Genomic DNA, 68,541 nt, shown 5'->3' with positions numbered 1-68,541 from the left:
AGCCGGTCAGAGAAGGACAAGTGTCACATGATCTCACTCATATGCGAAATCTAAGTAACAAAATAAACTGATGAACGGAGGGATCAGAGCCATGGAAGCCTGGAGCAGAGTGCGGGATCGCAGAGGGAAGGGGGAGGGAGGTAATCAACCAAAGACCTTGTGTGCACATATGCACCACCCATGGCACAGATATAGGGTGTGAAGGCCTGGGGCAGGGGGCAGGGCAGGTTAGAAATGGGGACATAAAATAAAACTAAAGAAAAAAGAAATGGGGACATATATAATACTTTCAACAATGAAGAATAAAAAGAAGGAAGCAACCAATGAATGCATAAGTAAGAGGAACAACAAATCAATGTCTCTCTTTTTCCCACTTTCTCTAAAATCAATTGTAACCAAACAGCCAGAGGGTCCGGCTGCCTGGCACCACCTGAGCCCACTCAGCAGAGACAGGGCTGAGCCCTATCTGAGCGCTTATCCCAGTCCTGCTGGCCGGCAGCTGGGAGGCAGCAGGTCATCCACTGACATTGGCTCTGCCCCCACAAGCCGGCTGCTTGCATGGGGAAGAGGGGCAAAGGTCCCGTGGAAACAGGAATCACAGGCGGGGGAGGTGGGCGCGGGATAGTCATCGCAGATCGCAGGAAACGGGGTTGGAGTGGGGTCGGGGGCGCCAGGTCACAGGTAGTAGGAGCCGGGGGTGCACAGGGCAGTTCTTCCCGGACCAGGTGCCCGAGGCTGCTGGTCTGTCTGCACGACGGACAGCTGTCCGGGCGGGAGGGTGGCTGCCTTCCCATGGAGCTCCAGGCTCCCAGCGGGTGGGAACGGGCTTTCTAACCGGAACAGAGCTGTCACCCGTAACAGCATGGCTCTGTCTTATCATCGAGGCTGGTCCCCAGGATTCTCTTTCTGTTCCCAACAGGATTCATGAAATAGTTATAATCTCATTTTTCTACTGAGTCTTTGAAATCTGATGTGCATATAACCTGTCAGCAGATCTCAATTTGGACACTAAATTGCCACTGTTTATGGACAAAGTATTTTATACTGCTCCAGTTTTTTAATTCAAATCTGGGTTAGTGAAGATTCAACAAAACAAGAAATTCTGTTGCTTTTCATGCTGACACATTTCTCGTGACCACGGCCACGTGTGTGCCATGCTGACAGTTCGGATCCAGCTGGTGATCCTGAGTTCACCTCCATCCCGCCACTCAGCAACCCATTTCCTTCTTTCAAGACAGATCCTGGCAAAGCCGTTCCAGCCCCTCTCAGACTCTAAGACAAAACTCATTTCCAAAGTCTCATCCCTACCCCCGTCTTCCCTCAGCTCCTCTTGAGGTCTGATGGTCTTCCTGCGATTGGCATGGAAGGTGTGCAGGGTCCTCCTGCACCTGCACCCCCCCCCCAGCAGGGCGCGCCCTCGTCACTGCTTCCCATGACCCGCGGCACTGCGCTGTGCTCCCCCTTTCTCCTCGGCCTCGGCCGGCTTCCAGCTTCTGCAGGTGTGAGGGCCATCCCACATGCACTTTGCCTGCGATGCTCAACATAAATGCACTCAACATCCCCCTTCCGCCCACCACCCGCCCCCGTTGATACTCAGGCTGCAGACAGGAAAGGCTAGGCTGAGCAGCTTAGCGAGCAGATTGGGCACTGAACAGAGAACGTTTTCTTCAGTGCAGACGCTCTTCCTGCACAGACTGCACCCCTTGGCCAGCCGGACAGCTGTGGGCCTGTGCTGTTCCCGCCTTCTCTTCGGCTTCGTCTCCCCCGTTCGTGTCCACGTGGTACCTGCCCACCTGCCGGGCGCGTGTCCGAAGTCCTGCTCCTGATTGAGTGCCAGCTCCCTCTCCTGGGCACAGCTCCTCCCTCCCTGAACCCAGCCCTGGCCTCGCCATCCCGCTCAGCTGTGCTGGGGGGCAGTGGGGGGTTTGCTTTCTCAGTCCAAGCACTGTCCCTCTGGACCCGGAGGGATAGCTCCCTGAGGCTAGGTCGTGAGCCTGAAGAGACCCGGAGGAGACCTGGGGGGCTGTGTCCTCCTCCACCCATTCCAGGGGGCGCTCCTGCCATCACTGGGAGCGGCTGTCACTCATCCAAAACCCCGGGCCTTTCGATGCCAGGCCGTCTGAGCATGCTCCAGGCGGCCAGATCTTCCGTTCAGGCATTTCGCACCGTGTCTTCATCGTCTGTTGTCTGTCTGTCTGTCTGTCTGTCTGACTCTTGCAGGAGGCCCCTTGCCCTGCACAACACTGTCAGGACGCGGGGCTCGGAGCCCCTTCCTAGGGCTGTGTGGCCTCCAGCAGGAGGCTGTCACTTCTGTGACGCCTGCTGGCGCTCTGCTCCTGATCACCAGAGAAATAGATCCAAAGTCAGTTCTGGGGAGTCCGCCTTCCAGTTCCACAGGGAGCAGAAATGAGCCAGGTCAGAGGTGGGTGGGTATTTTTTTATTGGTCTGCGTGCGGGGAGGGGGAAGACACACATCCACTTGTTCCACTTATTTATGCTTCATTTTCATTGGTTGATTAACCTGCAACCTTGGCCTCAACTTTAACCAACTGAGCTGCTGGCCAGGGTCTCGGGGTGGGAGCTTTAGCTGGGCCCTCAGCACCCAGAACTCCCAGACCTTGTGCCTATGTTTTTGCTTGTGTTGGGACTTGAGCGTGAGCTGCAGGAGGGCAGATCCTGTGAGTTCTGTTAGCAGCAGGAAAGGCACCAGGGGCTGACTCATGGGGTCAGACCAGACTCGGTTCAGCATCCTCAGTACTTGAGTTCTGGCTAAAAAGAATTCAGAGGCAAGACTCGAACTACAAAAGAAAGTTATTTAGAAAGTCACAAAGGAGAAAGAACTGAGCAGTAGAAGAACCAGGTTCAGAAAATACATTACGAGGCAAAAGAAAAGCCGAGGAGCGTGGGGAGAGGAGAGCAAAGGCAATTCACCAGGAGGGGAGGGAGGGGAGAGGCTCGGGAAGAGAGCACAGCCATGACTTGGGCTTTAGATGTTTGGTCCCCTGTGTTTGCAACTAAGAAGGTTTTGTTTTTGTAAGGACTTCCTTCGCTGGGAAGGCTCTGCTTGTCAATGGCAGAAGTAAGGACGGCTAGATGGAGTTTTCTTCCTAAAAATATCACACGCACGCACGCACGCACACACACACACATGCGCACCGCCATGCATCTACGCAAAAGGACCAGGGCAGTGTCCCCTCAATCCCCCTCGCTCAGCCAGGACTTCCCACTCATCAGACAGGGAACAGTGTTTGTTTAGTGTGAACTTTCGTTCCCCCACTAACCGCGCTGCTCTGACCAGCTCACTCCACTGAGTGTAATCTCACTCCGTCCAGCAACTTTGTAGTCACTTCAGCTTTAAAATAGCTTAGCTCCAATTTAGGATTTCAATGAAGGGATCCCCTGCCCTTCACTTGAACACAGCTTGGGAGAGGGGGAGGGGGCTAGAGGGCACAGGGTGAGCTGTAGATGGGCACAGTCTGTTTGTTCTGTGTCCCCTTTACACACACAGCCTCCAGCTCCCACCAGGGACTGGAAGTGGTGCCGGGAGTGTGTGCATACAGCTGGCTCAGTCATGTGGCTCCCTGGTCCCGTGTTGGGGACCAGTGATTGGGTGTCTGTGGTAGGCAGGTGGATGGTTGCTAGGGCAGGAAGAGGGGAGTTCTCACCCACTGAACAAAGAAGTCAGCAGCCTTGGATACTTGCCAAGATAAAATCATCAGATGTTTTCATAAATTCTAGGAAAATCCACAACAGTGTAAAATACGGATATTGAAATCTAGTGTATCTGTCAGGGGGACCTTGAAACCTATAGGAAGGCGGGGGTAGGGGTGGGGGGGAGTGTAAAACTCTTGAACCTCCACCAGGTGGGGCACTCAGATTAGCTGAGTTGCCTGCTTGTGCTTCATGCCAAGTGTATTCTTAATAAATTCTCTTGTTTTGCTTCCTTAATAATTCGCTTGCTTTGTTTCAACACTGCTTTCTGTCACTTGTCTGGATTTTTGTTGTTGTTGTTGTTGTTAATTCTCACCCAAGGATATTCCTTCCCATTGATTTTTAGACAGAGCAAATGGAAGGGGGAGAGAGAAAGAGAAACATCAATGTGAGAGAGACACATTGGTTGGCTCCTGTATGTAACCTGACCAAGACCGAGGATCAAACCTGCAACCCAGGTATGTGTCCTTGACCTGTAATTGTGGGCCAACACTCTAACCATTGAGCTACATTAGCCAGAGCTCATCTGAATTCTTTATCCTGAACATGACAAAAACTGAGGAGGAGAGAGCCCCTCTGATTCTGGAGGCTCTCTGGCGCCAGCTGTGGCTCACAGAATGGCGGGCACTGGAAGGGCGCGGGCCTTACTGGACAGCTCTGCGCCAGCACAGCACCCTGCGGGACATCCGGGCCACCGCCCCAGGCAGCCGGAGGCCGCAGTGGGGAGCCACTGGCTGTGGTTGGTGAGGGTGGCGGGGCTGGTTTCTAGTTTGCAGCTCTGGCCATCAAAGCCAAACTGGTTTTCTTTCCCCAATTCCTAGGGTGCTTGTCACAGAAAAATAATCCCAGAATCGCCCTAGCCAGTTTGGCTCAGCAGATAGAGCACCAGCCTGCGGACTGGAGGGTCCCATGTTTGATTCCAGTCAGGGGCATGGACCTTGGTTGCAGGCACATCCCCAGTGGGGGGTGTGCAAGAGGCAGCTGATCCATGATTCTCTCTCATCGATGTTTCTAACTCTCTATCCTCCCTTCTTCTCTGTAAAAATCAATAAAATATACTTTAAAAATAAATGCAGATTTTATAAAATAATAATAATAATAATAATAATAATAATAATTCCAAAATGAACAAAACCTCGGGCCCCAGCCGCCCTGTCCCCGAAGCTCAGAGAAAGCCGGCCAGGGAGGGAGCCGGCCTGCGGGGGTCCCTGGGGCACCGGCCCTGCGAGGCCTGTGTGGCCCAGGATGGTGGTGGGGGGGGGCAAGAAGCAGCTTGGAGGGACTGTAAGGGGGTGACCTAGGAGGGAGGGAGGGAGGACTGGGGTCCTGGAGGGACTGTAAGGGGTGATCTGGGAGGGAGGAAGGGAGGGAGGGAGGGAGGGAGGACTGGGGTCCTGGAGGGACTGTAAGGGGTGATCTGGGAGGGAGGGAGGGAGGGAGGGAGGACTGGGGTCCTGGAGGGACTATAAGGGGTGACCTGGGAGGGAGGGAGGGAGGGAGGGAGGGAGGGAGGACTGGGGTCCTGGAGGGACTGTAAGGGGTGACCTGGGAGGGAGGGAGGGAGGGAGGGAGGAAGAGTGGATTGGGGTCGGGCTGGCTCAGCAGGTACAGGGGGGGGAGGGGCGTCCAGAGCTCAGGCCCTGAGCTTCCGGTGGGACAGCGGGTCCAGCTGGCACTGTGGGATTCCCCTCCGGGCCGGAATGCCCAACGGCCCAGCCCCACCTTCTGGACAGCCTCACCAGGCAGCTCCCGGGAGGAGCCTACGGGCGGCCCGGGGTGTGTGTGTGTGTGTGTGTGTGTGTGTGTGTGTGTGTATGGGGGCCGGCTGGTCTGAGGGGAGTGGGGGGGGGGGGGGAGACTTGGAGAAGGAATGCGGGTGTTTTGTTTGTTTGTTTTGTGTTGTTTTTTTAAATTTATTTATTAAATTATCTGTTGTTGGGAGCCAGCAGAGTTGAGGCAAGCAACTCAGTCTTAAGAAAATAGAATTAAGTTCCTTCTAGCAGAAGTTATGCAGTGCCCTGAGGGCTTGGCCAGAAGATAAGATTAACCTGGGGCTTAGCATCTCCTGTCTTTCTGCCTCTTCCCCTTCCTGACCCTCCCCCCCTAGATAGCCCAGCCTTGGAATGTTGCACCTTGGAATGTTAACATCTTTGCAACTTCCCCTTCCTGATCCTCCCCCATGGACACTGCCAGGGACCCCTCTGCATGGGCGGCCCTGCCCCCCTTTGTCTCTGCTGTATAAATACAGCCATTTCAGAGAATAAAACTGAGGCTTGATCAGAACCTTGTCTTGCCTCCATTCTTTCGCGTTCCTTGTTTGTTTCATTCTCTTAGGTGGTTCCTGTGTGCCCCCGTTGTTGTCCCGCGGATCGGGACAATCTGTGTACATATCTTATCATTGCCCCCCCCTCCCATACATGCCCTCCCTCCCAGAGTTTTGTGTCCATTGGTTGCACTTATATGCATGTACACAAGTCCTTCTGTTGATCTCTTATCTCCCCCAGCTCTCCCTACCCTCCTCGCTGTAATTTGACAGTCTGCTTGTTGCTTTATGTGTGTTTTTGTTAACCCTCGCCTGAGGATATTTTTTTCATTGAAATTTTTTAGAGTGGAAAGGGAGGTGAGGAGGGGTAAGGAAGAGAGAGCCCCAGGACTGGTCTGACCACTGGGCCACCCCGCTGGGCTGTGGGGTGTTCTGGGACGCCCAGAGCCCCGCCCTTTTGTCTTCTCGCTTTGGCTGCGATGCCCGCCCTCAGAGGAAGTCCCTCTAGCTGACTCTTCTGTTCCCGGGCCGCTAAGCTGGTATCTGCGAGGGCGGGTGCAGCCTGGACAGCAGCCCGGCCAGGAGGCTGCAGGAGCCCCTCCCCCCGGGCCTGGGCCTCCTTTCCTCTTCTGCACACCTCCCTCTCCTACTGCCCGCCCGCCTGCCCGCCCGTCCGGCCGTCCAGAAACTGGGAGACACCGCAGAGCGCGGTGTGGGCTGGGATAAGGGGGACAGAGGAGTCCACTGCCAAGCCCACTGCGGAGCCAGCCCTTCCAGCCCAGAGAACTGTGCCACCAGCTGCCCCCTCCCTGCAGCTCCCCACTCATCCCTGTCTTTGAGGGGTTCCACTTCAGATAATTCTCAAGTTTGGGAAGTCTGCCTCCACATCTTACATTAGACCCAAATCTTTATCTGTCTGTCCTCTCTGTTGTTATGCCCAGACTTCGTGATCCCCAAGGACCACCAGGGAGCCAAGTCCGATGCAATAAGCAAGAGAGCCTTCACCATGCTAGCATGTGCTCCCCCATTCATGCCGGCAGCATGGCGGAAGAGAGCGAATTTCTTCTGGTCCAGGGGTTTTGAGGGCTAGGGATAACTCCGCCCTACGGGGCGGAGTTGGGAGCTCATCCTCGCCCTGCCCTGCCCTTTCATTCCCCCCTTGTCTAATGTGCCTAGTCAAATCATTGACTCAGCAGCCTACTTCCTTTCAGCATAACAACAAATACAGTTATCAAGACCCTTAGTACCACAGTTCCCATCAGTATTGTCCTCACTGAAGTCCAGTTCCCCTCCTGCAGGCACCAGTTCTCCTCCTGGCCTGTAGTCGCCAGGATCCAGGCCACGCAGGAGCTGGGAGTCATGTAGTCAGGTCTGGGTGCCATCTACTTCAACAGCAGTGGGCGTGCTCAGGACAACAGTGCAGCATCCCTTTGAGTCCTTGGGCAGCAAATTTCTTTACCCACATTGAGTTCCAGGGCTACAGGGTCTGCGGTGGGCACTGGCAGTGCATCTGGAACAAGCAAACTGCAGAGCCTGTAAGGACTTGAGCAAGGAAATGGTTACCATACATGATCCCCTCCCAAAAAGGGGAAACTTGTCCCAGTAAGGGGTACACCTGGCCCTCAAGAGGGCAAAGGACAGGGGGTTGGTCCAATTTTCACCGATTCTAAGACACATTTAGTTAAACCCCCTTCCTCCCGAGTCGCACCTACCTGTCCTAAGGCTAGAGCTATACTCTGAGATACCTTAGCTACCAAGGTGGGGCTGTTATCTGATAGTGGGGTATACCTCAACCTAATCTGAAGTGTCTATAAAAACTAGACCTTAATGCTGGTGGTTTAATCTCTGAAATCCACCTACCAATGCTCTCCTGGGGAGGTTCCCTGGGACCTGAATTCCCAGGGGGGATCCCCTTACGTTGCTTAGCATTTACCTGTGCACAGACAGTACTTCTAGCAACTCTGCCTCACAGAAGTTCAGAAGTCTTGGTGACACTTAACCTGGTGTCACCGGGCAACTCTGACCTAGAGCCTCTGGGACCAACAGTCTTGTCATCTGGAGGGTCCATCAACCATCTGGTCCTTCAGTGGCTTGCTTCTGGTCAGCCAATTCCTTCTGGCTGCAGTTAGTAACCCTCTTTCCTCTGTGGATGGCACAGTGTCTCCATCAAAGGGCCTGGATTAAGGCCAAAAGTTCTGGAACTGTGCCCAAATGGTGTGGTCCAAGGTGACTACCACTGCCCCTGCATATCAGGTCCCATCCTGAACATAACTGCTCCCATCCGTGAACAGTACCTTGTCGTCTGTTACCTCTGTGCAGTCATGAATGGGTTCCATCATCATCATCTGGAAGCAGGCTGGCAGGGTTGATGGCCAGAGTTTTCTGAATCTGGACACAGGGCTGGTCCAGGAGAAAAGCCTGGCCCATCCAGGTTAGCTCCTGGTCCAGAGTCCACTTATCTGCCTCCTTCACCAACAATGCTGTGGCTGCCACAGGGTCCAGTCTCTTAGACAGATAGGCAACAGGTCTCTTCCAGGGACCTAGAGTCTGAGTGAGAACCCCTTTGGCATGTCTCTTACCTCACTCACGTAGAGGTGGAAGGGCTCCGCGTCGTCCGGCAAGGCTAGGGCAGCTGCTGAGATGAGAGCCTTCTTTAGCTCCTCAAAGATCCGTTGTTCCACTTTGGACCAGTTCAACAGCTGCATTCCCCCAGTACGTGTTCCTTCCGAGGACCACAGTCCTTCTTGATGTCCAAGGAAAACAGGCAGTTTGTCCGGTGGCTTCCTGGGCTGATGTACGGGTCCTATTGGCTCTCTCAAGACTAAATAGGGTGCCCCCATGCCCATCAGGAAACTAAAAGGCTTGCCTCTCCTAGCTAACCTGTCAGGACATACTCTTTATAATTTCTATAAAAATGTTATCTTCCAAAAATACATAACCATGCCTCAAATTTTAAAGAAAAGGCAAGGGAGGAGGAAGCAGGTCCAGTACCTGTTTCCAGGCCTCCAGCAGTTTAAAATTTAAAATGCCACATTTTTCCTACAGATACAGATCTATCTGCATTTCTAAGCCCCTCTACTCCCCCCTGCAGAACATCGGTGAAAATTGTCCAAGCAGTCGCAGGGGGTTAAATCATACAAACAATTGTTTTCACATTGTTTTAACACAATTCTAAATAAATTATAAACCTTTGTGATGAAGTCTACTTAAATCTATAAAGTAGATACACATGACTGAAAACAAAAATGATTCCCAAAGTTTAAACAAAATACAAGATGCAGGTACAAGCCCAAATCCAACAACAATGGCATATGAGAAAAGCAAAACAAAACAAATCAAATATAAAAGTTTCATATGTTACATTAAACATTACTTTAGAAAAACTGACTTAAAAAAATACTGCATCACTGACTTAAAATAATTTTTAAGTGTAAGCATTACATACTTTTTCATCTGACAAATGAGAATAAATCAATCCTTGAGATCTTTGATCATTACTGCTTATTCTTAACATATATAATACAGTTTAGCCTGCCATATTCTAGGCATCTAGTTACTGCAATTAACTTTTCCTAATTCAACTTATACTTTGAACTTTTAAAGCTGGCAAGTCAAATAAATTTGGCATTTCTTAGATTAATAACATTACATTTTTAATATATCCTACTTAGGGTAAAGTTTCAGCAACAGATCTAATCATACAGTTTTTTTCAGATCTCAAAAATTTTTTTCTGAAGTTCAAACAAAGCACTGAATAATCTCTTTGTAGGAGAGCTAATAGTCTTGCGCTTTCCGGCCTCCCCTAGACCTCTCCACACCAGAGGCAGTTTACTAGGATTTAAGACAATGTCAGAAAATCATAGGTCAATCACAATTCATACTTAAGTAGCTATTTGACTCTGCTTAGCTGATACCAATGACAAGGAAGACTAACCATTGTGGGCTGCTTCACCACCAATTACCTGCCACTCCCTGAAGCTGGAGCAGCATTCAAATGCAAATGAACACATTCTTTACCTAAAGACTCCTGGCCATTCACGGCCATTCACCACCATTCACGTAAACTTGTTACCATTACCATCTAGTTTCCGCCTCATGGCGGGGAATTTCAAGAGCTGCTTACAATGACTTGGGAAACCAGTTTTAATTTATCTCCACCACTTTTAAAACTTATTCTGTACCCAGAAAAGTGTTTTTAAGCACAGCCCAAAACTATGCGCACTCGTTTTGAACTGGCTTTTTCTCTTTACTGAGCACAGAGATTTGCCCTTGAGCTCTTCTCCGGTACCTGATGTCTCCAGGGACCAATGTCTCTATGCTGGCCCAGGCCCCTATGGCCCAGGCCCCTGGGGCGAGGCTGCTTTGGCCACCCCAGCCACACTACTCAGGCAGCCCCCGAGGAGAAAGCGCGGGTCGCCCCAGCGGCTTCCCGGCTCCACTTCCCAGGCAGCCAGCAAATTAACCCAGGTGCCTGCTCCCCGAGCGAGGCCACCACTGCCCAGCCCCGCTCCGACGCACAGACTGAGCCCCGCGGGAGCCCCCCCTCCGACCCAACGCCGCCAGGGGCCCCGCACCGCCACGCCGGCCACACTTCGCCAGCTCCATCCTGGGGCACCATGTCGCCCACAGATACCAAACTCAGACCTGGGAAAGGTTCACTTTCCGCAGGTGAGGCAACGGCTCACGCCATTCCTCTCCCCATATGAGGGTCCCTCTCGGGCCCTCCCGGGAGGTCAGAACGTCTTCTGATCCTCCTGCCTGTAGCCTTCACGGTGCGTCCACCAGGCGTCTTCGGGCACCAATTCCATGAGGGGTTTTATGTCCCTCCAGAGCGCGCACACACCTACCGCGGCCAGTCAGACTCTCCGGATCGAGTTTTCCCTAATGGTCCCAGGGATCCCGGACGAATTCCCCCATCTGTTATGCCCAGACTTCGTGATCCCCAAGGACCACCAGGGAGCCAAGTCCGATGCAATAAGCAAGAGAGACTTCACCATGCTAGCATGTGCTCCCCCACTCATGCCGGCAGCATGGCGGAAGAGAGCGAATTTCTTCCAGTCCAGGGGTTTTGAGGGCTAGGGATAACTCCGCCCTACGGGGCGGAGTTGGGAGCTCATCCTCGCCCTGCCCTGCCCTTTCATCTGTATCTATGTATGTATCTATCTATCCTAATATATAAAAATCCTGGGTCTGTCGCAACAGGAGGCTCCACCACCGGAAGTCATGGCGACCCAGCACTGACTGCTGAGGGGCTGCGAATCAGGCCCGGAGAGAGGCCTGGAGAGTGGCAGGGTCTGACCCATAGCCTGTGTGGCAGCTGTCGATCAGCTCTTGCCTCTCTTTCTCTCCAGGCCAGCACTTCACCTCCATTTCTCTCCAGGCCTCCACCATGGCTGCTGATCAGCCCCGCCTTTCTAATCAGGCCCTACTGATAGCCCCAGAGATGCCGACTGGCATAGAAACTGACCAATCCAAACCAAATCTGGGTGAAGTGTGAGGAGCCAATGGCTGCCTAGGAGGCAGAGCTTTTGATGCTGACTGGCATAGAAACTGACCAATCAGAACCAAATTGGCTGGCAAAGGAGGGCAATTGGGGACAAGATCAGGCCTGCAGAGAAGGGCAGTTAGGTGACTGGCATGGCCATTTCCCGGAAAAGGCCTCCCCCCAAATGGGGGAGACTTATCAGTGCTGACTTCTTATCTGTATCCCTGTGCTGGGAGTGAGGGATGGAATAGGACCTTGGCCCACCCAGGCCTTGATATGTTAAATCCAGTCCTAATACCAGGAGTGAGGGATTGAATAGGACCTGGGCACACCCAAACTCCTTGACCCTAAGCTTTTCAGGGAGCCCCCCTTTATTCTTCTGGAAATAAATAAATGTGCTGCCTGGCTCAGGTCATCTGTCTCTCCAGCAAAAAGGGCAGCCACCCACCCGGGACCCAGCTTTGAATCTATTTCTGTGTCAGCTCTCTTTATTTCATTTATTTCTCAATCCCTGGCCTCCTCTTCAAGGAACCTGTTTCATCTCTCTTCCAGTGCTGGATGCGGAGAAGGGAGATCCCCGCCAACTCAGGCCCCGCAGTGCGTAACCCAGGAACTGCCCTCTCTGACTCCTTGGGGGATGTCAGAGAACTGGTTTCAACCCCATCCCCACAGGCCAGGCTGAGGGACCCCACCTGCCAGAGGGACCCCACTCACTCTGCAGACGCCATGGCACCCACCGCCCAGGTGCAGCTGAGCAGCCGGGGAGGGACCGTGGGAGGTTGGCTCTGGGGCATGTGCGGCCATCTTGCCCAGTCCTGAGCCCTGCCACCACCTTTTAATTGGTTTCCTTTCCGTGTGCTTGAATCCATGCACCAGGGCACTAGTTAATAATTAAAAGAAGAAGAAGAAGAAGAAGAAGAAGGAGAAGAAGAAGAAGAAGAAGAAGAAGAAGAAGAAGAAGAAATATCAATGATGAGAGAGAATCACACCCTCTACTGGGGATCGAGTCTGTAACCCAGGCCTGGTCCTGACTGGGAATCAATTGTGACCTCCTGGTTCATAGGTGGATGCTCAACCACAAAACCATGCTGAGTAGGCAGCCTGAATCTTTTTAAAATGAGGGAATAGCCCTAACCAGTTTGGCTCAGTGGCTAAAGCATTGGCCTGTGGACTCAAAGGTCCCAGGTTCGATTCCGGTCAAGGACATGTACCTTGGTTGCAGGCACATCCCCAGTGGGCAGCTGATCAATGTTCGCTCTCATCGATGTTTCTAACTCTTTATCCCTCTCCCTTCCTCTCTGTAAAAAATCAATAAAATGTTTAAAAAAAAAAAAACAAAAAAACCAAACAAACAAAAAAAACACACAAGAAAGCTAAAAAACAAAAACCAAAAAACTGAGGAAATAGGGACCTCGGAGAAAGGGAGTGCAGCTCTGGGTGCGGAAATGACACCCGGCCCCCGAAAGGAGCTCCTCTTGTGTCCACAGCGCAGTCCAGGGAGACCGTGTCCACGGGCCTCCCCGAGCATCCGGGGGCTCCCTCTTCCTCTTCCTCCCCCTCTCTCCCCTTACCCCCCTCCCTACCCTTCTCCTTACCCCCCCACCCCCGCCTGACAGCTCCGGAATCAGAATCGGAATGCAGCCTCGCCCACCGGCCCTGCCATTTCTCAGGGTGGACAGTGCCGCCGGACTGGCTCTGCCCCGCTAGGCTCATCCGCCTCTGCGTCTGAGGGGCCCTGGTGCGGAGGCGCAGGGGGAAATAGCCGGTGGCTCCGGGCACCTTGGCTCGCTAAGTATGAGGCAGCGACCAGGGTCACAAACATGACTCAGGAGACAGCGAATTGTCAAAGATGGGATAATTTTAGCGTCAATAAAGATTTTTACAGCAACTGATGGAAACACATCAAATATTAAACATTTCATCAGTTCGCTCTAATTTCTAAAACATAAACTCATTGGTCATTTTTGGAGAAGGCTAGGAGCCACGTCAACTTTCTGAAAAACGGTAACTAGAGAAAGTTAGTAGTTATGCTGCCATTCTTTTACAGACACATCCAGGATAACCAAATGGCTGGGAGCAGCTCCTTGTCACTAACCCTGGCTAATAAGTGAAAAAAAGTTGAAAGAATATTACTTTGAGTATAACTAATGAAATCACGGACGTTGGCGACTCCATTACCAAATCACAGACCTTGGTACTCAGACGCTGCTGGAATACATGGATGCTGCAGGGAATGCTGCGGTGCTGGGCGGAGCCTGGTTAACCCAGCATCACAGTAACGAGAGAGCACCCATCACGGTCTCCAGGCGACAGACAGAAAGTAACGCCTGGGCATACTTGCCAAATACCACGACCGAAACCCGTCAGGACTGATCTATCAGAATAAGGCGCGCCACTGAAGCCATGTGCTGAGCAAGTTCTGGTTTGGGGAAATTCACGTAACAAAGAGCCAGTTTTCTTCATCCAGTAACTTGCCAGGGATAAGGCAGTGGATGAGAATCGGAGCAGCCAGACTTTTTTTGTTGTTAAGAAAGTTTTTGTGGTTTTATTGTATCGCGAGGCATGGAAACATCTGAACAAATCAGTGTCTGGACGGCGAGGCAGCTGCTTTCTCCTTCATTCTCTGGGTTACCGGAGCACCTCGTCAGTGGATTTTATTTTATTTATTTATTTATTTATTTATTTATTTATTTATTTTTAAATATATTTTATTGATTTTGTACAGAGAGGAAGGGAGAGAGATAGAGAGCTAGAAACATCGATGAGAGAGAGAGTCATCGACCAGCTGCCTCTTGCACACCCCCTACTGGGGATATGCCCGCAACCAAGGTACATGCTCTTGACCGGGATCGAACCCGGGACCTTGCAGTCCCCAAGCCGACGCTCTATCCATTGAGCCAAACCAGTCTCGGCTCGTCAGTGGATTTTAAAAAAAGAAAAAAGACAACCATCTGCGCTACTGAAGACTTTCCACCACGTGCACCACTCCAGATGTCACTGTCTGGTCCACATGTGCAACCCTGGGCGGCAGCCCCTGACTTGGCCTGGTCGCTCCTCTGTGTCCCCACCGGAGCCTCTGCAGGACGGACTGACGGACAGCGCCTGGAAGAGAGGGAGGAACAGCATGTGTGGCAGCTGTGCAAGCCAGAACGTATCATTGGTGTGAACACAGGCATCACTGATGCTCTTCAATGGGAACCCCTGGCGGGGGTTCATGGGCCTTCAGCGGGCCCACAACCTGGCCTGGGGTGGCAGGATACCTGTGTGAAGGTGATGGCCCAGGGGGAGGTGGCAGGAAGCCGGTGTGAAGGTGGATGGCCCTGGGAGAAGGGTGTGGGGGAGGAGAGGGATGTGGGGGAGGGGCAAAGGGGTGCTGACCACACACCTTCACCCCGGTTCCTGAACCCCCCACCAGCAGGGCCATCCGCCTTCACACCGGCTTCCTGTGCCCCCTCTGCAGGGCCATCCATCTTCACACCAGGACCACATCTTCCTGGACCCTTCTCACTCCTCACAGCCTCCTCACCAGGTGCCATCACATCCCAGCCTCACAGCGGACACGGATGCTCAATCCCAGGTCTTTTCAACCAAAGCACATCCAAGCCATCTTGGAATATAAAATCCCTACAGTATGCTACAGTGTGTTATAGCCAACTAGGGGCCATCCCCACGCCCCCACCTGGCCCTGCATGCCTCCCCCCGTCCTGGCTGCCTGCAGCCCTGCTCCCACTGTCGCTCCCTCTGCTGACGGTGCCGACCCTGTTCACACTCACTGCTGCCCAGCCATCGGAGCCTGTCCATCAGCAGTGCGAGCAGCTGCTGCCCAGCCACCCTCGGGAGCACCCGCCGACGGCACTGAGGGATCCGGACTGGCGCTGGGTGCCGGCAGCGGGTGAGAGCCCAGCAGGACCGCAGTGAGTGGGAGCAGAGAATTCTCAGTCACCACCAGAGGCTCACCCCATGACAGAGACCGGGGCCCCGCCTTGGTCTGGCGCCCCGCCACCTGCTCCACCAGCCGCCACGGCCAACGCCCGCGTGTTTTGGGCGCGCCCCTGGTAGTTCAGTTGTCCGGTGGTTCCACCGTTTGGTCTTTGGCGTTTTATACAGAGACAGCCATCCACCTGACCCCTTCAGCGTGTTGGTGTCTTCGGACTGCTGTGACAACTGGCCACAGACTGTTCCTCCCGCTTGGGAAGCTCGATGGCTGAGACCACGTCTGCACGGGCTGTGCCGACAGCTGGGGCAGCGCCGGGCGCTGGCGTCCACGGGCCCTTGGCTTTTGCACACACCAGCCCGCCCGCCTCCGGCTCCGCCTGCGTGGCCTCTGCCCCCAGCTGTCCTGTCTCATAAGGAACCAGTCACACAGAGGGAGGCATCCAGCTCCCGACCCTGTAAGACCCATTTTAACTCGACTCCATCTGAAAATGCTTGATTTCCAAGTAATGTTACATTTACAGGTTTCCAGGGTTAAGACTTCAACATAACTTTTAAGCAGACACAATTCAACCAAACTCCACCCATCACCCACCTGGAAGCATGGGCATAAAGAATGGAAAGATAATGACATTGGGAAGAAGAGCCAAGACAAGATATATACGGCATCATATGCTAATTAGGCCGCACGAAGCCAGGGCTGCGAGGAAAGCCCAGTCCGGGTGCCAGAGGGAAGATGGTGTCAGCAGCGGGGAAGAAAGCTTCCTCTTGCATCGGGCCTCTAGTATATATCAGGGCAATGCTTATAAATACATGTATGTATGTATGTATGTGTGTGTGTGTGTGTGTGTGTGTGTGTGTGTATATATATATAATTTGCTTCTTTCAAAGAAAGGAAGAGAGAGGGAAAGAGAGATAGAAACATCAATGATGAGAAAGAATCACTAATTGGCTGCCTCTTGCATGCACCCTACTGGGCATGTGCTCTGACTGGGAATTGAACCTTAACCACCTGGTTGATGCTCAACCACACCAGCCGGGCTTTTGAAAAATTTTTTTAGTATTGATTTTAGAGAGATGAAGGGAGAGGCAGAGAGGGGAGTATGAATTTGCTGTTCACCCATGCGCCCTGGCCCGGCATTAACCTGCAGCCTGGGCTTCAGGACAATGCTCTAGCCACGTGAGGTGCAGGCCAGGGCCAAGCAGATTCAAAGAAGACAAAGATGAAGAGAAAGGAAGACAAGGCCGTTGTGGAGAGAGCATAGATTCCCCAGAGTCAGGTTTGAGCGTCTGGGGGACTGGAGGAAGGGGAGAGACAAGTGGCGGGAAAGGAAACCATGTGATGGAGTTGAGAGGCACGAGGAGGGCAGCAGAGCAGCTCCCAAGAACAGGGGAGTGAGCAAGAGCCACCCACCTCAGGGCTGCCTTCCCACTGGGGGGGCGTGTGGAGGGAAGAAGCCCATGCTGAGCCTCCTGCCACCACAAACAGGCCCTGAGGGACCAGGAGTCTGCATCCCAAACACATTCCCACAGACACTTCAGGTCCTCACACCCAGATCTGTGCCCACCGCCCTGTGCTTTGCTCATCAGTGCCACCAGGCTCCCCCTGGGTGTGCCCCTCAGCTCCTTCCTCCTCACTCTCAGCCCTTCGTCCCGCCCTGCCTCACCGGGCCATCAGCCCCAGCTGACTTTGGTTTTCTTCTTCCTATAGTCATCTCATTTCTGTAATTAATTTTTGTCAGTTTCAGTAAACATAACATTATATTGGGTCCAGGTGTGCAACACAGCCGTTAATTTGCTAAGTCATCCACCCGATCGGTCTGGTACCTGCTGACACCTTACACAGTTGTTATAGTATCATTCCTTTGTTCCCTCTGCTGCACGTACAGCCAGGACTGTTTTTATAACTGCAGTTTGTATTTCCCAATGTCTCCCCTTTTTCACTCATCCTCTAGCCCCCTTCCATCTGGTAACCATCAAAATATCCACTGTATCGATGAGTTTGCCCCTGTTTTTCTGTTCATTTATTTGGTTTTTAGATTGTACATATTAATGAAATCATATGGTATTTTCTTTCTCTGACTGAATTATTTCACTGAGCATAGTACACGCTAGGTCCATCCATGCTGTCACAAATAGTAATATTTTATCTTCTTATGGCTGAATAATATTCCATTGTACATATGTACCATATTCTCTAGCCATTTGTGTATTGATGGACTTTTAGGTTGCTTCCATCTCGTGGCTCTTGTAAATAATGCTGCAGTGAACTTAGGGGTGCAGATGTCTTTTCAAACTAGTATTTGGGGTTTCTCTGAGTGAAAACCCCAAAGCGGGGCTGCCGGCTCATGTGGTAGTTCTGTTTTAGTTTTTGAGGAACCTCCACATTGTTCTGCGCAGTGGCCGCCAGTGCGGCCTCCACAGCAGCGCGGAGGCACCTCCTCCTCAGCCTCGCCGGCACTTGTTTGTTGATTCATTTCTGGCTCTGACCGGGGTGAGGGGGTATCACATTATGCTTCTAATTTGCCTCTCCCTAATGATTAGTGATTTTTAGCATTTTTTCATATGTCTACTGGCCTCCTGTAGGTTCTCTTTGGAGAAGTGTCTGTTCAGATCCTCTGCCCGTTTTTGATCAGATGGCTATAATGTTGGTGTTAAGTTGTATGAGTTCTTTTCCATTTTGCACATTAATCCCTTAGAGGATGCATCACTAGCAAATAGTTTCCTCCATCCGGTCATGTGTTCTGTTTTGTTGGCCTCATATAGGGTATGCCAGCTGCCTCCCTCCTTCCCTGCCCTGCACTCATCCTACCCAGTCTGTCCTCCGCTACTGAAGTGAATCTAAACCTTTTCCCCAAAATTTTATTATGAAATTTTTACATGGAAGAGTTGAAAGAAGTTTACAGTAATTACCTAAATCTCACCCAGATTCTATTCTTTGCATTTTACTATAATTGCTTTATCAACTGTTTCCATGTGTCCTTCCCTTTATCCATTCGGACCCCATCGTATAATTCTATGCATTTTCAAGTAAGTGATGACAGTCCGTGATTGTTAGACACAGAATGGATGGCAGTTCTGGCTCAGATGGCAGCAGGATGGCCCCCTCCCCCAGGACCAGTCACACTGGCTGGTAAATTACGGATGATAGTAGGGAGCCCATGAGGACCAGCTAAATAGAAGCTTGTAACTAGACATGAGGAAGGAGCCACGCAGAGCCTGGTTGGGGCTGGTTGTTGACCCATAGGCCCTCACCACCTGTGGCACTTGAGAAGTGGGGGTCCCTGCGGAGCCCACAAAACACATGGGGTGAAAACAGGAGGGAGTCTGTCCTCTCAAGATCCTCCTGCAGCACCGCTCACAGGTGCTCGCACACACACTGCCTAGGCTCGGGGGGGGGGGGGGGTCAGTGTGTGGCTCAGGTCCAGGGCTGAGGGCACCCGCACTGCAGGTGTGAGCCCTCCAACAGGCCCCAAGCTGGGTCTACTGTAGTCTGGTGCCTTCCACTCACTCAACCCCAACAGCCCAGAGAAAGACTCCACAGTGAGTCCCTGCCACTGGCAAGCTGGCCTTGGTAGTGTGAGCTGAGAGGTGCGGTGTGAGCTGAGAGGTGTGGTGTGAGCTGAGAGGTGTGAACTGAGTGGTGTGGTGTGAGCTGAGAGGTGTGATGTGAGCTGAGTGGTGTGAACTGAGAGGTATGGTGTGAGCTGAGAGGTGCGGTGTGAGCTGAGAGGTGTGAGCTGAGAGGTGTGGTGTGAGCTGAGAGGTGTGAGCTGAGAGGTGTGGTGTGAGCTGAGAGGTGTGAGCTGAGAGGTGTGGTGTGAACTGAGTGGCGTGGTGTGAGCTGAGAGGTGTGGTGTGAGCTGAGAGGTGTGATGTGAGCTGAGAGGTGTGAGCTGAGGGGTGTGGTGTGAGCTGAGAGGTGTGAGCTGAGAGGTGTGAACTGAGAGGTGCGGTTTGAGCTGAGAGGTGTGAGCTGAGAGGTGCGGTGTGAGCTGAGAGGTGTGAGCTGAGAGGTGTGAACTGAGAGGTGTGAGCTGAGAGGTGCGGTGTGAGCTGAGAGGTGCGGTGTGAGCTGAGAGGTGTGAGCTGAGAGGTGCGGTGTGAGCTGAGAGGTGCGGTGTGAGCTGAGAGGTGTGAGCTGAGAGGTATGAGCTGAGAGGTGCAGTGTGAGCTGAGAGGTGTGGTGTGAGCTGAGTGGTGTGGTGTGAGCTGAGAGGTGTGGTGTGAGCTGAGTGGTGTGGTGTGAGCTGAGAGGTGTGGTGTGAGCTGAGAGGTGCGGTGTGAGCTGAGAGGTGCGGTGTGAGCTGAGAGGTGTGAGCTGAGAGGTATGAGCTGAGAGGTGCAGTGTGAGCTGAGAGGTGTGGTGTGAGCTGAGTGGTGTGGTGTGAGCTGAGAGGTGTGGTGTGAGCTGAGAGGTGTGGTGTGAGCTGAGACATGTGAGCTGAGAGGTGTGAGCTGAGAGGTGTGAACTGAGAGGTGCGGTGTGAGCTGAGAGGTGTGAGCTGAGAGGTGTGAACTGAGAGGTGCGGTGTGAGCTGAGAGGTGTGAGCTGAGAGGTGCGGTGTGAGCTGAGAGGTGCGGTGTGAGCTGAGAGGTGTGAGCTGAGAGGTGCGGTGTGAGCTGAGTGGTGTGAGCTGAGACATGTGAGCTGAGAGGTGTGAGCTGAGAGGTGCGGTATGAGCTGAGAGGTGTGAGCTGAGAGGTGCGGTGTGAGCTGAGAGGTGTGAGCTGAGAGGTGTGAACTGAGAGGTGCGGTGTGAGCTGAGAGGTGTGAGCTGAGAGGTGCGGTGTGAGCTGAGAGGTGTGAGCTGAGAGGTATGAGCTGAGAGGTGCAGTGTGAGCTGAGAGGTGCGGTGTGAGCTGAGAGGTGCAGTGTGAGCTGAGAGGTGTGAGCTGAGAGGTGCGGTGTGAGCTGAGAGGTGTGGTGTGAGCTGAGAGGTGTGGTGTGAGCTGAGAGGCGCGGTGTGAGCTGAGAGGTGTGAGCTGAGAGGTGTGAACTGAGAGGTGCGGTGTGAGCTGAGAGGTGTGAGCTGAGAGGTGTGAGCTGAGAGGTGTGAGCTGAGAGGTGTGAGCTGAGAGGTGTGAGCTGAGAGGTGCGGTGTGAGCTGAGAGGTGTGATGTGAGCTGAGAGGTGCGGTGTGAGCTGAGAGGTGTGATGTGAGCTGAGAGGTGTGAGCTGAGAGGTGTGGTGTGAGCTGAGAGGTGTGAGCTGAGAGGCGCGGTGTGAGCTGAGAGGTGTGATGTGAGCTGAGAGGTGTGAGCTGAGAGGTGTGGTGTGAGCTGAGAGGTGTGAGCTGAGAGGTGTGAACTGAGAGGTGCGGTGTGAGTTGAGAGGTGTGAGCTGAGAGGTGTGAGCTGAGAGGTGTGAACTGAGAGGTGCGGTGTGAGCTGAGAGGTGTGAGCTGAGAGGTGTGAGCTGAGAGGTGTGAACTGAGAGGTGTGGTGTGAGCTGAGAGGTGTGGTGTGAGCTGAGTGGTGTGGTGTGAGCTGAGATGGGTGATGTGAACTGACAGGTGTGGTATGAGTTGAGAGGAGTGTGCTGACACTTTTGCAAGGGGCCGTGACTCAGCACTGGCTGTGAATTTAATTGGCCTTAGCATGGTGAACAGCATTGCCCCTTCCTACCCCACGCCCTGTGATCCTGAAGACTGGCCTCAGCAAACTCACAGCTGTCCCAGGTGGTGCCTCGCGTGCCCCAGGCCTGGCGTGGAAGTGTCTCTTCACAGTGTGTCCTCTCCCCTGCTCCAGCCCAGCACCTGCCGCTGCCACCTGGGATGGCCTTGGAGTGCTTCCAGTAGTGCTGAGCAGGGCCCGGACAATATCTGACCTCCACCTGCATCAAAAACCTAACCAAGCCAAAACCGGTCCCAGGTTCGATTCCAGCCAAGGGCCTGTACCTTGCGTGCTGGCACATCCCCAGTAGGGGGTGTGTAAGAGGCAGCTGATCGATGATTCTCTCTCATCGATGTTTCTAGCTCTCTATCCCTCTCTCTTCCTCTCTGTTAAAAATCAATAAAATATTAAAAAACAAAACAAACAAACAAAAAAACCCTAACCAAGGGGCCCCAGAACCAGCAGCCCTGGTGGCGGCTGCAGGCCTCAGCAGAGCACCACACCATGACCTCCACGAGGGGCACGTCCACAGGGTGGCCGTGGCAGATTCCAGGACTGTGGATCCAATCCTGCTCTGTGGCTCAGCTGCAGCCCACGCCTGTGGTCAAGGCCAGTCTCACAGCCAGTCCGCCTGAGGGGCACCCCCCGCAGCAACAGGCTCACCTACAACAGGAGGGCACACATGTACACAGGGACACTCCCAGCACGCCTGGCTCTGTCATGGGAAGTTTGTGCCGCAGACACCTGCGACAGAAGGCCACCCACCAGCATTGGGAGACGGAGCAGCTCTGCCCACACACACAAACAGACAGGCGGCCAAAAGGAGTCCAAGAAGCATGTCCCCATTGGAAGAACAGGAGAAATCTCCAGGGGGAAAAAAACTACATGAAATAGAGACGAGCAATCTAACAGATGCAGACTTTGAAGCACAGGTTATAAGGATGCGCAATGAACTTAGTGAGAACTTTTTTAAAAAAATTATTTTATTGATTTTTTTTACAGAGAGGAAGGGAGAGAGATACAGAGTAGAGAGTTAGAAACATCGATGAGAGAGAGTCATCGATCAGCTGCCTCTTGCACCCCCCTACTGGGGATGTGCCTGCAACCAAGGTACATGCCCTTGACTAGAATCGAACCTGGGACCTTTCAGTCCACAGGCCGATGCTCTATCCACTGAGCCAAACTGGTTTCGGCAAAGTTAGTGAGAACTTTAACAAAGGAATAATGAGTATATCAAAACTATAAAAACGAACCAGTCAGAAATGAAAAAATACAGCCCCGTCCGTAGGGCTCAGTGGCTGAGTGCAGCCCCATGCACCAGGAGGTCCTGATTTGATTCCTGGTCAGGGCGCACACCCAGGTTGCAGGCTTGATCCCCAGTAGGAGGTGTGCAGGAGGCAGCCAATCCATATTTCTCTCATTGATGTTTCTTTTCTTCTCTAAACAACTTTATCTTTATTGTTGAAAGTTTACAGCTGTCTTCTTTCCCCCCATTCCCCCATTGAGCCCCACTCCCACCCCTCTCCAGGTCTTCACCACACTATTGTGTGTCCATGGGTTATGCACATCCTAAAGAGGTAATATGCAAATTGACCATCACTCCAACACAGAATGGCTCCCCCACATGGTCAAAGATGACTGCCCCCATGTGGACACAAGATGGCCACCACAAGATGGCCGACAGGGGAGGGCAGTTAGGAGGGATCAGGCCTGCAAGGGAAGGCAGGTGAGAGTGATCAGGCAGCAGGGGAGGGCAGTTAGGAGAGATCAGGCCTGCAGGAGAGAACAGTTGCGGGGGGGGGGGGGGGGGGGGGGGGAGACCAGGCCTGCAGGGGAGGATAGTTGGTGGGGACCCAGGCATGCAGGGGAGGGCAGTTGGGACCAGGTTGGCAAGCAGAAGCAATTAGGGGCAATCAGGAAGGCAGGCAGGTGAGTGGTTGGGAGCGACAGTACTGGATTGTGAGGGGATGTCCCAGATTGAAGTGGGTGCAGGATGGGCTGAGGAATATCCACCCCACCCTCACCCTGTGGATGAATTTCATGCACAGGGCTTCGAGTCCTATATAATAAAGAGGTAATATGCAAATTGACTATCATGCCCTCGCACAAAGATGGCCGCCTCCATGTGGTCACAAGATGTTCGGCAGGGGAGGGCAATTGTGGGTGACCAGACCTGCACAGGAGGGAGAGCAGTTGGAGGACCAGGGGAGGGCAGTTGGGGGCCACCAGGCCTTCAGGGGAGCGCAGTTAGAGGCAACCAGGTCAGCAGGGAAGGGTAGCTGTGGGGGACCAGGCCAACAGGGGAGAGCAGTTGATGGCAATCAGGCTTGTAGTTAGGCATTGATCAGGCTTGCAGAGGAGTGGTTAGGGGGTGATCAGGCTGGCAGGCAGAAGCAGTTAGGGGCAATCAGGCAGGCAGGTGTGCGGTTGAGAGCCAGTAGTCCCAGATTATGAGAGGGATGTCTGAAGGATCCCAGATTGGAGAGGGTGCAGGCTGGGCTGAGGGACACCTCCCACCCCCAATGCATGATTTCATGCACTGGATCTCTAGTCTATAATAATAAAAGTGTAAATATGCTAATTAGACTGGACAGCTGAACGACATTCCGATGTCCTCACAGACGACCTTCCGGACAAAGCAGGGCTGTGAGGGCCGAGGCAAGGGCCGTGGCTACAAGGGCCGAGCTCCTTGTACGGATCTCATGCATTGGGCCTCTAGTACATATATAAGTTCTTTGATCAGTCTCTTCCCACCTTCTCTCATTAATGTTCCTCTCTCTTTCCTTTTTCCTTCCTCTCTCTGAAATCCATAAAAACAAATTTAAAAAGAAGAAAAGAAAAGAAATGGCCCTAGCTGGTCTGGCTGAGTGATTAGAGTGTTTGTCAGTGGACTGAAGTGATCAAGGGCATGTACTTAGGATGCAGGTTTGAACCCTGGCCCTTGTTAGGGGTGCATGCAGGAGGTAATCAATCCACGTGTCTCCCTCACATTGATGTTTCTCTCTCACTCTCTCCCCTCTCTTCCACTCTCTAAAAATCAATGGGAAAAAAAATATCCTTGAGTGAGGATTAAAGACAAACAAACAAAAAAATAGCCCGGCCGGCATGGCTCAGAGGCTGAACATCGGCCTCTGGACGAGGAGGTCACCGTTCAATTTCTAGCCAAGGCACATCCCTGGGTTGTGTGCTTGGTCCCCAGTGGGGGTATGCAGGAGGCAGCTTATCAACAGCGCTCTCTCTCTCTCTCTCTCTCTCTCTCTCTCTCTCTCTCTCTCTCTCCTCTCCTCTCCTCTCCTCTCCTCTCTCCTCTCTCCCTTCCTCTCTCTCTAAAACCAATAAAAATATTTACAAAAAAATAAACTGATGAACACAATAGAAACAGAGACATGAATACATGGAACAGACAACTGTCAGAGAAGGTGGGTTGGGGGGACTGGATGAAAGAAGGTGAAGGAATGAGCCAAAGAACATAAGTGTATAAACCATGGACACAGACAGCAGTGTGGCAATGGCCAGAAGGAAGTGGGGGTGGAGCTGAGTGGAGGTGGGCAAAGGGGTAGCAAATGAGGACAACTATAATAGTGTCAATTTTTAAAATATATTTTTTATTTTTACTTTTTACAGAGAGGAAGAGAGAGTGGTAGGGAGTGAGAGAATCAATGATCAGCTGCCTCTTGCACATTCCTTACTGGGGATGTGCCCGTAACCAAGGTACATGCCCTTGACTGGAATCAAACCTGATACCCTTGAGTTTGCAGGCTGATGCTCTATCCACTGAGCCAAACTGGTTAGGGCAATAGTGTCAATTTTTAAAAAACCATGAAAGGAGTTTATTAACACCAAGCCAGTATTACAAAAAATGTCAAAGGCTCTTCTTTTAGAAGAGGAAGAATAAAAAGAGAGAGGAGCATAGTTATCTTACCTAATAATAGACAAACATTTAAATTGACCATCCTCCACTATGCCTACAGCCAATCAGAGTGAGTATGCAAATTAGAAGGTCAAAGATGGCAGCCTCCCCACTGCTCCAGGCATGGAGCAGCTGGGCAGGGCAGGATGCCTGCTGTGAGAGGGAGGGCGGTGTGTGGGGGGGGTGAAAATGGGATCTACAGAGCAGAGTGCCACAGCAAAGACGAAGAAGGCAGACTCTGGCTGTATTGAAGGCCTGGGTCCCAGGTGCCAGAGGAAAACTGATGCTGGAAGCCAAGTGAAGGAAGGCCTATTGCACAAATCTCTTTGGGCAATGGGTCTCTAGTAAAAAATAAAATGGCAATAAATACATATCTATCAATAATTACTTTATTTTTAAATTTAATAAATCTTTATTGTTCAGATTATTGCAGTTGTTCCTCCCCCCACACACATAATCCCCTCCACTAGGTTCCTACCCCACCCTCTGCCCTTACCTCCCCCCACTGTCCTCATCTGTACCTAGTCAAGGCACATCCTTGGGTTGTGTGCTTGGTCCCCAGTGGGGGTATGCAGGAGGCAGCTTATCAACAACTCTCTCTCTCTCTCTCTCCTCTCTTCTCTCTCCTCTCTCCTCTCTCCTCTCTCTCCTTCTCCCTCTTTTTGTCCAGTCTCTTCCCACACCCCCACTCCCCTTTCCCCCCAAGAATTGTCACTGATTATGCCCCTGATTCTATTATATTCACCAGTTTATTCTGTTCATCCATCAGATTTTTTATTCCCTTGGTTTTTAGATTCACTTGTTGATTGACATGTATTTGTTGTTCGTAATTTTTATCTTTATCTTTTTCTTCCTCTTCTTTTTTTTAAACATATTTTATTCTCTCTCTCTCTTTCTCTCTCTCTCTCTCTCTCTCTCTCTCTCTTTTTTTTTTACAGAGAGGAAGAGAGAGGGGTAGAAAGTTAGAAACATCGATGAGAGAGAAACATTGACCAGCTGCCTCCTGCACACCCCGCACTGAGGATGTGCCCACAATCAAGGTACATGCCCTTGACTGGAATCGAACCCTGGACCCTTCAGTCCACAGGCCAATGTTCTATCCTCTAAGCCAAACCGGTTTCAGCATTCTTCTTCTTAAAGAATACCTTTCAGCATTTCATATAATTCTGGTTTGGCGGTGATGAACTCTAGCTTTTTCTTATCTGTGAAGCTCTTTATCTCCCTTCAATTCTGAATGGTAGCTTTGCTGGGTAGAGTAATCTTGGTTGTAGTTTGTTGCTATTCATCACTTTGAATATTTCTTGCCATTCCCATTTGGCCTGCGTAGTCTCTGTTGAGAAATCATCTGACATTAGTGTGGGTGCTCCCTTGTAGATAACTGTTTTTCTCTTGCGGCTTTCAAGATTCTCTCTTTGTCATTTGCCCTTGGCGTTTTAATTATGATGTGACTTGGTGTGGTCCTCTTTGGATTCCTTTTGTTTGGGGTTCTGTGAGATTCCTGGACTTGTAAGTCTATTTCTTTCACCAGGTGGGGGAAGTTTTCTGACATTACTTCTTCAAATAGGTTTTCAGTATCTTGCTCTCTCTTTCTTCTTCTGGAACCCCCATAATTTGGATGTTAGTACACTTGAAATTGTCCCAGAGGCTTCTTACACTCTCTTCAACTTCTTGGATTCTTTTTTCTTTCCCAGAGGAGTGTTTTTTGCTTCTTTGTATTTCAAATCTTTGACTCGATTCTTGCAATTCTCTAATCTGCTTTTAGGTCTCTGTATAATATTTTTTTTTTTTTTCAGTCAGTGTATGCTTAATTTCTAGTTGATACTTTCTCATATATTTGAGGGTCTTGTTAAATTTATCAGCGGTTTCTAGAAAATTCTTGAAAAACCTTATAACCGTGGTTTTGAACTCTATATCCAGTCATTTACTTTCCTCCATTTGTGGCCTGCCTCTTTGTCTTCGAATTTTGGCTGCTTCCTTGAGGTGGATACTCTTGGTGTGCCCCTTTGTGGGCTGTGTGTGCAGTCTTATAGCTAAGCCTAGATTGTTGTTAGTATCACTGGGGGTGGGGGGAGTTGACCTCCAGGCCAATTAGCAGTGAGGATCAGCTGTGTCTCTGCTGGGACAACTTCTGTGCTCAGCTTGCATGGGGCAGGGTCTCAGGGTGGAGCATACAGCCTTGGTTTCCTGTCAGCCCCGCCCTATGAGGCCCCTGTGTCTCAGTGCCCCACAGTCATGGCTGCATGCACCTCTGAGAGAAGGCTGCCTTGAGTTTTGCCCACTGTCAGACAGTCCAATTTCTCCCCAAATGAGTCTGGGTATCCAAAGCCTTACCTAGAACTGGATTTCAGTGCAGTTGGGAGGTTTTGTTTCCCTCCTGAATGAGAAAGCTAGCCACATGCTTGCTGCTCGCCCTCTCCATGCACCCCAGGTAGCTCAGCTGCGTATTCAGCCGCCCGCCCTTTCTGCATGCACAGGTCTCCGCACCTCTGTCCTCCACAGCTCCTCTGGGTCTCAGTGTCCTTTCCTCTTTCCTTCTAGTTGTAGAATTTCACTCAGCCAACTTTCTGGTGGTTCTGGAAGATGTCTGCTCTGTCTTTCAGTTGCAGTTTTGAAATTGTTGTGCGAGGCAGCATATAGGTGTTTATTTATGCCACCATCTTGGTTTCTCTCTCTCAATTATTACTTTAAATGTAAATGGATTAAATGCTCCAATCAAAAGACAGAGGGTAGCTGAGTGGATAAGAAAACAAGACCCATACATACGCTGTGTACAAGAGACCCACCTCAGAATGAGAGACATTCAGACTGAACGTAAAGGGAAGGAAAAGAGTGTGACTCTGACCCTCAATCATCCCAGCTCTGGGAGATTTGCTGGCTTTCAACATTAAAACCAAGATGACATGAAGCCAGGATGACAAGACCAGGACGAATCGCACTAGCCCAGCACTTGATCGGTTTCGAGATCCTTATCACAATGGACTGTGCTCATGTGCAGGTGGAGGATTTCGCAGCCCCTCCCCTTGGTCTCTTCTGCCTGCACCCAGAAGTGGAGACAGGCTTTGAGACAGGGCCCCCATCTTCTCGGAGGGTGGGGTGGCACTTAAATAGCCTCTTTCCTCCTCAGCAGCCATCTCTGGGGCAGGCCGCGGGCCTGGGGTTCAGTTACAATAAGAACCTGAATACATAAAGCAAATGCTGATGGATGTAAAGAAAGAGACTGACAGCTATCAGTCACAGTAGGAGATTTTAACACACCATTGAAATCAAAGAACAGATTATCCAGGCAGAAAATCAACAAGGAAACAGAGGCCTTAAACAGATGATGGATAAAGCAGAGGGGGTACATGTAGACAATGGGATATTGCTCAGCTATATAAAAGAATGAAATCTTACTCTCTGGACCAGAGAGTATTATGCTAAGTGAAATAAGTCAGAGAAAGAAACAAATACAAATTTATTTCACTTCTATGTATAACCTAAAGAACAGAATAAACAAAACAGAAACAGACTGAGAGATACAGGAAATACAATGATAGTTGCCAGCTGGGAGGGGGTTGGGGACTGGTGAAAAAGGTGAAGGAATTAAGAAGTACCAAGTGGCAGCTACCGAACAGGCATGGGATGTGAAGTACAGCAGCAGGAATAGTTAGTAACACTATAATGACTGAGCCTGTGCCGGGTGGGGACCATTCCTATGGGGGTCATGCCATAAAGCGTATGCACCAGAAACAACATCCCATGGGAACTGTGGGAAAAGTAAACATTCAAAACATAATGTGATGGCAGGGCTTCCTGAGCTGTCAGCGGGCTTCCCATGATGCCCACGTTCGCTAAAGGATAAGCCCAAACTTCCCATCATGATTGGTAAGTGCCTCCAGCCTGACCACCCCCCAGCCTGCCTCCCATTTTTCACCCTAATAGCATCAATTGCCTGTAAAACCCTTCACTCACCACCTCATTTATCATCTCCCTGACCTGCTCTTTCCATTCTCAGGAGCTTGTCCTCAGCCTGTGGGGCCTCAAGTACCCGCCCCCAGAAAGCCTTCCTGCCGCACTCCCTCTGCCGCCTCCTCTGCTCACCAGTGTGGACCACACAGCCCCGGGCGCCCTGACTCACAGCACTCACCTCCCGTCACCGTGACCTGCTCGGTGTCTGCCCACGCGTGCTGCTTGCCGAGAGCTCCTGACAATCAGGGTCCTGCTTTATGTGTCTGTTGTCCTTGGCACCTACCACCTTCTGCGGCACCTGTGGTTGCCCAATAAATATTTGCTGAGTGAATGCGTGACCGGTTTTGTCCCTTCTGACAACACCTCCTGCCTTTGAAACACCTTTTCCCACACAACCTGATTCCAGACTCTCGATGCGGATCCCAGGGGGTAAGAATAAAAAAAGGCAAACACGCCCAGCCAGTGTGACTCAGTGGTTGGGCATCGACCTAGGAACCAGGAGGTCATGGCTCAATCCCCAGCATGGGGCAGCCGATTGAAGCTGTTTCTCTCTCCCCCTTCCTCTCTGAAATCAATAAAAATGTATTCTTTAAAGAAGACACACTGGATATTATCAGTGCCCTCCAGCCAAAGGCCCCCAGAAATGCACCTGCAGCTGAACAAGTGGGTTTATTGTTCTTTGCAGCAAGAGTGGGCGCGTACTGTACAGCACTCCGGGGCAGCTCAGGGAGGGAGGGAGGGAAGCACCTGCTCTAAGATTTGGGCTCTGCTTCGGTGACTTGGGGCAGAGTCTAAGAAAGCGGGAATATTCTCCAGATTGAATACTGTCAGAAAGCGGAGACAATTACATGACAATCAGTCCTACCTATACTAGTATCAGTAGGGAAACTAGAATGAAATAAAGCTGTAATGGTCCTTTTGCCTTTGAAGTAGCAGTCATTGCTGACCGTGAGGAAGATGTTTGGCATTTTGTGTTGGCAGGGTGACTTGTTTTTGTCTGTGCTCACACAACGTATAAATTAGACCTCCTTGCCTCACTTACATGGTCTGGTGTTCTGAGGGATGGCGGGGAGCGGCCGGCTTGGGTGCTGCGGGTGAGGCAGTTTCTGACTGTCCCAGGCGGCTCTTTCCCTCCTCCCAGGTTCAGGTGGGGGCGGGCAAAGGATGGATTGGGAGGGATGGGGTATGTGTGTACATCTGTTCAAAACTCACCTTTCTTTCCATTTATTTATTTTCTATTTTCATTTGTTTTAAATCTTTAAGGTTGAGATGTTACAGATGTCCCCATTGGCCCCTCTACCTGGTCCGCCCTGCCCTAGGCCTTCACCACCCACGGGGGGGTGGGGGGGGGGTGAGGAGCCTGTAAGATCTTTGTTGCTCTCTTTCCAGCCCCACCCTCTCCCTCTGAGGCTCCTCAGTCTTCTCGTGCTTCTGCTTCTATTTCATTCATCAGTTTATTTTGTTCATTACATTCCTTATTTATTTTTAGATTCAATTGTTGATAGACATTTATTGCCATTTTATTGTTCATATCTTTTATTGTTTTCTTCTAATTCTTCTCCTCTCCTCCTACTTAAAGAACACCCTTCATGGTTTCATGTAATCCTGGTTTGGTGGTGATGAACTCCTTTAGCGTTTTCTTGTCTGTGAAGCTCTTTATCTGACCTTCAATTCTGAATGAAAATTATTACTTTTCAAACACAGCAAGCATCCAGTTTATCTCCAGTGTCCAGCCCCCGGCCTTGTCATAGTATCCCGGGTCACAGGCTGCTGCTTCCAGCCCTGACGTCACCACCGGTGGCCGGCGGGGACAGCGCCCTGAGCACTGGTGCAGCCAGTTGTGATTAGGGAGGAGCCAGCTGTCTTGGTGGCCTTGGCCTTGACCTCTCCCAGCTGCTCCCGGGCATTCCTGCTGTGGGGAGGAGCCGGCAGCTTGTTTGCTGGCCAGCTGCTGTGAGTCCCCCTGCAGGCATCCCCTGCTCCCAGAGCCGGAGCCGCCTGCCTCCGCTCGGGCTGAGGAGAGCCTGTTCGACAGCCTCGCTGGTTGTGGACAGAGGCTCCGGCCGGATTGTTAGGCTCCCTGGACCTCCAGCGCTTTCTTGTCCCTGCTCCCCGCCTTCGGGCTGGTCTCACTTCTGGGACCCAGTGGCTGCAGGTGCCTGGACCTGTGCTCCCAGGGGATCGTGGAACCACGGCCTTTCCCTTCAGGCCAGAGCCTCTGAGGCGGAGTCCCTTCCTCCACAGCCCCTCACGGCTCCGGCCAGCCCGCAGCTCCTGCCTCCACCTCCTGCCTTCCCTTTTGCCAGAGGCGACAGCCCTCAGGGGAAGGCTCCTGTCCCCAGCATGCCTGGCTTTCTGTCTCACTCCCTTTTGTCCTGCCGCATGCTTGTCCCTGCTTGTCCTTTAGGTTCAAGTCCGATTTTTACCTCGCTGTGAGACTTTAAACAGAGTCCCTGCGTCTCTGGCTCCAGTTTCCACACCTGTAAACGGTGGGTGATGATGATGACCCTTGGTTTTTTGTGTGGCTCCGTTTTGCCCTGTTTTGTGTTTGTTACTCAGCAATTAATGTGCCCATTCGTTTGTGAAGAAGCTGGAGCAGACAGGGCCCTGCCGCTCCTCGGATGTGGTCCTTCGGGCCGCGTATATGTGGTGTGCGATGCCGTTTTGAAATAGTTATAAAGTAGGAATACCTGTGTGTGGACCAAGTGAGATTGGAAGTTAAAAAAGATCTTTCACAAAAGCGAGGCACTGCCTGGCACCAGCAGAGCGCTGTGAAAGTCTTCGTGTGGGAGATAAGGACAGAGCCGGAAAGGATGAGCTGGAAGAGCCTCGCAGAGTTGCTGGGCCTTTATGTGTGCATGACCTCGTCCCAGTCCTGGACACAGGAGCTTGGTTCCTCTTCCCCAGCAGCCCTGTGAGACGCGCTCCGAACCCCTTCCCTCTGATCCTGCCTGCCCTCCGGCCCTGCCCTGCCCCGCGGTGCAGCCTGGGGCCCACCCCTCCCGCAGGCGCCGAGCTGCGGGCGGTCGGCCCTCGGCTCTGCCAGGCGCCCAAGCCCCGGCCCCGTGGCCGGCGGGTGCTCACTGGTGACGAGGAACCGCGTCAGGCCGGACCGCAAGCAGCGGAGGCCGAAGCTGAGAGAGCTGCCACCTCCAAAGAGGCCTCCTAAAAGCTCCAGCCAGGCCTGGGCTTTCCGGCGAGTGGCGCTCCGAGCAGATGGACACAGCGCCGGCCATGGCCACACCGCACACCGCACACCGCACACCGGCCATGGCCACACCGCACACCGGCCATGGCCACACCGCACACCGCACACCGCACACCGCACACCGCACACCGCACACCGCACACCGGCCATGGCCACACCGCACACCGGCCATGGCCACACCGCACACCGCACACCGCACACCGCACACCGCACACCGGCCATGGCCACACCGCACACCGGCCACACCGCACACCGCACACCGGCCATGGCCACACCGCACACCGGCCATGGCCACACCGCACACCGCACACCGGCCATGGCCACACCGCACACCGCACACCAGCCATGGCCACACCGCACACCGCACACCAGCCATGGCCACACCGCACACCGCACACCGCACACCGGCCATGGCCACACCGCACACCGGCCACACCGCACACCGCACACCGCACACCGCACACCGCACACCGGCCATGGCCACACCGCACACCGCACACCGGCCATGGCCACACCGCACACCGCACACCGGCCATGGCCACACCGCACACCGCACACCGGCCACACCGCACACCGCACACCGGACACCGCACACCGGCCATGGCCACACCGCACACCGCACACCGGCCACACCGCACACCGCACACCGGCCACACCGCACACCGGCCACACCACACACCGCACACCGCACACCGCACACCGCACACCGCACACCGGCCATGGCCACACCGCACACCGCACACCGCACACCGCACACCGCACACCGCACACCGGCCATGGCCACACCGCACACCGCACACCGGCCATGGCCACACCGCACACCGGACACCGGCCACACCGCACACCGCACACCGGCCATGGCCACACCGCACACCGCACACCGGCCATGGCCACACCGCACACCGCACACCGGCCATGGCCACACCGGCCACACCGCACACCGCACACCGCACACCGCACACCGGCCATGGCCACACCGCACACCGGCCACGCTGCCATGCTGATGGGCAGAGCTGCCGCTCTGTGGTTCCTCACGCTCTGTGCAGCCTGTGTGAGGCCCCGAGAGCCGACTTACAGGGACAGGTGAGCAGTAACGTACTCACCTCTCTACCACGTCTTGTAAGATCGGTGCTTAAACACAAAGTGATTTAAATTGGAAAGAAATGCTCTTCCGAGGCCCTCCTCGGAGGATCGGGTCCACTAAGTCCTCCTGCCGCCGGGCAGCTCCTCGGTGCGGGTTCTGGCTGGGAGAGAACTCAGAGCCTCGGGTAAGGAGGGCCCTGGGAGCCCAGGCGGAGGGCCTGGGCCCAGGCCAAAAGGCGGAGGCGACGGAGGGCCTAGGAGCTGGGAGGGAGGAAGCTGATGGAAACTCACCGGGGGAGGAGGAGGGAAGGGAGAGGCAGGGCTTGCTCCTGGAGGGAAAGGGGGGCTGGCCCTCGGCCCTAAGGGCTGTAGGAGGAGCTGGAGGGGAGTCCCAGGGGCAGAGCTCCCTGGAATATTGGCACTTTCCCGGTGTCCGCTCAGGGTCCAGTCTCCACTGACTGGTCAGTGCCAGGGCAGGCCCTTGCCCAGTGCAGCTGGTCCTGAGTCAGCTGTGGGCTCACTGTCCGGTTTTCTGTGCTTTTCTGGGCCTGGAGCTGAGGTACAACTGAGGCCTCTGTTGTCTCTGGGAGGAAAGGTCAGGGGCCCAAACCGCACGACCAGCGGATGCTAGGGGAGGAAGTCACCCTGGGGCCAGGCCTCCCACGCCTGACTGTCCATCGCCAGGCCCCTGGGCACCCACCGGTGACCTGGTCCCCCACGTCTGTCTAACTGCCCACCCGGCACGACCCACCGCCCTCCGGCTGGGACTCCTCCAGGTGGACGCCTGCCCTCTCCACACACACCTGCTCCTCTGGGTCCCGCCCAGGCCCTCCTGAGGTCTTTGTGAGGGATTGCAGCTCCTGCTTGGAATGCTTGCTCCCCTCAGGCTCTGCTCAGCCTCCAGCTGCCCCTCGGAGGAGGCTGCAGGAGTGGGCCGCTCCTTGGGGTGCCTCACTTCCCTGCCCTTCCCATTACCCAGCCTGGAGACACCTCGTTTCAGGCAACACCGGTGCGGCCCCCTGCAGCGTTTTTAAGCAGGATGGTGTGGTTCAGTGGATAGAGCTCAGATTTCAAACTGAAGGGTCCGGTTCCATTCCCTCAAAGGCATTCCTGGATTGCAAGCTGGGTCCCCAGTAGGGGGCCTTGGGAGGCAGCTGATGGATTCTCTCATCGTTTCTGTCTTGCTCTCTCCCTTCCTCTCTGAAATCAATAACCACACATGAACAGTAAATATAAACAGGCCCGGAATCACCATTCCACCCGGCCCCCCTCACCCTCTCTTGTCCCCATCATCCCCCACCCCCGCCCTGCTGGGTCTGTACAATGGGGTCAGGATTCTACTTCATCTCTGGGGGTCTCTCCCTCCCTCACCTCCTCCCAACTTGGGGCCGTGCTCTGCCACCCCTCCTGTCAGCAGCACCCCTTTCCCCCTCCCCCAGGGCGGAGGGCCCTCCCCACTCCCCAAGGAAGCTGGGTGATGGTAACGGGGAGGAGGAGGGAGGGTCTGGAGCCTGTCCCATGGGAGAGCTCTTGTCTCCCCCACCCCACCCCACCTCCATCCCCCCACCCCACCCCACCTCCATCCCCCCACCCCACCCCACCATCCCCCCACCTCACCCCACCTCCATCCCCCCACCCCACCCCACCTCCATCCCTCCACCTCATCCCACCTCCATCCCCCCACCCCACCCCACCTCCATACCCCCACCCCACCCCCTCACCTCAACAGTGGACGTGGCCTCCAATCCTGTGCAGTGAGCCCCTCGCTGCCTGCTGGGCTGCAGCCCTCGGCTCCCGCTCACCAGTCACCCGTCCCCACGCCCAGCGCCCTGCTCCCCAGCCACCTGCTTCCAGGGAGGGTGTCTGTCTGCGGGGCTCACTCCCCGCACAGGCCTGGCCCCACCCCAAAGCGGCCCTTTGGTGAGTGAACAGCCCCCTCAGAGTCACAAGGCCCAAGGACTGAAGCCCGGCTGCCCAGGGGGCGTCCGGCCAGGCTCTCCCCCCCAGGAGTCCCATGTGCCCAGCGGAGCCCTCCAGGCCCTCCGGCTCCCCTCTGCCCGCCTGCCTGGCCCGCCCGCCTGCCAGGAGAGGCCAAACGGCTCCCCAGGGCGCTGGCCCTGCCACAGCGTCCTTCCTCCCTTCACCCTTCCTGGTGGGCCTCTCCTTCTGCCCAGGAGTGGAGTGGCCGGGGCAGGTAGGGAAGGGGAACGGGAAGAGGGTGGCCCGCTGCCCGCACCTGGGCCTGCCCTGCCCATCGCCATGCCAACACAGCGCCCTTTGTGCCAGCACTGCCGGCCCAGCGGCCCCCGGGAGCCGGAACAGAGCCTCACTGTGACCTCCCTCTTCCTCTCCTCCCGGTGCCACCAGCACCGGCCAGTTCTCACCCAGTACGCTCCCAGCTGGCCCGGCCAGCCACCAGCACCTCCCCACCATCACCGGGACCTCCCTCAGGCCCCGCCTGACCCCGGCCCCCAGACCCTGGACCCTGACCCCGGGCCCCGGACCCCAGCCCCCGGACCCCGGACCCCGGACCCCAGCCCCGGACCCCTGACCCTGGCCCCCGGACCCCGGCCCCTGGCCCCCGGACCCCGGCCTCAGACACCGGCCCCCGGCCCCCGGACCCCGGCCCCTGGCCCCCGGACCCCGGCCTCAGACACCGGCCCCCGGCCCCCGGCCCCTGACCCTGGACCCCAGACCCTGACCCCGGACCCCGGACCCTGACCCTGGACCCTGGCCTCAGACCCGGACCTCGGACCCTGACCCCGGACCCCAGACCCTGACCCCGGACCCTGGACCCTAACCGTGGACCCCGGACCCTGGCCTCGGGCCCCGGACCCCGGACCCTGACCCCGGACCCCGGACCCTGACCCCGAACCCCGGACCCTGGCCTCGGACCCCGGCCCTGGACCCCGGACTCTGGCCCCTGACCCCGGATCCCTGACCCCGGTCCCCGGCCCCCCGACCCTGGACCCCGGCCCCTGACCCCGCACCCCGGACCCCAGACCCCGGACCCCGGCCTCAGACCCCGGCCTCGGAGCAGCTTCTCATGGCCAGTCTCTGGGGCCTCACAACAGCCGCAGTGGCCCTGCCTCGCCCGGGGAGCCGCGGGCAGACGGCATCCTGCTTGGCCCGGAGCAGCCTGGCTCTGGCGCAGTGGGCCTCAGCCAGAGCCTTGGGCTCGGAGACTTCAAACAGGACCCGCCTCATCCACAGCCAGCCAGGCCGCCCTCTGCCCTCCTGGTCACCCACACTGTGAGGCCCATCGCGCGGCAGAGCCCCTCAGCCCGGCCCCCGCACTGGGCGGGGGACAGCGGGCGCGATGGCGCGATGGCCCCGGAGGCGCCACCCTCGGGGAGGGGGGAGGGCGAACGAGCGAACGAGCGAACGGGCCTCCCGCAGGGGAGGGTGCGAGGGGCCCAGCCCGGGACACAGTGGAGAGCAGGGCCGGCAGGAGGACCTGAGTGTCTAAGAGCAGAACCCAGACCATGGCACTCCCGCCGGCACGCCCACTCTGAGGCCACAGCTCCCCAGCTGGCTCCGGAGCCCGCAGCCTCTCCTGCCTCTCCCCCTGCCCTGGGGCTTCGCCTCTGCTGCTCCTGCGCTGGAATACTGTCCCCTGGTTCTTTTTTAAATTTAATAAATCTTTATTGTTCAGATTATTACAGGTGTTCCTCTTTTCCCCCATAGCTCCCTTCCACCCCGTTCCCACCCTACCCTCTGCCCTTTGCCCCCTAACTGTCCTCATCCACACCCCCACCCCTTAACCCTGAGAATTGTCAGTCCACTCCCTTTCTCTGCCCTGATTCTATTATATTCACCAGTTTATTCTGTTCCTCAGATTTTTTATTCACTTGATTTTTAGATTCACTTGTTGATATGTATTTGTTGTTCATAGTTTTTGCCTTTACCTTTTTCTTCTTCCTCTTCTTAAAGAATACCTTTCAGCATTTCATGTAATCCTGGTTTGGTGGTGATGAACTCCTTTAGCTTTTTCTTATCTGGTTGTAGGTTCTTGCTATTCATCGCTTTGAATATTTTTTGCCACTCCCATCTGGCCCGCATTTTTTCTGTTGAGAAATCAGCTCAGCCTTCCGCAGCTCCTCTGAACCTCAATGTGCTTTCCTCTTTCCTTCTACTTGTAGAATTTCCACTCCGCCAGCTTTCCTGTGGTTCTGAATGGTGTCCATTCTGTCTTTTAGTTGTAGTTTTGATATTGTTGTGCAAGGCAGCAGTTCAGGTATTTACCTAGGCCGCCATCTTGGTTTTCTCTCCCTCTGTCCACGAATTCTTGTCCTGGCTGCTCCCTCTTCCCAGTCAACCCAGCTCAAAGGTCATCCCTCCCCTGGCTGCTCGGCTGCCTGAGGCCTTCCCCTGCACTGAGAGGTGGCAGGGTCTGTTCCTGGCTCCAGGTTGGGGCTCCATTCCCTGTAGGGACATGCAGGTGTGTTGCCCTCACGTTGATGTTTCTCTCAAAATAGTTTTCAAAAGGTGACTTTTTAAAAGTAATATCCTCAGAGAAGCTTTCCTAACACCCATTTGCAAGTAGTGCACACCTCCCCGGTGAACTCTTCCTACAGAACACCCTTCATGTTCTTCAAGCACCTGTCACATCTAGAATCGTCTCTGCCATTATTAGTCTTTTGCAGTTGAACCTAAATGGCCAGGAGGTACAGGCGCATGGCTGTGCCCTAGCTCTCAGAACAGTGCTCCACTCCATGGGGAGATAGTTGTGGAGTGACTGGAGGAGCGAATGCCTGGCTCCTCCGGAGCAGTGGAGGGGGAGGAGGAAGGGGGAGCAGTGGGAGGGGGAGGAGGAAGGAGGAGGAGGAAGAGGAAGGAGGAAGGGGGAGGAGGAAGGAGGAGTGAGAGGGGGAGCAGTGGGAAGGGGAGGAGGAAGGGGGAGGAGGAAGAGGGAGGAGGGAGGGGGAGGAAAAAGAAGGAGGAGCAGTGGGAGGGGGAGCAGTGGGAAGGGGAGGAGGAAGGGGGAGGAGGAAGGAGGAGCACTGTCTGAAGAGAATGGTTAGTGATGTTTAATTCCACACTGCCCTGTGCCATCTGCCCGGCAGTATTCTCAGGAGCCCTTGCTGTCCTGCAAATGGAGGAGGGTGTCCTCAAATTCCGGCAGCAAGACCCCCTGAGGGGGCACCCACAAACGGAGGAGTGGTAGTGGCTACACCGAAAGCTGCGGGCTGGGAGAGCTTCTGCTGGAGGCTCATGCCTTCTGCCCTGGCCGGGCGGCCGGGCGGCCGGGCGGCCGGGCGGGAGGTTCTGCTGCTTCGCCTGGGCCCCTCGCCAGCAGACCCAGGCACTTCCTCAGACGCCAGGGCGGGCTGCGGGCGCTCGGCGGGCGTCTGGTTGGCCTGTGCTCTGTGCAGTGCCAGCCCCAGCCACAGGCTGCTCCCTGGGGGTGATGTCCTCCTGGCACCATGCGCCCCGGAATGAGCTGGGGAGGGAGGCAAGCCAGGGGAAGGCTGTGGCCCAGAAGGCCTCTGGTGAACAGGCCGCGGCCGTCCACTTTCCCGTCTGGGAGACTAGGGCACCCAGCCCGAGGGGAGGAGCCCGCTGAGTGGGGGCGTTCTGCTGAAGCAGCATCTCATATAAACTGCTGTTTGAGTGCTAGCTGTTTTGGCTTCTGTAGATGCTTGCTTGCTTAAATAATGAGGAAAATAGGACTACTCCCACTTGCGAGAGGCCATTAAACCTTCCCCAGACAAGGTTATCAGTGCTGGCGCCAGGCCCGGCCTCTGGTTGAGGTCTCAAGGCCCCAGCACAAAGGGGCTCTTTAAGAACTTTTGAAGGGGCCGGAAACACCCCATATTTGGGAGACAAAGAAGGTAGAATCATATAAATAGGGAAAGTTCCTCCATGTTGGGGCCCAGAATTTGAGAGACATTTCCCTCTGGATCCTCATGTAATAAATGTACAATAATTCCAGGAGGAGAATCCAAGATGGCAGCATAGGTAACACCTAACTGCAGCCTCACACAACAATTTCAATAAAATATAACTAAAATACAAAATGGACATTACCCAGAACTACAGGAAACTCGACTGACTGGAAATTCTACAACAAGAAGGAAAGGGAAAACCAGAAGGAAAATCAGAGGAGCTGTAAAAGCCTAAGGTATGGAGACACAGTGCATGCGTGGAGAGGACGGAGCTGGAGAGGAGGGGGAGGCTGGAGAGGAGGGAATGCCTGGCTGGCGTTCCCTAGCGGGAAGGAGTTAAAAGCTCCAGACTGTGCTGAACCCCAGATCTGACAGCACTGAACCCCAGTTCTAGGCGAGACCGTGGGGACCCAGGCTCATACAGAGGGAGCCTGGGCTGTGAGGTGGAATCGCAGGGGAGCGGCCATAGGTAGTCTCAGAGGCGCGCATATTGCGCACTGTGGGATTGCCCTAGCAGGAAGGAGACAAAAGCCCCTGTCTGCTCTGAACCCCACTTCCAACTCCACTTCCAACTGAACTGAACCCCAGTTCCGAACTCATTGGGGGAGAGCCTAGACTGTTTGGTAGCGGGCGAAACTTGAGGGCACCTTTCTCTCAGAGGTGCTTGCAATGAGTACTGAAGGACCCTGAGGAACACTGAGACTCAGAAGCCTCATAGGGTGGGGATGACGGAAGCCAAGGCTGTAGGCTCCACCCTGAAACTCCGCCCCATCCAAGCTGAACACAGAGACTTTTAAGGCTGCGAAAATGCCAAGACAAGGAAACAGATCACAAATGAAAGAACTGGAGGACAAAAAGCGATTGGATATAGAGTTCAAAACTACGCTTATAGCCGAAACCGGTTTAGCTCAGCGGTAGAGTGTCGGTCTGCGGACTGAAGGGTCCCGAGTTCGATTCCGGACAGGGGCATGTACATTGGTTGTGGGCACATCCCCGGTAGGGGGTGTGCAGGAGGCAGCTGGTCGATGTTTCTCTCTATCAATGTTTCTAGCTCTCTATCTCTCTCCCTTCCTCTCTGTAAGAAAATCAATAAAATATATTTAAAAAAAAACAAAAACAAAAAAACTACGCTTATAAGGTTTTTCAAGAATTTCCTAGAAAAGGCCAATAAAATAAATGAGACCTATGAAGATATGAAAAGGGATCAACTAGAAATAATAAGAGATTATTATTACTGTTTGAAATAAAAAAATATTATACAGAGTCCTAAAAACAGAATGGAAAATCGCAAGTATCAAGTCAAAGATTTGGAACATAAAGAGCCCGAGGACACTCCTCCGCAGAAGCAAGAAGATAAGAGAATCCAGAAAGTAGAAGATAGTGTAAGAAACCTCTGGGACAACTTCAAGTGAACCAACATCAGAATTATGAGTGTCCCAGAAGAGAAGAGAGAGCAAGATACCAAAAACATACTGAAAAAAATAGTGACAGAAAACTTCCCCCACCTGGTGAGAAAATTAGACCTACAAGTCCAGGAAGCGCACAGAACCCCAAACAAAAGGAATCCAAAGAGGACCACACCAAGACACATCATAATTAAAATTCCAAGAGCAAAAGACAAAGAGAGAATATTAAAAGCAGCAAGAGAAAAGCAGGTAGTTACCTCTAAAGGAGCACCCATACGATTGTCAGCTGATTTCTCAACAGAAACCACACAGGCCAGACAGGAATGGCAAGAAATATTCAAGGTGATGAATAGCAAGAGCCTACAGACAAAAATAATCTAACCAGCTAAGCTATCACTCAGAATCAAAGGCCAGATAAAGAGCTTCACTAATAATAATAAAAAATAAAAAAATAAAAACAGCTAAAGGAGTTCATCACCGCCAAACCAGAATTATATGAATTGCTGAATGGGGTTCTTTCGGAAGAGAAAGAAAATAAAGATGAAAATTATGAACAACAAATATGTAACTATCAACAAGTGAATCTAAAAATCAAGGGAATTAAAAAACCTGATGAACAATATTAACTGATGAATATAATGGAATCAGAGATATGGAAGGGGAGTGAACTGACGATTCTCGGGGAAAAGGGGAGTGGGGGGGTTCGGGAAGAGACTGAACAAAAACTGTGCACCTATGGATGAGGACAATGGGGGGTGGGGAAAGGGCAGAGGGTGGGGTGGGAACCTGGTGGAGGGGAGCAATGGAGGGAGAAAAAAAATGAGGAACATTTGTAATAATATGAACAATAAAGATTTATTTAAAAAAAATAAAATAAATAAATGTAATTCCATCTAAGTGCTGCTTGGTTCTTCTCCAGTTTTCTGTAACATTTCCACAGACTCTGACATGGCATGGCAGTGAGGCTGACAGAAATACATAGTTTCTAAAACACGGAAAACTGAGGCAGGTACGGGGAAATCAGTGCAGTGTCTTACAGTGAGCAGGACAGGAACTGGGGTCAGGAGGCTGAGGGGACAGGAGGCTAAGGAGACAGCAGGCTGAGGGGGGACAAGGGCCTGAGGGGACAGGGGGCTGAGGGGACAGGAGGCTAAGGAGACAGCGGGCTGAGGGGGGACAGGGGCCTGAGGGGACAGGGGGCTGAGGGGACAGGGGGCTGAGGGGGGACAGGGGGCTGAGGAGACAGGGGGCTGAGGGGGGACAGCGGGCTGAGGAGACGGGCTGAGGGGACTGGGGGCTGAGGGGACAGGGTCTGAGGGGACAAGGGTCTGAGGGGATAGCGGGCTGAGGGGACAGCGGGCTGAGGGGACAGCGGGCTGAAGGGGGACAGGGGTTGAGGGGGGACAGCGGGCTGAGGGGACAGGGGCTGAGGGGACAGGGGCTGAGGGGACAGGGGGCTGAGGGGACAGGGGCTGAGGGGACAGCGGGCTGAGGAGACAGGGGCTGAGGAGACAGGGGCTGAGGGGACAGGGGCTGAAGGGGGACAGGGGTTGAGGGGGGACAGCGGGCTGAGGGGACAGGGGGCTGAGGGGACAGGGGGCTGAGGGGACAGGGGGCTGAGGGGACAGGGGGCTGAGGGGGGACAGGGGCCTGAGGGGACAGGGGGCTGAGGAGACGGGCTGAGGGGACTGGGGGCTGAGGGGACAGGGGCTGAGGGGACAAGGGTCTGAGGGGACAAGGATCTGAGGGGACAGCGGGCTGAGGGGACAGGGGCTGAGGGGACAGCGGGCTGAGGGGACAGGGGCTGAGGGGACAGGGGCTGAGGGGACAGGGGGCTGAGGGGACAGCGGGCTGAGGGGACAGGGGCTGAGGGGACAGGGGCTGAGGGGACAGCGGGCTGAGGGGACAGGGGCTGAAGGGGGACAGGGGCTGAGGGGGGACAGCGGGCTGAGGGGACAGGGGGCTGAGGGGACAGGGGCTGAAGGGGGACAGGGGCTGAGGGGGGACAGCGGGCTGAGGGGGGACAGCGGGCTGAGGAGACAGGGGCTGAGGGGACAGCGGCTGAGGGGACAGGGGCTGAGGGAACAGGAGGCTGAGGGGACAGGAGGCTGAGGGGAAAGGGGCTAGGACGAGGCCAGGCCGCGAGGAGGCTGCCTCTGCCTGGTCAGGCCTCTGGCTCCTCTGGTGGATCGTGTCAGTGCCCGGGGGCACAGCCTTACGGAGGGCACAGCCCAGGGCCAGCCCTCTGGTGCCCGGACAAGCTCACGCAGTGTCACAGGGACGGCCCGGGGACGACTCAGGGACACAAGGCTGCTCAGGGGACCCGCGGGGACCAGAGGCAGGCCCCCAATACGGTGGGCCCGGACTCAGCAGGAACCCAGTGTCTGAGGCCTTGGGGTGGGGGTGGAGCCAAGCAAATAGAGCGACACCCAGAGAGAGTGGGGAGGACGGAGAAGCCGGGAGGCGGGGACCTCCAGCGGAGTCCAGACAAGGGGCAGCCCGAGCAGAGGCGGGGCCCGCCGGGCGGGGACGCGGCTCCGGCCTCCTCTTACTGCTGCCACCGCAGTCACACTCGCGTGGAAATGTGAGGAACGGCCGTTTCTTTCTTACAGCTCTGGGGTCAGAAGTCTGACCTGGGGCTCAGAGTCTGAGTCAAGGTGCCGGCAGGCTGGGTGGCAGGCTAGCCCTCCCTCGCCCGCAGCCCCAAGGCCGGCGCCCCAAGGCCGGCGCCCCAAGGCCCGCGCCCCAAGGCCGGCCCCTCTGCTCCCGCCCCCCCCCCTTGGCCTTCAAAGCAGCGCAGTCCCCCTCCCGCTCAGTCTCTTTGCTTGTCCTCTTCCGTTTTTGTCCTCCACTTTGTAGGGTCTTTGATTATATTGGGCCCACTGGTTAATTTGAATGATCTCCCTGTTCAAATTGAACTAATTAGCAACCGGAATTCCACCTACAAACTTTTTGAAAAATGTATTTTTCTTGATTTCAGAGAAAAAGTGAGAGGAGAGAAACATCAATGATGAGAGAGAATCATCAGTCGGGACGGAGCCCAGACCAGGCATGTGCTCTGACCCGGTCAGCTGTGATCTCCTCTGAGCCACACTGCCTAGGCTCCGTCTGCAAACCTAATTCCCTCGCCGTCCATGAGCGCCCAGTCACGTGCCCGGATTAGGACGGCACGTCTTCGCGGACAGAACAGAACCATCTGATCAGTCGGAGCCTCGCTCGGGTGGTGAGCGCTGAGCCGAGGTTTGCTTCTAGAGCAGCACGCAGTCTGTCAGTGTGCGTGTGCTGGGTGTCTGAATGCGCCCAGGCTGGGGCAGGGGTGCCTGGAGGGCTGCCTCCGGACAGGGCTGTTCTCCTGGACAGCAACGCCAACCCCCCCCCCCCCAGCAGCCCGTTTGTCCCCGGGGAATGCCTGCGTGTGTCCCTGTGATGCCAGAGTGAGACTACTGGTGTCTGTGTGAGGTCTGCATCAGGGGAAGGTGCTGTCAGGCTGCACTTGGGGGCATTTGGACACTGGTGGATGCACATGCGTGTTTGTACAGTGTGTGTGTGACCACAATTGCAGGCACCTGCATGTTTACTTATTCACAACGCTGGAGGGTATCCAGGCAGAAGGCCTGGCTGGAGACAGGTGGCAGAATGGGAGGAAGAGGGAGCAGAGAGGGCGGAGAAGGGGAGGGGAGGGGGAGGAAAGCGCAGAGATGGAGGCGAGGAGAGAGGGCACAAGAAAGATCAGGATATACCAGGAAGCAGAAAGGAGTCCTAGGAACCTGAAATGAAAAAATTTCACAGAAAGGACACAAATGAGAAGATCTGGGGATGGCTCCGCTTCTGGGACCTTGGCAGTGCCAGCTCTCGGCCTCAGTTTACCAAGAGATTTGAAATAGATAACCCTTAGACCCATCTTAAGGAAGGAGAGAAAAAAGGTAGAGATAAAATCACACACAGGGAAAATGAAGAACTAGAGACACAGAAGAGAGTAAGGCGCGAGGACCTGGGCGCCCGCCAGGAGCACCGCCGAGCACCCATCCTGACTCCTGGAGGCGGGGTGGGCGCCGGCTCCCAAACGCACCCACAGCGTCAGGGACCTAACGCCCAAGAGCTGGGGAGAGGCGCCCGGAGGCCGCCGCGCCGGCACTCAGAGGCCGGCCCCAGCCGCACGAGCCGGATCCCTGCTTCCGGCCCGCCCCCAGGAGTGGGTGTGCCAGGCACCTGGAATGACTCACTCCCGGGCGATGTGGGCACCCTGCCCGCGGCACGCCACCGGCGGGGGAGGTGAGGTTTGGGGGGGGTAGAGGGGACTACCCCTCCCCACATCGACCACCTGGCCCCTGGCGCGCCCCTGGCGACCCCCTCCGGTTGGAGGACCCGGTGTCCTTTCCGCTCCCCTCCCCAGCCCGGCGGGACGCGGGAGAACCAGGGGAGTTGCGCAAGGCGCTGTTTACCTCCCCGGCCTCCTCCCTCCCTATAAAGCCGGCCGCGGGGGCGAGGCCGCAGCCTGGACAGAGGGGCCGGCGCAGAGGGCAGAGCGGCGAGCGCGGGCCGGCGCACACCGCTTCCCATGGAGCCGCCGGGCCCCGGGCTGGTGGAGCGCCTGGCGCAGCTGGCGACCTGCCCGCTGTGCGGGGGCCCCTTCGAGGACCCGGTGCTGCTGGCCTGCGAGCACAGCTTCTGCCGCGCGTGCCTGGCCCGCCGCTGGGGGGCCGCGCCGGCGCCCGGCCCCGAGGCGCCCCCCGCCTGCCCCCGCTGCGGCCAGCCCTGCCCGCGCCGCAGCCTGCGCTCGCACGTGCGCCTGGCCGTGGAGGTGCGCATCAGCCGCGCGCTGCGGGAGCGCCTGGCCGAGCCGGGGGCCCGCGCCCGGAGGCACCGCGGCGGCCGCATCCCCACCATGGGCAGCCTGGACCCGCCGGGGGAGGTGAGGCCGCGGCGCGGCTGGCGGGCCGAGGCGAAGGATGGTGCGGAGGAAGGAGGGAGGCTGGGCGCCTCTCCCGCGCGGGGGGCGGGCGGAGCGAGGGGCTGTCTGGGGAGGCGAGGGGGGACCTGGGCGGAGGGTGCAGGTCCCAGAGCCCCGCCGTCGCAGGCCGGGTTGTTTGTTGTTGTTGCCGCGACTCCTCCCAGGCCGCGGGCGGGCAGGGCGGCGGGACCTGGAGGAGCGGCCGGGGGCTCGGCTCCCCCTTCCCAGCCTCGTCACCCACCCGCGGCCGCGCCCCTCCGGGGCCGCAGTCAGCCCCATCCCCTTGCGAGAGCCCCGCTTCTCCCCAGCAGCCAAGCCGCCTCGGGCCGCCTCGCCCCCCCCCCCACCCCCCTTTGCCGTCCAGGCAGATAGAACCCCTCGGTTGAGGTGTAGTTGGCACAATTGGGCAGACTTTCCTCCTCCCCACCGCTGCCCCGGGGCCGGGAGGGGCGGCTCGCCGGTGTCCTGCCGAGCGTCCTGGGACCGGCCGGCTGCCTCCCTGGCCCGAGACCACAGGCCGCAGAGCAAAGGCCCAATAAACGCGCTGCGCTTTATGGCCGGAGTGAAGCAGCTTTACTGGGATGCTTTAAAGCGCGAACCCCTTCCCCGAGGGCTCCGATGTGTCTGGTCTGTGATTGATGTAAAGGGGCACACCCTCAGGAAGGGGCAGGCGGGCACTGAGGCCTTGGGGATGGGGCAGGACAGTGTCTGGTGGCGGTAGGAGAATGGGGTGCGGTGAGGGGGTGGCGAGAGGAGACGGCAATAGGGAGCACAGGGGAGAGATGGGGCTCACCCCTCTGACCCGCTCACCTGAGCCGGCGGTGGGGAGTATAAAGCTCAGCTCACATCCTTTTCCTCTGCCCCCAGGACATGAGGGAGACATGGAGAAGGTGAGTCCCCCTTCCCTCTTCCTTCCTGTCCACCCCCAGCTGCCCACCCATCACCTTCTCCCAGGGCCCGCTCCTTTCACCCACTCAGACAGGGTTCCTGGTGCCTCACCCTCCCTGCGCCCGTGGTGCCATATGGTAGGAGGCGGGCAACAGAAGGCAGAGGGTGCCTGCTGGTTTCCTGACCTTTCTCCCTCGTTTGTCCAGACTTGCTGCCCCCACCCCCAAGTCATCCCAGCCCGAGGACGAGCTCCCCGAGGACTACCCCGTGGTCAGGAACATGCTGCACAGGCTGGCGGGTAAGGGCGCGGGGAGAGGGGGAGAGGAGGTGTTGGTCTGCTCCCTTCTGTCGCAAAGCCGCCGAGCCCTCTGTGCGGGCGTCAGGGTCCTAGGGAGCTGGCCTTGCGGGCCGGGCTGGTCCTGACCCCCCCGCCTTGGGGCCCTGCCCGCCCTCGGCCTGTACGTGCTGTCTCCTGGCTTCCCATGTTCCCTCTGGACCCTCTGTCTCCAGGCCCAGCCTTCCCGCTTTATAAGGGCACCGCTCGTGCTGGACTAGGCTCCAGCCTCCTGACCTCATTGTAACTTGGTTTCTCTGTAAAGACTGTTCCCAAATAAGGTCACATTCTGATCCAACGCATACCAATGGTCCTCATATTCCAGCCATTCTTCCCCTTCCCTTCACACGCTCAGACACAGACCCGAAGGTCAGGGGCCTCTCAGGAGCCTCTGCTTCCGCTCCTCTCTGCCCGAGACTAGGCTGCCTCTGCAGCTGCTGGGAGTCCCTGCCTCCACCTCCCGCTCACCCAGCACCCTGCCCACCAGGTGGCTTCTTGTACCCCGAATCCAGAGATCTCTTCTCAGGCACCCGTACGCTCAAGGCCAAGAACGCCTGCCCCTTTGCTCTCGCCCCTCCCTGTGGAAGTAGCCTGTCCACTCCCACCTGTCCCTGTGCTGGGGGGGCTGGTTTCTCCAGATGCCTGGGATTCCTCCCGCCCCTCCCTCTGACACTTGGGGTTCCGGCATCTGGTATCACTCTGTCCTGCTGGCCCCGCTCCCAGCCCCACCCGATTCTGCAGATGGAGGTGCCAGGCCTCATTCCTCGTCAGGCCAGCCTCTCTCCCACCCCAGCCCTGGTGCTCTCTCCGGTCCAAGGCCAGTTCTACAGGAAGGGCCATGGGTGCGCGGGCCGGGCCTGCCTGGACCTCCCCTGCATAGGTCCTCCCCTCCTCAGTCCTCAGCCCCTGGCAGCGGCCCGGGGCCTCTTGGTGCCCTCCGCGTGAACGCTGGACCTGCGCCCCCTGACTCAGCAACCCCCCCTCGCCCCCTCCTGTCTTGTGCTCCACAGCTGACCTGACCCTGGACCCCAGCACTGCCCACCGCCGCCTGCTCATCTCCGCTGACCGCCGCAGCGTCTGGCTGGCCCCCCCAGGGACACCAGAGCCCCCCGACAGCCCCGCGCGCTTCGACCAGCTCCCGGCGGTGCTGGGCGAGCAGGGCTTTGGGGCGGGCCGCCACTGCTGGGAGGTGGAGACCGCCGAGCCCGCCTCGGGCGGAGCCCCTGCTGGGGAGGACGAGGAGGCGGAGAGCCACTACGCCTTGGGTGCGGCCGGGGAGTCGGTGCAGCGCAAGGGCCGCGTGGGGCTGTGCCCTGTGGGCTCTGTGTGGGCCGTGGAGGGCCGCGGTGGCCGCCTGTGGGCACTCACGGCCCCGGAGCCCACCCCGCTGGGCGGCGCCGGGCCCCCTCCGCGGCGGATCCGCGTGGACTTGGACTGGGAGCGGGGCCGCGTGGCCTTCTACGACGGCCGCTCGCTGGACCTGCTGTTCGCCTTCCAGGCCCCCGGGCCCCTGGGGCAGCGGGTCTTCCCTCTGCTCTGCACGCGCGACCCTCGCGCTCCGCTGCGCATCGTGCCGGCGGAGGGCTGAGCCTGCCTGGGGCCGCCCGCCTGCAGGGGCCTGTCCTCACCCGCCCGCCCGCAGCCAGAGTTCCGACGAGCGCCCTGCCCACCTCCATTGTATGTCTCCACAGTGAGACTCAGCTGGCCTGTTTCCCATCACTCCCGGGGCCCAATCCATTGCACCCCGCTTCTTGGGAGCTGCTCCCCATCTGCCCTCCCCCATCTAGGCTGCTCCAGGTGCTTCACATAGTCCCCCTCCACTTCCGCCTCTGCTGGTCTCAACCCAAGGCCCAGCCCCCAGGCTTGCTGCCTCCTTGTCAGACTTGTCAAGGGCGGCAGGACCTCCTCCTGGAGCAGAGGCGGGGCTCGCCTTCAGGTTCTCTAGGAAGCTTGTGTCCAAGTTTTCTTTTTTGGGGGGCCCTACTCCACAGTGACGGCTTCCCACCGTCAGGCTTTTCCCATGAGGAACTTCTCTAAACCATCCCCTGCACTGTTCCAGTGAGAAACCGCCAGCAAGGCCCAGCCCCTGTGGCTCTGGAGAGCGTTAGTCTGCAGTGAAGGGTCCAAGGTTCGATTCCCGCCAGGAACATGTTTGGGTTTCAGACTTGATCCCCAGTGGGGGATGTGTAGGAGGCAGCCGATCAATGATTCTTTCTCATCACTGATGTTTCAATCTCTCTTCCTCCTCTCAGGGAAAAAAAAAGAAAAAGAAACCCATAGCACTACCTCTCCTCTCCTCAACCTGGGGTGGCCCAGACGCCTCCGCATCCTGTGTAGCCTCACCCCTGTCTACCCTCATGTATAAAGGGCCTGTATGTAACACATTTGAGATGTTGGGTTATTTATTTGTGCATCTGTGGCAATAAACGGGATCTCCGTGGTGGTGATCTGACTGATCTCTGCAAGTGTGCGTGGCCAGCGCTGAACAGGACACTCAGACCCCAAGGAGAGCAAGGGAGCGGAGGCTGGCCTGGCAGACATCGGAGCCCAGGAGGGAAGGGGTGAGGGGCGTAGGGGGCATGCCCTCCTCTCTTGCTCTCTTCCTCCTCTCCCTGCACGACGTGGGATGTCTCTGGAGCCAGCAGACCACGCTGAGGAGACAGCTGGCCCTAAGTGGCCCTCTCAACGCCAGCTTTGTCAGAGCCCTAGGTCACACATGAAGGGTGAGGGAAGAGGCCATGTCTGTTTCTCCCATTTCCCATTAAAGGTGAGAATGACAAAGACCTTTCTCTCCCGAACTCCTGAGGGCATGGGAGCTCCCAGACCCGTCACCACCTCAAGGACCGGGCTCAGACCGTGTGAAGACAAGCGGGTTAGCGAAGGGCTCCAGGCCAGGACTGAAGCGCAGTGGGGGCAGGACTGCCCGGACCTGCCCGGAGCCTGGCAGTGACAGCCGGGGCTGTTGGGGTCCAATCTAAGCATTTGGGACTCAAGTAGAATGCAGGAGCCAAGAGAGCTGGAACCAGGGCTGGCGATTGGCAGTGGGAGCGAAAGGAAGAGGCTGGGGCCAAGATGCCTAGATCCCTGGGGGGAGGTTGGGTCCTGTGGGGAATGACAAGAACAACGAGGGCTGGGCAACCCAGAAGCCTGGGTTCTAGAATAGCAGCAAATCAGGATTCCAGGATCTCCGTGCCCCCTCTCCTTCCCTCCTCCAGACAGAGAGGTGGGTGGGGCTGGAGAATGATCAAACCATGGGTTTAGTCCCCAAATAGCAACATGAGTAGTCAGGGCCAGACAGACACAGAAATGGTGGGGGGCAGAGGAATTTAGTGCTGCATTGGCCCTGGAGGGGGCTGAGAGGCGTCAGGGGGCTGGGAAGGGGTGGTGGGGCTCGGTCCAGGGGTCACACGGCTCCGTCCTTTGTGGTGGCCCCGTACACAGTGTGTGTGACCACAGCCTTCCTCTTCCTCCTCATCACTCTCGGTGGAGCTCTCACCAAAGGCCCGGGGTTTCTCATAAATACAGCAGCCTGCGTTGGGAGGAGGAGCCATTAAAAAGGAGGGAGAGGAAGATCTCCAGTCAGTTTCCTTCCCATGGGATCTGCCAGAATTCCTACTTCCACTATGGACTCCTCTACAGTCCAGGACCCAGCTTCCCCAGGGTCACCCGCTGGCACTCAGACACTCACCCCCATAATCCTCTGAGAGCGCCAAAGCTACATTCTCTTACCCCTGACACCCCTTGCCTTCAAGCCTTGGGACATCCCATCCCAATTTGAGCCCTTCCGTGCCTCTCATTTTAACCTCCTCTCCCTGATGCCGGAGGACCACAAGGCAACCACCGGACAGGGGCAGCCGGGGCTGCGGGAGGGCCAGGGGACACGAGGAGGTGGAAGCCCGCGCCCGGGTGGGGGGATGGGGGTTGGGGGGGCCGGTTACCGTGGCCGCAACCACTCACATTTTGATGAGCGGCGCCCCATGTGTTCGTTGTCCACCGTGTCACTCGTCCATTCCACCTTTTTCTCCGGCTTCCGTTTCCGCAGTTTGATGGTCAGGCTTCGGTTCTCCTAGGGTGAGAGGTGGGCACACCCATGTAGTTCCCTCTCGGGCCTCCCGAGTGCATTCAGCACCAGAAGAGCCCGGTGGGGGACCAACTAGAACAGGCCTCTGACTCCGGCAGGAACTGGGAAGTGTATTCCCTGTTCTTGATAAGCTCTAGTGTACAAGGAAGTCACAATTCCTAACCTAGAGATTCCTTACCCAGAAATCTTCAAAGGAAACACAACCCTCACTGTTTCTCCATTTTCTTCCCCAACTCATCTTGCTGGTATTTAGTTTCTGTCTCAGAGCCCTTCCTACCTGACTCACCGATCCCCTAGCATCTCTGGTAATCATTATTCTACACCTTCTCAATCCAGGTGTTATGAAGCCCAATGCAACCTTCTCCCTTTGAAAACCACCTAACCTATTTTTGAAAAAATGCTACCTTTTTCTCTATTTACATCTCTTATTTTTTCAAATATTATCTTCATCTCCTTTTCTTTTGTCCCCTCCTTCTCTGCTTCCTTTTACATTCACTCCTTCCGCAGAGTTATTGACATGCATGCTTCCAAGTTCCCTGCGGCTGGCCCTTCCGCGCTCCAGAACCCTCCGTCCCCGTCTTTCCGCGCACACACCGCCACCCAAGCAGCATCCTTACATCCGAGCATGTCACGACCAACCTGCACCGTCTCTCCACAGCGAATATCCCAAGTCCGGGGCTTCTCCCACCCCCACTCCTCCCATGTTCCCAGCCCCGGCCGCCCGCAGCTCTCCCGGGCCTCTCCCCGCCCTCCCGGGACCTCCCAGACCCCGACACGGCACCGCCCCCCGCCTTTCTCACGGGCTCGGTCGTCACGGTAACCGTTGTCTCAGTGACGGTCTCACTCAGCCCGGGCCCGGCCTCGGCCATGGCTCGGGCTGAGGGGCGGAGGGCGGAGACGCCCTTCCCTCGCTCTGCGTCTCCGCGGCCTGAGGCTGCGTGTCCCACTCAGACTGGCGGCCGGGACCGTCCACCTTGTCTTCCCCTCCTCTGGGCCTCGCTTCCCCACCCCTGGGGACAGCCCGTGCAGCCTCACTTCCGGCCCCCCGCTTCCGGGTGTGACGCCGCCCGGGGTCCTGCCGGCGCTAACTGCGGCTGCGCCGGCGCGGCCGAGCTGCGCCCCGCGGGTCGTAGCAGTGCGCAGGCGCCGGGGCGAGGGCGGCCGGAAGGGGGCGCCGTGAGGCCCGACCCGCCGCCTCCATCGCTGCGCGGGCGGGAACTGAGGAGCGAAGGTGGCGGCCCTTCGTCTCCTCGTTGTTCCTCTGGGAGTCACAGAGGCCGGGAGCAGGGGAGGCCCACTGAGCGTCCGGGTCAGGAGGCAGCCAATAGACTGTCTCCATGGGCGCTCCTCTCTCTCTCTCTCTCTCTCTCTCTCTCTCTCTCTCTCTCCTCGCCTCTCTCTCTCTCTCTCTCTCTCTCTCTCCTTCCTCCCCTCCCTCCCTCCCTCCCTCCCTCCCCCACCCCCTTCTTCCACCCCCTTCTACTCTCAAAAAACCAGTGGAAAGAACAGTGTTTCGCAGACATGAGCAGAACAAGGACGATGGGCCAGGTGCGGAAAGCCGATGCCGGCAGCTCCCGCCCGCAGCCGGCAGCGCGCCCTGGCCTCCCGGTCATCGGACCCGCCTTTCCTCCTGGGGCTGCATCAGCCGTTCAGCTCCAGGCCGCGGAGAGCACCAAACCAGACGGTGGCAGTGGCTGCCTCCGGACCAAGGGCGCCCCTGGAAAGCTGTGACTTCTGGACCTCCCCTGACTTCACCTGCTAGAGAAACGCGGATGGAGGACCCTCCCCATTGAGCTCTCCTCCGGAGCGCCCGCGGCGGGCCCCTGGCCCCTACCCTCCTCTAAGGAGACTTGCAAAGCGTAGCTTGTCCCAGGCTCACCCCCAAACCTATCTCCAAGGCTCCCTTTTCTCTGACTTCTCAGTGACTCGGAACAGCCCCCCTCTCCCCCCAGGCTGTTACTTTCTCTATGCATCTTACTTGTTTCACTGTCTGAAGTATATTTTATATTTTTGCTGCCATCATCAACCCAGTGCTGTGTAGCCCTTCCCTTTGGATATCCCCATCTCCTTTTCAATTTTTCTCTATTCACCTCCCGAGATTGCTATTTAGACCGCCTATGCACCACCAACTGTAACCATTCAGTGAGGATTAACAAAAAAAGAAGACAGGATCTGGGTTCTAGGACCTGTCCTCTGCCTGGAAGTGTCTGAGCAGGCGCGCGTGCACAGGCTGGGACAGTCCAGTGATGGCACCAGGCCTTGGAGATGGAGGTGCATGAAACAGTCTGATCCTGCCTTCTAGCCCCCAGACTGGTGGGGAGATTGGCAGGCTCAGCATCTACAAAATGTGAATCTCACCTGTGAACAGCCAATGTTTTCTCTGGGGCAAGGAGCAATGGTCATAAATTATAATATGTAACAATTCAAGCTATGAGAAAAATATGTGCATGTTTCTTAGGGAGCAGCAGTGGTGCAAAGGGACCACAAAGGCAAAGGGATGTGTGGGATTTTTTTAGGTATAAAGAGCAGCTTCGAGTCCTAGATGTGTACAAAGGTGGGATATAAAGGGAGCGCCAAGGAGGCTTGACAGGTAGGCTCAGTTATATGGGAGGCCCTGATATGCCTTGCTAGGAAACTTGGACTTGATCCAGTCAGTTATGGGTCAAGGAAAGGCTTAACCTAGGGTAGAAACGCGAACAGACTTGTTTCAGATTTCAGGAGGCAAGCAAGTAACTGCCAGAACCGTTCACATGCACAATGCAGGGATGGCCTTGCCTACCCTCAACGTTGCTGAGGGTTTAAATAAGACAGGGTGTGTTTGAGAGCTCTGAGTACACAAAAGCCACGCGATTACAAGATAATCATTATTACTTTCACCCCTGACCACCATTTAAGCCAAGGAATGCAGGAATACTGATTCCCAGACTACAATTTGAATGTTTATTGTGCCTGAACTGTGTATTTTTTTTCCCTTTGAAGTTTATGGTTCAATCTGAAAAAAGCAAGATACCATTCAGTATGTACAGTATACCCATTAAGAAAACAAGTAGTGCCGAAACCGGTTTGGCTCAGTGGTAGAGCGTTGGCCTGCGCACTGAAAGGTCCCAGGTTCAATTCCGGTGAAGGGCGTGTACCTTAGTTGCGGGCACATCCCCAGTAGGGGGTGTGCAAGAGGCAGCTGATTGATGTTTCTCTCATCGATGTTTCTAGCTTTCTATCCCTCTATTCCTCCTCTCTCTAAAAACTCAATAAGAATATATAAATAATAAAGATATTTAAAAAAGAAAACAAGTATCTCTGTGGGTTGGGATTCCTTGTAGTCTTTACGTTTTTCTTTCTATATATCAACCTATTACAATATACACTGAGTGGCCAGATGATGATGATCTCTGGACGCATAATAACCTGGCCACTCAGTGTATATACTATATAATAAAAGGCTAATATACACATTGTCCCCTCAACCATGAATTCAACTAGCAGGCAGGCCGGCCAACTACCCATGTCCCCACACCCTGGCCAGGCTGGCCAGACCCCCCACCCATTCACAAATTCATGCACTGGGCTTCACACACACACACACACACACACACACTCTGAATGGCCAGATTATTATGCATTCAGAGATCATAATAATCTGGCCACTCAGTGTATATTACATTTAGCTCAAGAGCAATAAAAAAACATTTTCCAAAATGTTCACCTGTAGTAAGTGCACACTGGTATACCTTAATATCACATTTTTTGTTGTGCAAACTTAACATAGCAAAAAGATCTTGTTAAATTTTCTGTTGAATCTCTCACTATCCAAACCCCACTTTTTGTTTCCCTAAACTCAGGAACCAAATACATTTAGATAGTGAGAAAATACTTATAATTGCTTTTTTTATATTAGTCTCATTGCTGGCTTCAATTTTTTGGCTTTTTCTTTTTCTTTCTCATTTATTAATGTATATTCTTTTTGTAGTTGATACATTTGTTAAAAGAACAAACATATCTCTTATGAACTCATTTGAATTCCATTTGGAACGAAACAGATTATAGATAACATACACATATTTGTCTTATTGAAAAATATAGCTTTAATAGAAAAACTCAACTCGGAATAGGAGCAGCCTGGGGACAATAGTAACCCCCACCTGGAGATCTGCTTCTTGGGGGACAATAGTAACCCCCACCTGGAGATCTGCTTCTTGGGGAGCAACGGGATGGACGAGGATCTAGGAACCAATACCCTTCACCGCCCATGGACGAGGAGAGGGGAGGAGTTGTCGAGTCGCCCAGAAAAAAAAGAAAATCAAGAGTCTTCCTTCTCCTGGAACCTATGGAGAAAGAAAGGCTTTGTTACACTGGACTGAGGAAGAGGTTCTACAGTGTAAGATGACAGACAAGTAATCAAGGAAGGGCTTTTATTTCTGACACTGTGGAAAGCTACCTCCCATAAACAATCCTCTAACTTTGAGCCAACTAAAAATGCTGGGATTAAAAACATATCTAAAGAATTATGGTCAAGAAGTATGCAGATATTTCTTGGAATGCAAAAAGCACTAGCCATAAAAGAGAGAGAGAAAAGAGGATAAACTGGACCTAATAAAAATTTAAAACTTCTGTTCATTTTTTTAAAAGTTAAGAAAAATAGATAAAATAGATAAGACTGGGGGACATATTCTCAAAAGATATATCTAACAGTATTTTTAACCCATTGATGAGATGGCAAGAAAGTAAAGGCAATTCATATTGGGTAAATGATGTAAAACCAGGAAACTAACCAGGTAAGTGAAAACTAAAACCCCTGCTACCATGGTCCTCTTGCAGTCCGACAGCCATGTGAAGGAGCTGACAGAACTACAGTGGACCACAGGAGGCAGGGCTGGCCCTCAGTGTAAAAATAAACAAAAAAACCTAACTCTGCAGAAGGGGAATTTGTGTCACTAGGTAGAGGCAGAAAAATCTCTGAGATTTTCTAACCATAGCTGACCCTTGCATGGACTTGCAGCCCAGATTCATTCGATCTACATAGTGAGAAAAACCTGGGACCAAGTTAGTTACAGTGATTCTGGCTTGTGCCTCAAGGGACCTCAACAGGAAACACAAATGCTGAGGATACAGCATTCATCTCATGTTTCAAGGAATTCCCATAGTTCAAATCCTAAAAAACTGAACTTTACAAGACAAAGAAAATTACATAAAAAAATAAAAGCTGAAATAAACTGAAGACAGAATTAGTGACCTAGGAGAAACCTGAAGAAATTACCAGCAGCAGCATAGAGAGAGATAGGAAATATGAAAAACAAAACAAGGGTGAGAGAAATGGAGGATAGACAGTCTAATAAATAATTAATTAGAGTTGCAGCATATGAGAATTGAACATAGGGAAAAGGAATATTCAATGAAATAATGGCTAATTTTCCAAGGTTGATGTGGGAAAGAGAAACATCAATCCTCAATGCTGTAAAGTCCAACAAATCCGAAACAAGATTTTTAAAAGCACATTTTGCTACACTGCAGTACAACTGCAGAGCACCAGAGACCACAGGAGCTCTGAAAGCACCCAGCATGCCGCTCTCACTCCCGCTCGTCTCAGCAGAGCACAGCTGCCCTGGCGCAGCGGGAGATGCCAACAGCACTGCTGCCACTGAGCTTGCTTGCCTTCTGTATTTTTCATTTCCTCTTAAATATGTTAAAAGATTTAGTTCACTGGCATTAAAAGGATAAAAAAACGTGTAATAAAAGGACCACAAATCTCCCTACCAGAACTGTACAAAAAAAATGGATGGGACGAAATAAATAACTGTTTATTCAGGAGCAAAGTAAATCAGTGGAGTTGTGTAGTCAGCAAACAGGCTGAGGAAGGGCGGAGGCAGGGCGAGGATACGCACTTGCAGCGGGTGCAGGTGAAGAAGACGGTCTGGCCCTCGTCGGCGGAGCGCATCTGCCGGGTGCGGTAAGCCATGCCCTCGTGCCCGCAGCGGGCGCAGCGCCGGTCCACCTGGAAGCCACGTGGTGAGGGCCCGGCACGGCCCTCCTGGCCTCTCCGGGCACTGCTGCTCCCCAGGCCCCTCTCCTATCGCACCGGCACACAACTCCCCGCGGGGCCCGCCTTCACTCACCACGGGCCCCTGGAGCTCGGGGCCGTCCTCCATCGCCGCGGGCACGGCCGTGCCCGGCTGGTGGAACACGACCGCGGTCCTCACCACCTTGCCCTCGAAGTCTGCGCACAATGGCACGGGTCGGCCGGCGCGCGGGGAGCCGGCGCGCGAGCCCTCCCGGCCGGCCCGGCGGCCCGACTCCCGACCCGCCGGCGTCGCCCGGCACCACGCCCCGCGCCTGCCGGGTGCCTCCGACCTCCCGCCGGCGCTCGGCCGGGCCCCCGCCCCGAGCCCTCACCTCGCACGTGGATGGCGAAGCCACAGCGAGCGCAGGTGACGGCCTCCTGCGTCCCTGGCAGAGGCAGGACGGAGCCGCAGTCCGGACAGAAGTCCAGGTCCGACTGGAAGCTGGAGCCGCCGCCGGCGAGGTCCATGGCGGGCGGCGGGCGGGCTGCGGAGGGAGGGGGAGGTTTTAACGGACAGCGCACTCCTCCGCAGGCCGCTCCGGCTCCGCCCGGCCCCGCGCCGGCACTCGAGCCCCGCACACGGCGTGTGCCGGCCTCCGCGCCCGCGGAGCGCGAGTGCGGGCTTCCCGGGCCGCGAGAGCCGCGACGCCGCGGGCGGCGGGGAGGGGAGGGGAGGGAGGCGGGCGGCGGGGAGGGGAGGGGAGGGAGGCGGGCGGCGGGGAGGGGAGGGAGGGAGGCGGCGGGGAGGGGAGGGGAGGGAGGCGGGCGGCCGGGAGGGGAGGGAGGCGGGCGGCCGGGAGGGGAGGGGGGCGGGCGGGGGGGGGGGGGGGGGGGGCGGCGGGCGGCGGGGAGGGGAGGGCGGCGGGGGGGCGGGCGGCGGGGAGGGGAGGGCGGCGGGCGGCGGGGAGGGGGAGGGGAGGGAGGCGGGGCGGCGGGGAGGGGAGGGAGGCGGGCGCCGGGGGAGGGGGGGCGGCGGGGAGGCGGGCGGCGGGAGGGGAGGGGAGGGCGGGCGGGGGCGGGGGGAGGGGAGGGAGGAGGCGGGGAGGGGAGGGCGGGCGGCGGGCTAGAGCGTCCGCTGCCGGCGCCGCTGGCTGTGACGTCATGACACCGCGGGCGGTCGCCGGCCGCGCGGTGGAGCCCCTCGGAAGGAGTGTCGCGTCGCCTCCCGCCTGGTTTGCGACTGCGGCAGGGAAGCGGTAACTGATGCGCCTCCGCTGCTTTTCCTCTTCGGGCTCAAACCTCCGATGTTTATTTTCTTGGTCTCGCGTCTTACAGGGAACCCTCCGGAAATCCTCACTTTACCGAACTGCTTAGGGATAGAGAACTACAACTCCCGCCATTCGTGAGTCCGTATTTCCCGTGTGCGGCTGCGCAGTAGCGAAAATAAACACAGCTAAGCATGTTGGGAGTTGGCGTTTTAGCGCTCCTTGGGCCTCACGAGCCAAATAAGAGCTTTCCGTAGAGCCAACCTGGGCGGTTTGGGGGCTGTTTCCGAGGCAGCGAGTGGTGAGGGCGGTGAGGGTGGAAGCGATCCCGGTGAGGGTGGAGGAATGCTTAGTCCCTGGGAATGGGAGGGAGCGGCGATGCGTGGGCACGGCCCGGCCCGGCCCGGCCCTTTGCAGGCGGTGAAGCCAGAGCTGACCACCCCTCCTTAGACGCTAGCGCTAGGCAAGGGGCAGCCTTGGGTAGGATTTCACAGACTTAGGTCAAGTTTGGTGTTTGTTTACACACCTACCTCCATTTACTGGTCCCTCGCCTCCCGTCCAGCCAACTCTTATCTAAATCATCGTTATCTTGGGGGTGGGTGGGGGGGGAGAATAAATCATCGTTATCTTCCATTAGGTGGACAGTTGATGTTTCCCAAATCTTTTCTAAAACATGAGAATGGTTTTAGAAAATCTGCTTGCAACTATCCGTCAAATGCTATCGAAAGTAGAAACTTGTCCTGAGGGGACAGCTTCTGAAGTTTCTGAGTTCCCTCTCGGCCCTAACACCCCCACCCAGCCAGGTAGCTGTGTTAAGCTCCGCATATAGAAGTTCTGGGGCCATCACTCATTTCTCCTCTGGCCTTTCTTTCTCTGCTATAATGGGAAGACACAATAGTGAGAGGTTCAGACGGAGCAAGCCACTCAGAGTGACAGGCCCCAGACCCCGGCATTTCACGTACCTGGGTGTAATGTTTCCTGCCTTACAAAAGGAGGTTTATTGCTGAACCCATGATGGTAGGCAATTTCTGTCCTCACTGTGTTTCCTTTGAAAATGGAAATTGAAATTAGTGCTCTTCCCTCATTAACTTTCCCTTTTCTTTTTTAAAATATATTTTTATTCAGATAATAATTTAATTAAAAAATATATATATTTTTTATTGATTTCATAGAGGAAGGGAGAAGGAGAGAGAGAAACATCAATGATGAGAGAGAATTCTTGATCTGCTTCCTCCTGCACATTCCCTGTTGGGCATGGAGCCAGCAACCTGGAATTGCCTTGACTGGAATTGAACCTGGGACACTTCAGTCCGCAGGCTGATACTCTGTCCACTGAGACAAACCAGCTAGGGCAACTTTCCTTTTTCATTGGAGGTCCACCATGCATGGAATACTGTCCTAACGCAGAAAAAGAACATGAGTGTGGATGGCCTTTTCCGAATGGAAGCTCACAGTCTGTTCAGTTAGTATTTATTTAGCACCTTTGCCAGTCTTTGAGCTGAGGCTGGGCAGCAAAGTTGGAAACTGTGTTCTTTGATTTTACAAAGTACAAATGAATAATTCAAATACAATGAAAGTATACTAGTAGGACAAAATGTGAGAACCCAGAACGGGCATATAACACAAATATGCCTATATACTTCAAGAAAGACTGGTAAATGTTTGAATAAAAAGTAGATATAGCCCTAGTTGGCATAGCTAAGTGGATAGAGCATCAGATTTCGGACTGAAGGGTCCCAGGTACGATTCCTGCCAAAGGCACATGCCTGGCTTGTGGGCTTGATCCCCAGTAGGGGGTGTGCAGGAGGCAGCCGATCAATGATTCTCATCATTGATGTTTCTATCTCTCCTTCCCTCTTCCTCTCTGAAATCAATAAAGAAATATGTATATTTTTAAAGATAGTATTATGGGAAAAATAAGAGAAAGATGCTCAGATATTATATGACACAAATAATATCAACAAGTGATTAATTATGAGAACTTGGGATCACAGACTCTAATGTTAAGTATTGTACTAGATGCTATATACTAAATAAAAATTGATCATTTTTTAAATCTCAAAATAAATACACATAGTAAGAGAAATATGAATGTACCTAAGAGGTCAGTGAGATCCCATATTTGATATCAAGAACCTTTCTGATAATATAGACACATTACTATAGTTGTAGATATAATTCTCACCCTTTAAGAGTCTAAATTTCAGCCGAAACCGGTTTGGCTCAGTGGTAGAGCGTCGGTCTGCGGACTGAAGGGTCCCGGGTTCGATTCCGGTCAAGGGCATGTACCTTGGTTGCGGGCATATCCCCGGTAGGGGTTGTGCAAGAGGCAGCTGGTCGATGTTTCTCTCTCATTGACGTTTCTAGCTCTCTATCTCTCTTCCTCTCTGTAAAAAATCAAATATATATATATTTTTAAAAAGTCTAAATTTCAGTCAATTTTTATGTGATATATGAATACAGATACCATAATGTAAACCATGGTTGTTTCAAGCGAGTTGTCAAAGTGAAGTGAGTACTGAGAAGGCAGAGTCTGAGGGGGAGTAGAGCAGGGAGACTTTAGGGACTTCTCGGGGGCCGCCTTGTGGAGGGAGACACCTGTGTTCAATGGGGAGCTTAGCATAGACCAGGCGTCATGCCACGCTCTGAGATCTCGTTCATATGTGCTCGTTCGTATCTCCAGAGACAGGTTCTTACCGTGCTTCTGTTCTTAGATGTGGAAACTGATGCGGGGAGAGAGGGCGTTGCTTGCCTGTGTCCCACACAGCCCTGTCGGCTTCAGAGCCCATGCTCTTAACCATCAGGAATGTTCTTTAAAAAGGGCTGAGAGGAGATGTCAGGCATCCTCGGTGGTTCAGTGTGACTCACAGTAAAGTGAGGTGAGGCCAGGGATGGCACAGAGAGCTGGTAGTCACCGGGGTGCTGCCATCAGGCTGTCCTACAAATAAACCAGAGTAAGCACAGGTTCCCATCATAAGGGTAAACAGGGAACGGTGTCATAATGGATTCAAGGTGAAGGACGAGTGGCAGTATAAGGAAGAACAGGATTTCACAACAAAACAGCAGGCAGAGATGCTATATTTGCTGACAGAGGCGGAGAGGGCCAGAATCAAGGATGAACCCGAACCACTTCATTCTAGAGTTATCTCAGAAGGCCGGGGAGGCTGGGGGCCTGAGCGGTCTGACCTAGATGTGCTCGGGCCACTCTTCACCAAGGACTCTGTCTCTCCCCTCCCCCAGCCCCTGCTACAGGATTCAGAATGGTTTGCGTTGAGTCCACAAGAGAAGTATGCTTCTAATTCGTAGGAAAGGATGACGTGCTCTCGTTAACAGCATTCTGTTACTGTTGCCACCCTAGAACGTTCGCTCCCGGGGAAGTGGCCTGTGCAGTCTTGCCTGTTAGCAGTTTACTCTTTCTAAGCAGAATATCCTTGGCCTTGCCAAGGCCGTTGGGTTTTGGTTTAGTCAGTACGGAGCTATGTCTGACACCTCCCACCTTCTAATCCGCCTTTGCTTTCCTTGTGTTTCAGGTTGGCCTGGGTTAAAGCATCTAGAGACCCTAGGATTGCTTCAGGGCAGCAGTCGCCACTGGAGAAAAAAATATTGGTAAATAAGTCATCTTCACATCATACAGGTTGGAACTACTGAGAGAAAGAACCTTAGGTTTAAAACCTTTCTGCTGAAGTGACACCTCAAGTAGTGTGTGTACACTGGCAACTGTTTTCTAGCTGTATCCATACTTGAATAACAGTATTATGTTGGAAACTCCCAACACTATATTTTTAAAAAGCTAGTCATTGATTTTGGTAGGAAGTACTTCAACTTTCAGAGCTCACAGGCTCTCTCTCATCTTTTCTTGGGGTCAGTAGTCAGGATAAACTCCTGTTTAAATACCTTCACTGGAAAAAAATGGTCACCCTATACAGCTCTGCCCTTCCCTTTGATAGAATCTAGGTGGTGTGCATACAAAAGCAGCAAGACAACTGAGAACTCAAAAAAATCAAGAAGAGTATCAAACACTCTATAGGGAGCAAGACCTTTCCCTTGACTACTGGCTCGCCCGAGTGGAGTCTTATTATAGTAAAGGATTGGTGGGAATGATGAAAGAACAAGAGATAGGCAATGGGATCGAGAAGAAATGGGAGGGGAAGACAACGCAAAGCACAGAGAGACAGAAACAGTGGTGCTTGGTACCTGAGAGAGAGATGAGACACATTGAGAGGCGAATGCGCCAGGCAGCGCAGGCCAGAGAGCTCGCCGAGAAAACGTTTCGCCAGCCCCTGCCAGCCCCTTCGGAGACAGCGCTCCCGAAGATTGTGTTCGAGGGACCCGGGGTCCAGAATGCACAGAGGAGAAAACAGGTGAACAAGAGGGAACAGATGCAAATTAGAGATCACCAGGAGCGCATGACTAGAGGGAGGGAACTCATAGAGCAGAGGCTCAGGGCAAGAGTCTTGAGAAACAGCCAGAACCAGCTGCCCGCAGCAGAGAAGCGCGCGAGAATACAGAAAGAGATAAAAGAGTTTGAAAGCGTCATTGCATACCCACTTTTTCAGCCGCGCAGAAGTCAGATTAAAGTGAATATTCTTATGGAAAAGTCTCAGAATAGAGAAGAGGATACAATAATAAAAACTTATCAAAGAAAATTTTTAACTCTACCACCCTTTTTGAGAAGTCAAATAAGAAAAATAAAAGATTAGTCAAGTTTCATTGCTTTTTGGTAAGATCACGTCTCTTAAACGAACCTTTTTGTCCCTAATGCCGGCTCATCCGTCTCAGAGGCCGGGCGGCCTTCCCGGTCAGCTACAGCCGTGCGGAGAGCCTCGCTATTTTTCCTTCATTCGTTGCTTTTATTCTCTGTGATGTTCAGTTTTTTCTCTGTGAAGTGGGATTAATAATTACAGTGTTGATGAGTAGATTGTGATTTCTGTGAAGCACTAACATATGGGCTGGGCAGTGCTTCTCCCCTCCCCCTGCTCCCACCCCCAGGCTACCTTGGACTGCGGGAGGGAAGTGGATGGCCTTTCGCAATGATGGTCGTACCTCCATCAGGGCAGCAGATGGGGGGGTGAGGCCGTGGCGGAGGCGTGCGGATGGGGGGGGGGGGGGAGGCCGTGGCGGAGGCGTGCAGAGGGGGGGGGGGGGGAAGCGTGGGGGAGGGGGTGGGGGGAAGGCCGTGGCGGAGGCGTGCAGATGGGGGGGGGGGGGGGAAGGCCGTGGCGGAGGCGTGCGGATGGGGGGGGGGAGGCCGTGGCGGAGGCGTGGGCGGGGGGAGGGGGGAGGCCGTGGCGGAGGCGTGCAGATGGGGGGGGGGGGGAGGCCGTGGCGGAGGCGTGCGGATGGAGGGGTGAGGCCGTGGCGGAGGCGTGCGGGTGGAGGGGGGGAGGCCGTGGCGGAGGCGTGCGGGTGGAGGGGGGAGGCCGTGGCGGAGGCGTGCGGATGGGGGTTGGGGGAGGCCGTGGCGGAGGCGTGTGGGTGGGGGGAGGGGGGAGGCCGTGGCGGAGGCGTGCGGATGGAGGGGGGAGGCCGTGGCGGAGGCGTGCGGGTGGGGGGTGGGAGGCCGTGGCGGAGGCGTGCAGATGGTCACTTTCTATCCCCCCTCGTGCAGGACCTTTCCAAGACTCAATAGGAAATGGTAGCACTTACACATGCTCTTCTTTTGTCCATGTTCTTCCTCCTCTCCCAGTGAAACAACACAAATGGAAACGCGCCCGTGCACTTGGGAGGACGGTAAGGATGGGCAGGTTCCCGGCGCCTGTGTGCTCCCCTCCCGCTCCTCGTCCCTGGGGGCACACACTGTTCGGGTTTTAGTAACGTCAGCTTTTTAGTCATTAGAAAAAGCATGGACAGTTGCCCCTTACTGCAGGGGTTGGGGTCCTGGCCCCCCAAGCTGTTGGACATTTGCATTAACTGTTGACTCCCCAAAAATTCTAATGTGTTGTTGGCCAGAAGCCTCACCATAAACAGTTGATTTACATGTATTTTGTATGTTGTTTGTAGTATAAACTCTATTCTTACCATAAAGCAAGCTAAGAAAAGGAAATGTTATTAAAAGCATAAGGAAAATACATTTACAGTACTGTATGTGTTAATTGAAAAGAAATCCTCATAAAAGTTGACCATGCACTTCATGGGTCAGCTGTATTCCTAACTGACATAGTGGTTCATAGTTGCCTGTTTATGGACTTTATATAAATGGACATATACTCCATCTGATTTGCTTTCTTTGCTTTTAAACAGCTTTTAGTTCATTCATGTTGGTGTGGCACTGTCGTTCTTTTTCCTCCTCCTCTGCCCAGCCTGTGGAGTGCTCCGGAGCTGTCAGTGTTTCTTTTCCCCGGGCGAAGCTGACCTCTCCGTGGGCGTGCAGAGCCCTCTGAGTCCCGTGCTCCGTCACTTGGGGCCGGTGCTGGGTTCGCAGCTGTTCGGCGGGTGCCGTGGGTGTAGATTTTCAGGCTTCCAGTAACATCCCTTCCCCTTCAAGATGGCGCGGTCTCTGAGTCCCAGCCGGTGGCTCCGGGAGGGACCCCAGCAGCAGTGGGGGCTGCCCGGTCAGGGAGCCCCGTCCAGCAGTCCCACCTTGTCCTGGAGGACAGCCGTCCCTCAGCTCACCAACAAACTCCCTGTGGGACCACACACTCTCGCTTTGTTCTCTCGCTCACACACTGTCTTGCAGTCTCCTTCCCAGTGGCAGCCATCTCCTTTTCCCCCTCACATGGATGTTTTTTAAAAATCTCTCTCCCTCTCCCTTCCTCTCTAAAATTATTAATATTCCTAGCCAGTTTGGCTCAGTGGATAGAGTCCCAGGTTCAATTCCAGTCAGGGCACATGCCTGGGTGGTGTGCTTGATCCCCAGTGGGGGATGTGCAGGAGGCAGCCGATCAATGATTCTCTCTCATCATTGATGTTTCTATCTCTCCCTCTTCCTTCCTCTCTGCAATCAATAAAAATATATTTAAATAAATAAAATTAATAATAAAAAGTACAAAGATCTCATCATGTCTGTGTGGGGTATAAGACTTAGTGAGCAATATACTCAATCAGGTGTCCATTATCTTTATAATCTGGGATCATGTAAATCCAACAAGAGAATCCCAGCGTCTGGCCTGGAATTAAGTGTGCATCTCGGCTCCCCTGCACCCGTGGTTGGGCTGTCCCACCCAGAGGATGCACCAGCCAGGCCAGCTTGGGGTTGTTAGGCTTTTAGGGAAAGAAAGGAGCATCAGGTCCAGGAATTTATGAAATAGGTTACTCTAACCTCTGGTCCTTTCCATCCTGGGTTACTCAACACGTGGCCATGGACATGCTCCTCCTCCGGTCTGCAGAATTCCATGGCTGAGTTGAGCCCGAGGAGGTGAGAAAGGAAGTAAAAAACCCTTTTCAGTCACCCTGTTTCAGCCTCTCGGTGGAAGCACGAAAGGTCGCTGATCCCCGCCAGTAAGAGGCATGCCACTCTCCGCTTGAAAACAGCCCGACCAGCTGAGAAGGCGGCAGCTTCAGGGCCACACTGGTGGGCTGAGGAGGCTAATTGGACTAAAATCACAACTCTGGGCCCTAAAGAGCGGGGAGGTGCACGGAGAGCCCTGAGCGGGGGCCAGAGATCCCCGAGGCTCATGTCCCTCCTACGTGGCCTTCCTTGTAAAAATGGACAAATGTTGGCAATCGTCAAAGTCCACGTCCAGCTGAGTCCCCTCCGCTGCCTAGTGGGTGAGAGGGACGCTCTTGCTATGTCTGATGGGAGGGGCCCCGGCACGTGGGGTAACTGCACGCACAGGCTCCCGTCAGCAGCTGTCCTGCCCGTCACAGCAGGGAGCAGGCGCTTCCGGGCGCCCCTTCCCCCAGCGCCTCGGTGGGCAGGTCAGCAGGGGTGGTTTATTTCACAGCGTGAAGCTCCAAAGAGAGATGTCTAATGAATCTATAGTTTTTCAAGTGTCAGACCACATAGCTGGGCCATTGGCCAACAGCTCAGGAGTCAATCAAATACACTAACTCAGCAGTGTTTCCCAAACTTGACATATCTGTACCCCCTTCTATAATTTTCGTAACGCTGAGTACCCCTCGTACTCATGAGAACGTAGAATTAGGCGCAGCTAAACACGGTGCAGTGCATATCCCCACCAAACTCCGGTGCAACGCGTACCCTACCAGACTCTTCCCGACCCCTGGGGGGACGCGGACCACACTTTGGGAAACACTGAGATACAGGAAGGTTGGTTGATTAGAGCTGTGAAAAGGGCCTAGAGTGCTGCCCACCACGGCGGGTGGCAGCTCTTTTGGGTTCCACATATTGGCACTGAGGTAGAGGCAGGCCGCTCCAGACCGGAGGGAGTTCAATCAGCAAAGGACCATCTGTAGAGCTTGTCTAGGGCAGCTGCAGAGCAAGTAGATCTCCACCCCAGTTTGTGGAGCTTCAGGCATAGAAACTGTTAAAGAAAAAAAAACATTGAAACTTGTAAAGGATTCTAATGAGTTTATTTGAGCCGAACTGTTGACATATGCCAGGAAGCAGAACCTCAACAGATTGAGATAATGCTCCGGAGAATGGCGGGTTACAACTGTGTTTATACATTGCCATCAGAGGAGGGACATAGGCGGGTTACAAGAAATCCATTGGTGATAGATTAAGGAGGCAGGGAAACCTCTGGGATAGGGTAAAAAGTGAAATAATGGACATGAGCTTCTTTTACAGAGATGGATACAGGATACTTTAACGTAATTAACAGTTGACAATTAACTTGATGATAATAACAATGAGGGAATGTCTCAAGGCCATTTGCTGTGCCCTGAGGGGTCTGGGATAAAAAGGAAGTTATAAGTTACCCAGACACCTTGCAGATAAGTTATCTTAGAGGCAAAAAGGCAAATGGACTCAGTAAAGAAGATCTAAGTTGATCTTTGTCCGGGAAAATATCGGCCTAGGACATGTCTACCCACTGTAACCTATTTGTAGTTAAATATTTAATTTTCAATATTTCAGTTTAGCATGTGTCTCCTTTCGTCCACTAAAACTTGCCACAGCTTGTTAGATTGTGACAATGGGGCCTTCCATTTTATTGCCTATTAATGAGAAAGAATTGGGAAAGTGGTTAACGACAGAGAACCAGGAAGTTGATTCAAAGACAATAGCCAAACGGTGCCTGGCTGTTGCTAAACTTCAGACCAGGGTCTTGGTCCCCAACCTGATAGTTAGCTCAGCTTTCTCAGTGTGTGGACCATGGAGGTCAGAACCAGGTGGGCTTCTCCCTTTCTCCCTTCTCATCCCCGCCTTCAGTTCCATCAACCTCAGGCTCCCTGAATAGAATTTCCCACAATTCCCAGCTTTCCTCCAGCGTCCTTCCTCCCACTCATTGTCTTCACACTCAAACCCAATACCTATCTCATCTCCTGTTCCACTCCTCAGAGTCCCTGCGGCACCATCCCCACTCACACTGCAGAGTGCTCTCAGCCTGTTCTAGTGTTGTGGGGTCGAACCCTGGGTTCAAAATAAGACCACCGGAGGCTGATGATTGATTAAAAAAAGCAGGCAAGGATTTATTGAAAAACTGGCCAGGACAGTCACAAGAGCACCACACACAGGTGGACTCCACACGACCGCACCGTTCCAGGTGTAGGCAGTTCTTTTAAAGGCCTAAACCACAAGACTTTTCCTTTGTTCTAAATTCTAAAGGCTGGGAACAGCCCGAAGTGGTTCCCAGTCACAAGCTGCTGGACATTGGAATGTGGCCCTATCTTGCAATAGCCGATAATACAGAAACAAAGCTCAGCGGTTAGTCTCTAAAAGTTATCTACAGTTTCTACCCCTGAAGCTACTGAGTCCATGGGAATCAATCTCCTGTAGTTCTAGTCCCAGGCACAGGAAAATTGCCTTAGCCTCCAGCTCTCCACCTGGCAGCTGGGGTAATTATCCTGTGTTTAATCAGGTGCAGGAGCCAGACTAGAAGGGTTAAAATTCAGACAGCAGTTTTTACCTGAGATGAATATTCTTAATGTCTTATTTCACTCAGCTGTCAGGCCCTGGCCTGCTGCCCTGCCTCAGGGCTTCCCACTGCCTCGGGGGCCTGTGTCTGCTGCTCTTCGTCTTGTAAGGAACTGTAAGTAGCTGAGAGTCTACAGCCAAGCAAGCCTTGTGCGGAGCACCAATGAGCTGGTGCCGCAGAGATAAATGGCCTGTCCCATTCTGCGTCTCCAAACCTAATGCTTACTGAGTGAGCAAACACATGCCCTTTCATCCCAGAGCTCTTTGCTGACACTCAAGATTTGAGGATCAAATCAAATCAAATGGTCCAGAGGCCAACTGCCTAGTTTTGTAAATAAGGTGATTTGGCCCAGCCTGTGTGGCTCAATGGTTGAGCATTAACCTAGGAACCGGAAGGTCACGGTGTGATTCCTGGTCAGGGCACATTCATGGGTTGCAGGTTTGATCCCTTGCAGGGTTCAAGGGGGTCTTGCAGGAGGCAGCCTATAAATGATTCTCTCTCATCACTAATATTTCTAGCTCGCCCTCTCCCTTCCTCTCTGAAAGCAATGAAAATATATATTTAAAAAGGTGATTTGGAACCAGGACTGGGATTAGAAT

At 54.5% G+C, this 68,541-nt stretch overlaps 4 protein-coding genes across 4 annotated transcripts; 2 read left to right on the top strand and 2 right to left on the bottom strand.

Moving 5' to 3' along the window:
* The first annotated feature begins 40,055 nt into the window (after window positions 1-40,055).
* Window positions 40,056-49,064, top strand: RNF39 (ring finger protein 39). The gene is made up of 5 exons (XM_036428972.2): window positions 40,056-40,066; window positions 44,976-45,363; window positions 46,270-46,292; window positions 46,497-46,588; window positions 47,635-49,064. Exons 2-5 carry the CDS (start codon window positions 45,010-45,012, stop codon window positions 48,210-48,212), a joined length of 1,047 nt encoding a protein of 348 aa, XP_036284865.1. The 5' UTR covers window positions 40,056-40,066; window positions 44,976-45,009; the 3' UTR covers window positions 48,213-49,064.
* An 867-nt stretch (window positions 49,065-49,931) lies between these two features.
* Window positions 49,932-51,780, bottom strand: PPP1R11 (protein phosphatase 1 regulatory inhibitor subunit 11). The gene is made up of 3 exons (XM_036428981.2): window positions 51,506-51,780; window positions 50,582-50,690; window positions 49,932-50,153 (listed from the first exon to the last, which is right to left on the bottom strand). The coding sequence occupies exons 1-3, from the start codon at window positions 51,572-51,574 to the stop codon at window positions 49,951-49,953; spliced, it is 381 nt and encodes a 126-aa protein (XP_036284874.1). The 5' UTR covers window positions 51,575-51,780; the 3' UTR covers window positions 49,932-49,950.
* Window positions 51,781-54,978: 3,198 nt separating this feature from the next.
* POLR1H (RNA polymerase I subunit H) lies at window positions 54,979-57,389 on the bottom strand. The gene is made up of 5 exons (XM_036428982.2): window positions 57,355-57,389; window positions 57,093-57,245; window positions 56,816-56,916; window positions 56,585-56,694; window positions 54,979-55,027 (listed from the first exon to the last, which is right to left on the bottom strand). The coding sequence occupies exons 2-5, from the start codon at window positions 57,226-57,228 to the stop codon at window positions 55,003-55,005; spliced, it is 372 nt and encodes a 123-aa protein (XP_036284875.1). The 5' UTR covers window positions 57,229-57,245; window positions 57,355-57,389; the 3' UTR covers window positions 54,979-55,002.
* LOC118714067 (putative uncharacterized protein ZNRD1-AS1) lies at window positions 57,227-62,675 on the top strand. The gene is made up of 5 exons (XM_045578346.1): window positions 57,227-57,375; window positions 57,898-57,956; window positions 58,036-58,102; window positions 61,496-61,571; window positions 61,913-62,675. The coding sequence occupies exons 1-5, from the start codon at window positions 57,227-57,229 to the stop codon at window positions 62,663-62,665; spliced, it is 1,104 nt and encodes a 367-aa protein (XP_045434302.1). The 3' UTR covers window positions 62,666-62,675.
* The last annotated feature ends 5,866 nt before the right edge of the window (window positions 62,676-68,541 follow it).

This window comes from Pipistrellus kuhlii, unplaced genomic scaffold (assembly GCF_014108245.1).
Source record: "Pipistrellus kuhlii isolate mPipKuh1 unplaced genomic scaffold, mPipKuh1.p scaffold_m20_p_96, whole genome shotgun sequence".
In the NCBI taxonomy this organism is placed as follows: Eukaryota; Metazoa; Chordata; class Mammalia; order Chiroptera; family Vespertilionidae; genus Pipistrellus; species Pipistrellus kuhlii.
Note: the sequence above shows the minus strand (reverse complement) of the source record. Positions and strands in the feature narration are given on the sequence as shown.

Excerpts from the sequence above, each read along its gene's own strand:
- RNF39 (XM_036428972.2), top strand. The coding sequence starts at position 45,010 with ATGGAGCCGCCGGGCCCCGGGCTGGTGGAGCGCCTGGCGCAGCTGGCG. Across the intron at positions 45,364-46,269 it reads GCCTGGACCCGCCGGGGGAG|GACATGAGGGAGACATGGAG; the intron begins GTGAGGCCGCGG and ends CTCTGCCCCCAG. Across the intron at positions 46,293-46,496 it reads ATGAGGGAGACATGGAGAAG|ACTTGCTGCCCCCACCCCCA; the intron begins GTGAGTCCCCCT and ends TCGTTTGTCCAG.
- PPP1R11 (XM_036428981.2), bottom strand. The coding sequence starts at position 51,574 with ATGGCCGAGGCCGGGCCCGGGCTGAGTGAGACCGTCACTGAGACAACG. Across the intron at positions 50,691-51,505 it reads TTACCGTGACGACCGAGCCC|GAGAACCGAAGCCTGACCAT; the intron begins GTGAGAAAGGCG and ends CTCTCACCCTAG. Across the intron at positions 50,154-50,581 it reads GGGGCGCCGCTCATCAAAAT|GCTGCTGTATTTATGAGAAA; the intron begins GTGAGTGGTTGC and ends CTCCCAACGCAG.
- LOC118714067 (XM_045578346.1), top strand. The coding sequence starts at position 57,227 with ATGGCGGGCGGCGGGCGGGCTGCGGAGGGAGGGGGAGGTTTTAACGGA. Across the intron at positions 57,376-57,897 it reads TCCGCGCCCGCGGAGCGCGA|CCCCTCGGAAGGAGTGTCGC; the intron begins GTGCGGGCTTCC and ends CGCGCGGTGGAG. Across the intron at positions 57,957-58,035 it reads GCGACTGCGGCAGGGAAGCG|GGAACCCTCCGGAAATCCTC; the intron begins GTAACTGATGCG and ends CGCGTCTTACAG.
- POLR1H (XM_036428982.2), bottom strand. The coding sequence starts at position 57,228 with ATGGACCTCGCCGGCGGCGGCTCCAGCTTCCAGTCGGACCTGGACTTC. Across the intron at positions 56,917-57,092 it reads CTTCGCCATCCACGTGCGAG|ACTTCGAGGGCAAGGTGGTG; the intron begins GTGAGGGCTCGG and ends CATTGTGCGCAG. Across the intron at positions 56,695-56,815 it reads CCGAGCTCCAGGGGCCCGTG|GTGGACCGGCGCTGCGCCCG; the intron begins GTGAGTGAAGGC and ends CGTGGCTTCCAG.